We start from the raw sequence: 72089 nt of genomic DNA, 5'->3' as shown, positions 1-72089 counted from the left end.
TCTTGCAAAGAACGCCAAAATCTAGAAGCAAAACGGGGATCGCGATCTGAGATGATCGATAAAGGTACACCGTGTCGTGATACAACCTCCTTGATGTATAGATGAGCAAGTCTTTCCATTGTATCAGTTTCCTTCATTGCTAGGAAGTGTGCAGATTTGGTAAGGCGGTCAACAATAACCCAAATAGTATCGTATCCGCCCACCGTCTTTGGTAGCTTGGTAATGAAATCCATTGTGCTCCTTTCCCACTTCCATTGTGGGATCTTCGGCTGTTGAAGCAATCCAGAGGGCCTCTGATGCTCAGCTTTAACCTTCGAGCAAGTCAAACACTTACCAACATAAGTTGCAACGTCTTTCTTAAGATTCGGCCACCAATACTATTCTTTAAGGTCGTGGTACATTTTTCCCGCTCCAGGGTGAATCGAATACCTCGATTTGTGTGCTTCATCAAGTATAAGGTTCCGTAAATCTCCATAAAGAGGTACCCAAATTCTTCCGGCATAACATCGGAGTCCAGACTCCCTAACCTCAAATCGAGAGACAAGTATGTTCAAATGTTCATGAGATATATTCTCCTCCTTGAGAGCCTCCTCTTGGGCTACTCAGATCTGGCTGTTGAGGTTCGAATGGATGGTGATGTTCAGAGCCCTAACACGAAGAGGTGCCGTCCTCTCCTTTCGGCTTAAGGCGTCAGCTACAACATTGGCCTTGCCAGGGTGATAACGGAGTTCACAATCGTAGTCGTTGAGCGTCTCGATCCATCGACGCTATCTCATATTCAGTTGCTTCTGATCGAAGATGTGCTGGAGACTCTTGTGATCGGTGAAGATAGTGCTCATAGTTGAATACAAATAGTGTCTCCATAATTTGAGCGCAAAGACAACGGCTCCAAGTTCGAGATCGTGAGTTGTGTAGTTCCGCTCATGAATCTTCAATTGTCGGGATGCATAGGCAATAACCTTTGATCTTTGCATCAATACGCAACCAAATCCATTCTTCGATGCATCGCAATAAACAACAAAGTCGTCACTGCCTTCAGGGAGTGATAAAATAGGTGCGGAGGTTAACTTCTTCTTCAAGGTTTGAAATGCTGATTCGTGTGCGGGTTCCCAAATGAACTTCTTACCCTTGTGAGTCAGCGCGGTCAAAGGACGCGCAATCAGAGAGAAACCTTCGATAAACCTTCGGTAATAACCGGCGAGACCTAGGAATTGGTGAATATGCATCGGAGTAGTGGGGGTCTCCCACTTGCTGATGGCTTCAATCTTGGCGGGATCAACTTTGATACCCTGGTCGCTCACAACATTACCCAGAAACTGGACTTCCTTCAACCAAAATTCATACTTGGAGAATTTGGCGTATAGTTGCTCTTGTCTCAAGAGTTCAAGCACTAATCAGAGGTGTTGCTCATGCTCTTCTTCGCTCTTAGAGTAGATGAGGATATCATCTATGAAGACGATAACAAACTTATCCAAGTACGGCTTGCAGACACGATTCATGAGGTCCATGAACACGGCAGGTCCATTTGTTAATCCGAATGGCATCACGAGAAACTCATAATGACCATAGTGAGTCCTAAATGCAGTCTTCATCACGTCACTCTCTTTCACCCTCAACTGGTGATAACTGGATCGTAAATCGATCTTAGAGTAAACGCTCGATCCTTGCAGCTGATCGAAAAGATCGTCAATTCGTGGTAGTAGATACCGATTCTTGATTGTCAATTTGTTGAGTTCACGGTAGTCGATACACATACGGAAGGATCCATCCTTCTTCTTCACAAACAAAACAGGTGCGCCCCACGGTGAAGAACTTGGTTGAATAAACCCTCGAACTAGGAGTTCCTGTAGTTGGCTTTGTAACTCTTGCATCTCGGAAGGTGCAAGTCGGTACGGTGCGCGAGCTACAGGTGCAGCTCCTGGCACTAAATCGATCTGAAATTCCACTGCCCTCGGTGGTGGTAATCCAGGTAACTCCTCTGGAAAGACATCGGGAAACTCGTTCACAATCCGCACGTCGTTCACACTCTTCACCTCGGTTTCTACCGTTTTCACATGTGCTAGGACAGCAAAATGTCCCTTCTTCATAATCTTTTGTGCTTTTACGCAACTAATGAGGTTCAGCTTCGACGTACATCTCTCCCCATAGATAACCAGCGGCTAGCCATCTCCTTGTGGTATACGAAGAGCTTTATCTCCACAAATAATATCGGCCCTTACTTTGGTCAACCAATCCATACCGACGATCACGTCAAAACTTCCCAGTTTGATAGGTATCAAGTCAATTTCGAAATTTGCACCAGCTATATTAATAATAGCCCCTCGGCCAATTTGGTCAACCTTTTCAAGTTTACCGTTGGCTACCTCGACAAGCATACTTTCTTTTAAAGGGACTAACGACCAATTTATCTTATCACAAAAGTGTCTACATACATAACTTCTATCGGCACAAGTATCAAATAGGACAGAAGCTAAAAGATTGTTGATAGTGAATATACCTATCACCAAGTCGGGGTTCTCGCGTGCATCCCTTGCATTAACATTAAAAGCTCTACCTCGCGGTGATCCGCCGTCTTTTCGCTTGTCGGGACACTCATTCCTGAAGTGACCCGTCTTTCCGCATCCGTAGCACTTCTTCGGCCCAGTGGGGTTCGCCCTTGCATTCAAAGTTGTGACCTTGCAATCCTTGCCTATATGTCCAGACCGTTGGCACTTCTCACAAACCACATTACAATACCCAGTGTGGTGTTTGTAACACCTCTTGCATTGCGGTAGGGTACCTTTGTAGTTCGGGTTGGAGCTTGTACCGGGGTTGGGATTTCCACCGTTGTTGTGCCTCTTGGCGGGGGTCTGGTCATAGGTTCTCCCCCTGTTGTTGTGGTGGTTGTTATTATCCCACTTTCGCTTTTCGCTACTACCAGCTTCAAACTTAGCCTTCTCTGGCTCATCAATAAGAATTTGATTCATGAGGGTATGCGCCATGCGCATTGCTTCGGGAACATTTGGTGGTTTGGACGATGTGACGTTTCCTTTGATGGACTTAGGGAGTCCCCAGAAATACCTCTCCATACGCTTGAATTCCGGGGTGACCATTGTCGGACACATAAGAGCTAGTTCCAAAAATCTCCTGTTGTAACCATCAAGGTCATTCCCAATGGCCTTTAACTGCATAAATTCAATTTCCATCTTCTGGATTTTGGTTCTCGAACAATACTCATCAATCATAGCAGCTTTGAATTCCTCCCATGGCATAGCATAAGCCTCATCAATGCCTTTCGCTTGAGCTAACGTGTTCCACCACGTTAGCGCGCCGTCAGATAGCATGCACGAAGCAAACTTGGTCTTGTTGTCCTCCGAACAGTTGCTCACTAGGAATACCGATTCAAGTTTCTCGAACCATCTGGTGAGACCAACCGGTCCCTCGGTTCCACTAAAGTTATGTGGTTTGCAGCTCTGGAATTTCTTGTAAGTACACCCATTTTGAACGGGTGGGATAACCGGTGGTGGTGGCGGTGGAGCTTGGAGGTTTCTTTCTGCTAGGGTTGCGGCTACGCGTTCTTGGATCATCTCTTCAATTTGAGCAGCAGTAGGTGTGGATCGACCGTTAGCCATGGTATTCTAAACAAAAATTTTGACTTAAGTCAAAATCCAGCATTCAATATGTAATAATATAGTATATAACAACCAACATGGAATCAAAACATCACATGTTATTAAATAATGCATCTAGGTACAAATACCACAGAATCATCGTACAGTAATGTAAATAGAACATCGTGCAAGAATTAAATAACGCAAAGTTCCATTCATTAATGATAATAAGTTTCATACATCCGAATAAGTTCGTACAATACATAAGTGTAATATGAAACTACAACTAGATTACATCATGAAATCTAATACAAAAGGTCCTACGGTGAAGGTCGGTGTAGGATGTCTAAAACCTGAGCCAACTGCTCCTCGAGCTTAGTAACCCGAGCTCGGAGAATCTCCACCTCCCTTGTCAATTCCTCGACAGTGGGAGCTGGTGGGGCGGGCGGTGCTGGCGGTGCAGGTGGGGCCGGTGGTGCAGGTGGGGCCGGTGAAACGGATGGTGCTGGCGGAGCGGGTGGTGCACACCGCACGAAACGGGGTGCAGATGTCCCGGCTCCAGAAATAGTCAGCACGTAACGAGGTGTCTTACGTATGAGTGGGTCGGCAGGGTACGGCACGAGCCGCTTACGGGCAGTAACCCTCCGACGTCGACCAAAAGCGTCAGTGAAAGCACGACCTCCATTGACCTCTGGAATGACGGTGCCATCAGGACGGTACCGCTTCTTTGGCGGGGTGGAGGGTACCTGAATAGGTATATCAGCAGGGTCCTCATCATCACTGGAGTCATCCGAAGAGGTGTCGTCTGATGGAGCATCAGTGGAAGACCCGTCGTCTAAATCATGTGGTGGAGACACGGGTGGCTCAACTGGCAGTCCGAAGGCGGCCAACATCTGTCTGTGTCTGCCTGGCGGAATCGGCACTAAATGTCCGTCGGGAGTGCGTCGGCAAGGCGTGCGCATATGGTTACGAAATGGCCCTTCCCCAAACTCTGCGGGAATCTCAATCCCACCGATGCGGGGCTGTGACCCCGAGGGTCCGGGAGCAGACGGAGCTGGAATCTCCGTAGGGCTCACGTGTCCATCAGAAGTAGTCACTGGTGCAGGCGGCTGGCTGCTAGTCCCAGAAGATGAAGCGCCGGGGTCACTCGTGCGTGTCGGGATCGGTGGATCAGCAACGGTGGTAGGTGGAGTAGCTGAAGAGTCTAAACTGCCCAAAATGCTAGCAGGTGGTACATCCGACATCTGAACAGGGAAAAATAAATTTTCCATGTCAGTAAGTCATAAAGCAAGCACGTATTAGGCCAACAGTTTAAATCATGTACAGCATGGCAATAACGGCAAATCATATGTAAGTAGCATGCAATCGAAAGCAAATAATATCATATAGTAGTGAAATCATGTAGTAGCATACGGCATATAGCAGTAAAAGTAAGCAGCAGCATGCAGTAAGTTCAGCAGAAATGCGTAAACTAGCAAGTTGTAGATTAGTCCTATTAGTGAATCCTACTCGGGTCGGTCTTAGACTCACTAATGCAACCTAATTCCCTACAACCAATGCTCTGATACCAAATGTGATGCCCCGTACAAAATCCATCATGCACGAATCATCAACAACAGGATCATTACAAGGTTAAGTACTATATGCTGTAATAAAATAAGTTGCATTCACGATAAAAAGGTGATGTCATAACCGACATCAAATGTTTTACAATCCAAAAGCATGCTTCACTAAGTGGAAGCAAATAATAAGTGTATGTGACCACAATGGTCGTTACAAGTCATAATTCAAAAGTACTAAAGTTTGAATGCAAGGTAAAGTAGTTCATGCGATGACAACTCTAAGCAGCGGGTGTCTACAGCACGACTAGTACACAGCGGAAGCTAACCTCAAGCACCTGAGAAAAACATGCTTAAAATGTCAACACAAAGGTTGGTGAGCTATAGTTTAAGTATAACAATATGTAAGGTAGGCCACGAGATTCCAGTGCTACAAAGAGCGTTTCAAAACGATATGATAAAGTATATGCTTAACCGTGGGCACTTGGTAACTAACTTAACGTTTATACCCCCTGAAAGTACACTTGGCAAGTGCGTATGTCTAAGAAGTATTAAACACTCGTTAAATGCTAGCGCGACTAGCCCGAGTGGGGATGTCAAACCCTATGGATCCATATCTAAGATTCGCGTTCACGGTTCAAAAACCAATGATTAAACGTTACCGAGCTAAAGGGAATGTTTGTGCCGTTGTATAACCCACACATATATAAGTTTTTAAGTACTCGTGCCTAGTATGTAAAACATAAAACGTGCATGTATTCTCAGTCCCAAATAGTTAAAGTAAAAAGGGATGCTATAACTCACAATGATAATGTAGTCGTAAAGTCGGTTCGGAAAGGTGTGCAAGTAATCGGTCCGAAGGTCCTCAACCTAAGTCAATTAGTACTAAGTCAGTATATCGTCCCAAAAGGTTTAAAATCATGTAAATAAGGTCTTAAGGGTTATCATCATTCATCATCAAACAAAAGGCGTAAAGTAAGTTTCGTTCATGAAAGTAGTTTAAAACAAAGGCTGAGTTCGGTCAGTCACCACGGCCTCTACACCTACTGAAATAAGGTGAGACCAGTGGCCATGGCTCCGTATACGAGTCCTTTAAGTGTGGTAAAATTTACAGAAGCAAACTCATCTTCGTTTAACTGTGGTGACGGTTTAAGTGCGAGTAGGTCAGAAATTTCTGCACAACGTTAAAAGGACATAGTGACGATCGGAGGGCCATAAATCCTAAACCGTAACTCGGATTAAGACGAGTCCTATATGAAAAGTTATCTACACAAACTGAGATATCTTAAAATCAAGGTTACAGTAGCCCAGGTGTACTGGTCTGTTACAGAAACCAGAAAAACAGAAACTATAAACAGGAAACAGAAAAATAAATGGACATAGTGACGCTCGGAGGGCCGTAGATTCTAAACCGTAACTCGGATTAAGACGAGTCTTATATGAAAAGTTATCTACTCGAAAAGATATATTTGAAAATCAAGGTCTCAGTAGCCCAGGTCTACTGGTTTGTTACAGAAACAGTAGGACAGAGGGCTGTAAGCAGAAAACAGGAAGTTTAAAGTGAGTTCCGGTGGTCTTGGTGCTTGATGTTCATCATGGTTCTCATCCTTGATGCATATAGCTTCAAGTGTACAACTCGTTGATGTGTTTGAATCGTCTTAACCAATATTTGACCATCATAACACTAGTGTAAGTCTATGATATGGAGCACAACTCACTTAAGAGTTGTATGAAGTTTGATGAACCAAAGTTGCATCAAGATCATAGATTCAACACATGCATGAATTAGAAAAGTAATATTGTACTACAAACTTGAAAATAACTAACTAATCAAGATCTTAAGTGGTTAGTTTGATCTTGAAGATCCAAGACCCTAAAGTTATTAAGTAAATTTTTATGTTCTTGAACCTTTTAAAGTTAATCTTTAGTTCAAGATAAATGAGATCAAAGTTAACTCGTAACACTTGACCATCTACAACCAAAATCACGATTTTAATACATGAATAAATGAAGAAAATAAACTAATTACACAAGTAGTAAGTTCATGGGTTTCATACTTTTAAAGATTCAAGCCTAGGTCTTGATCTTTAGAAAGTAAACTTTTAAGTTTACTAACATGAATGCATGTATGATTTTTAGAACTTATGAACTTTAAATCTTTAAAACACTAATTGTAGAACCATAAACTAGAGAGTTTAGATCCTTGCATGTTCTTGAATAATACAAGATAAAATGAAGAATAAACTAAAGAGTTTAATTCTTGAATACTTGTAAGTAATAACTAAAATAACAAGTAAGTAATCTACAAACAAGAACAAGTAATTAAACATCAACAAAAACTAGTAAAAGAATGATGATGGTGGCGGTTTTTAAGAGAGAAAAAGAAGAGAAAAACTAGAACATGTTACTTACAAGTTGAGAGAAAAATGAGAGAAGGGAAGTAGCAAGGTGAAGTGTGTGTAAAAGTGAGAGTAAACTAGTGAATAAGTAATATATAAAAAAAAATTTGAACTCCCCTTTTACCCATCCAAAGTGGACGGTTTTGACATCAAGGGGGGAGGTTCAAATGCAATTTTCCATGTATGGGGAGAAGGTGTTTGTGTGGAATGGGAAAAGCTAAGTGCATGTGGGAATATTTACTAGCATGCTTAAGTGTTTATTATTAGTTTAAGCTAGCTATTCCAAGATTTATTTTAACAAATTACTAGCATAACATTGGGCTTCTAGTAGTCCAACAAGGGGAGTAGGGTGGGCTCATTAGTCCACTAATATTAATAAAGCCCAAGTTCCACTAATTAACAAATAAATCCAACAAGAGCCCAAGTAATTAACTAGTAGTCATAATTAATTAAAATGGTTAATAAAACTAATCATGAATGTAAATAATATTCTAAAAACATTATTCGTGAAGTTTCGTGTGTCACAAAGACGTTTCGGGCATTTAAAAGTCAAGTTCGGGCAATCATGGCAACATGCAAATGTAATGACATACATTCGTTTAATCACACGTATTAATAATAATAATTATTAATAAATAAACGTTGGAAATTCCAAGGTCGTTACAATAGAGCTAAGGAAATTATGGGTAATGTTCGGGGGTATATTTATGAATCAAACCTAGTGTTTATCATCTCCGTTACGTCTACGTACTTTTTTGAAATATTGAATCACAATATTGATACGTAAGCATTTATATTTTATCTTTTATATACTAATAGTGTATCCATGTCTAGTGCTCGAGTATATATATTTATACAAGCTTGTATGCTAAATTTCATCGTTAAACAGTTTATGATGAATCACGAATTAAATACATATATTACTGGTAAAAGGTATATGATATACATGTTTTTGGAAAGCTGGCGAAAAATCAATAACTTTTCTTTTAGACACCGAATAGTTTCGATAAACGGATTAAAAGATATGATCAACTGAATTATGATTGACGTTAATTGAAATTGCTTTTGAATCTGCAATTAAGATTTAAACAACTTGTTTACGAGATTGATAAAATGGATTTTTGAATATTACCAACCGAGTAAATGAATCCTTATATAAGGTACGTCTCGTTTTGTTGAACTACTGTCAAAATTGACTTTTTGAAACGACTTTGGATAACTTTTGTATGTCGATCTCGAGCATTAGGATTGTGATACACTATGACCTGACCTAGCTTGATAGACATTTACTGATCAACATATGTTCTCTAGGTTGAGATCTACGATTATTTGGTAATCCGAGTTTCGGTCACATTATGATGAACAACTTTATGTGCTGCTAAGGTGAGTTTCATTGATCCCTTTTTAATTGCTTTTGCAATATAGATTTTTGGACTGAGAATACATGCAATTTATTTTAAACACAATGGATACAAGTACATACTAAATTCTACACTGAGTTTGAACCGAAAATCCCTTAGCTTTGGTAACTAGTAACTGCCGGTTATAAGAACTGGTGGGCGCGAGTAGTAGTATATGGATCCATAGAGCTTGATATCCCCGTCCGAGCTAGAGCGCTAGCCTTTTAACGGACGTATGCTATTTGAGAAGCGTACACGTTGGTTTGCGTATATTATTAAGATGATTATACAAAGGGTATAAAATATATATACGTTAAGTTTAGTTACCAAGGTGCTCAATTTCGTAGAATATTTTGATAAACGTTTCTGGATGGAACAACTGAAATCTTGTGATCCACTTTTATATAAAGATTATGCGAAACACTAAAACTATGAACTCACCAACCTTTGTGTTGACACTTGTTAGCATGTTTATTCTCAGGTTCCTAGAAGTCTTCCGCTGTTTGCTTATATGTTAGACAAGCTATGTGCATGGAGTCGTACATGGCATATTTTTCAAGGAAACGTTGCATTCACCAAATCATCACCATGTATCTTATTTTGACTGCATTGTCAACGGAAGTACTATTGTAAACTATTATTTACGGTGATTGTCTATATGTAGAAATCATCAGATGTCGAAAACCTTTGATTTAAATATTCATTTGTGGTGTGCCTTTTCAAAAGAATGCAATGTTTACAAAACATATCATATAGAGGTCAAATACCTCGCAATGAAATCGATGAATGACGTGTTCGTCCATATGGATTTGGAGTGATTGTCACAGTTGGTATCAGAGCGTTGGTCCTAGCGAACCAGGTCTTGCATGAGTGTGTCTAACTGATAGTTGTTAGGATGCATTAGTAAGTCTGGACTTCGACAGTGTCTGCATGTCAAAAGTTTTGCTTATCATTTCTTGTCGGAAATTACCTGCTTATCATTCCTAGTCTAGACACATTTTACTGCATTGATTGCATGAATAGTGTATAGACAAAATTCATATCTTAGCGTATCTGTTACTGTAAACTTTACTTGACATCTTTCGAAAATTCCTCCGTGATTTATGGAATTTTGGTATTATATATACATATGTAAATTATGTATTGAAGAGTACCAATCTAAATTCTATAATCTATTTCATATCAAAAATCATCTCTCTAATTATACAAGATGGATCCCGTATCTAGTTCAAATTCCCTAAACTCTGACAGCTATTCCGATATGGATATTCACCTGAACTCCGAAGACAGTGTAACCGGAATGGATCAACCAATTAGCCATCATCTATTCTGGATGAATTGGGATGGGTTCGTAGCTTACTTAGTTATTGAAGACAAGAAGAAGGCAATCTCTTCCATCCACCACATTGCCCTCTTGGCGAAGAACCTGAAGCACTTACCGGCGAACCTATTCGTAATACCATTTTCTCTCTCATTTCCAGAGTATCTAGTCATGATTATATACTATCTCACATTCTAAATCTTATTCGTCCGCTCGTCCGAACTGACAATTATCCCGGTGTAGTAGAAGAAGTCAACGAGCTTCGTGCTCGAGTGGTGACTTTAGAGAATATGGTACAAAGGTTACAAGCACCAGCAGCGTCAACAGTACCACCATCATCAACGCCAACAGTATCATTACCACCACCAACAACAACATCCGCATCGCACACCTCAACATCACATTCTGTACCTCGAACATCAACGTCATACGCACCATAGATAACAAGGAATACCAACAACAACAAACGATGAAGTATTGATTCATAACTTCATCGAAGAAATATTCTGCAGAGAATACGTAGTTTCTAAAAGTTTTAGAGATTATATATTCTAGTACTAGTCAAAAACCAGATGAGATTAATATTATGTTAACTCATTAAATCTATGATTATATCTAAAGAAAATATATATGTAGGTATATTTTCATAAAGATTGTAATTAAAAAAATTCTTTTGTACAAACTGTTAACGGTGAGAATATTTTAACGGGTAGGTAATACCCGAGAGATATATAAATTCACAATTAATATGTTACATTCTTCAATTCTGATTCAACAAATCATCAACTATACTCACTACTTTCACACAATATATATTCTTTTATAAAAATCAAAACAACCATCCTCATCCAAATTTGATTACATATTCTGATTTTGAAAAGAAAAAAAAAATTTGAATCCAAGACAAGATTTAACAAAAGACATCATTCTTAGATTCCTAAATCTTTCAAAGCTATACTTTGACTTCAAAACTGTGCTAGAACATTATATGTATATTAACGATTACAATCTGTGTTCAAACCCTTCGAAAATTCCTGAAGACACTTCAAATAATGAATCATCGAGATGATGATCCAACCACATGTTAACCGCAGTCTTATACCTGAAAAACCCTCGAAACTAAAGTCATAGATTAACACATATCCGTGTCAGACCCTTTGGCATTTATTAGCTAAAATAACTTTTCAATCCCTTTTCAAAATAGACAGTTTTGTCACTACTCCAGCAAATCACCTTCAATTGTTCATTCGAATAAGCCTTATTATAACGATTACCCCTTCATCATTTTTACTGGAGAACCTTTCATATTCCACCACATTAGCAGTAAACTTATCAGCAACCATAATGATCTAGGATTTTCTGAAAAATTGTTATATTTATCAAAACCCTATCATTTACTCATCCGCATCTTGTAACGAGAATTGCCATACGACGGAATTAGCAATCAGTATTTTGAATCTCGTAGCAATTTTATTCCAACAGTTATATATATACATATAAAGTCTACCTCCAAGACTTACAGACTTTGAATGTGAGGTTTCAAAAAAACACCTTAAACCGCGAACTAGTTCTCGAAATTTTGAAAAGTACTGATGAAGCAGCAAAAACTGTAAACGACCTTAACAGTAAAAAGTTTGATGATAAAGAATAGTGTATTGGAAAAGCTCAGAAAAAGAAAAGGTTTGGAACTAGAAAACGGATTGAGCAAAGTATGAAGGAGGCTGTGGATAAATCACAAGGACGAAACCTGTCTTCAAAGAATCAAAATGATTCAGTATCTGCTGAAGCCATTAACGAATACCTTGCTTCCGAATCTAAACCCTTGCGGACAATATTCTTCATCATCCTATGATATTAGAAATTCTAAGATATCATCGTATCTTTCATTATAAATATCCTCCATATTTCTGGAGATAATTCCATAATCATTCTTATCGGAAATCAATTTTCTCCTTGCGATATCTGTGTTACATAATAAAAGAAACTATTTTAGTTTCTAAATTCTGAAACCTTCGAGTTTAAAATATGAATATTTTTGAAGTGGTGTTGGGAGCTGAAGCATGAGTTAGTATAATATAATGACACTTGATCAACGTGATTATATTACAGTAAGTTATGCTGAGTTTCTAATGGAACGTGATAAAGGTTCACAGATCCCACCCTCATCATGAACCATGTTACATAACTCTTTCATTCCATATAATCCCTAAATATATCAAGAAAATATATTTCTTGATGATTCGGTCTTTTCCGGATATTCTGGTAATTTGACAAATCAAGATCGTGTCATTACAATTTCTTTCTTAGAACATTAACTATGTTCATCCAAAACTCCATACCTACGAATTCTGGACCATTATCCGCTTGACTTAAGGTCGGGAAGAGAAAACAAAAGCATGAAGCTCCAAAATATAATGGAGAATATAAAGCCCGATAACAACCCCGAAATTACAAACCGTGTATATCAATGCGTATAGCAATATAAAGACACGGGAGAATGAAAAACACTATAACCCCAAGGTAATAGTAGAAGAAAATAACTTCCTCTGGTAGCAGATGAAAAAGAAGAATGAAGGATACGATAGCCAGGAAAATATCAAGAATCAGAACTGGATTAAGCATTTTCACAATCTATTGGGATGTATGAAATAAGAAAGAAGATTATAGGAGTGGTGAAAATAAATGAAACGGAAGAGGTCAATTTATAGCGAAATATCAGACATAGCAATCGAGGCAGATTACGCATTTAATCAAAGAAAATCCTAATTTCCGAAAATTCTGAAGAATCAAATCTTATATAGATTATGAAGATTTTCTATTCCTTAAATTCCGGAAATCAATCGTTACTACATCAAGAGTTAAAAACGAATCTCTATCTCCTCATTTCACTCTTTTACGATAACTTCTCTCATACGCTTCGAGTAATTGGATTGTTTTATCCATATTATTCAACGGTGATAAAAATTCAATTTATCAACACATATTCGTCATGAAAACATTTTTATTGTTAGCCATGACGACCTTACTCAAATTTCGGGACGAAATTTCGTTAACGGGGAGGTACTGTGATGACCCGGAAATTTCTGACCAAATTTAAACTTAATCTTTAACGTTTCCGACACGATAAGCAAAGTCTATAAAGTTGAATCTCAAAATTTTAAACTATTCAATTACCCTTCGATTGTTCTCAATGATTCGCGAACAATTATATGTAAATAGATACATATACTATAACTTGAAAACGTAACAAAGTGTTAAGTAAATGATACTGTGCATTAAACTTATTGGTTTGATTATCTGATTGATATATTCAACTACGGAATTAAAAGATTATGCCAAACGATTGAATTAAAAGATATTTAATGAGTCCCTTAAGGATTATGATATTATTACGGGTCTCTGTTGTGAGGTTCACGTTGATTTGGGAAATCATCCATTCTTAACGGTATTCGGAATAAATGGTAAAGTGTTTAAATAACGTAATTTGGACACATACAATAATAAGGAATATTAACTGTTGGAATTAGATATATGAATAACTTGCGATCTGTATTTTAAAACATGTTTATTAATATTGAAAATATATATTTAACAAATACGATAAAATAAAATATTAAGTTGGTCATAAAAACGAATTGTTATTATATATATATTAACAAATAGCGAGACGATGATTTATAGAAGTAAATGACCAAAATACTCGAAAGTTTAAGATATACTTTGAGTGGTATAGTTTAGGGATAATTTAAAGCTATATTTTGACAAAGGTACGTGACACGAAATGTAAATTACAAGTTTTCTCAGCGTACGAAAGGACATTTGAAAAACCGGAACCGGGACATAAGTCGAGTGATGACGTATGACTTATCGGAACAAAAATTACAAGTCAACTATGCATGTGAATTTAATATAATATATAATTAATTATATAAATTAAATATATTATATATATTATATAAAATTATGTCGACAAACAAAAAGTTAAAAGTTTGTGAGCTGGATCAGAGGGCCATGCGATCGCATGGCCTTGAAGCACAAATCCCATGCGATCGCATGGGGTACTTTTTCAGAAAAGGTTCTATAAATTGATCGAGTTCTGGCTTAATTCATACACACTCATATTTATCTATATTACTCCGTATTATATTTATTATTTATTATTATTATTATTATTATTATTATTATTATTATTATTATTATTATTAAGATTAATATTATTATTATTATTATTAATCTTATTATTATTATTATTATTATTAAGATTAATATTATTATTATTATTAATCTTAATTAGTAGTATTAGTATTATACATAAAATATTACGACGAGGTTATGAGCGTGTCACTTTCAAAATGGGTTTTCAAGCGGGATAGAGCTAAGGAAATTACGGGTAATGTTTGGGGGTATATTTATGAATCAAACCTAGTGTTTATCATCTCCGTTACGTCTACATACTTTTCTGAAATATTGAATCACGATATTGATACGTAAGCATTTATATTTTATCTTTTATATACTAATAGTGTATCCATGTCTAGTGCTCGAGTATATATATTTATACAAGCTTGTATGCTAAATTTCATCGTTAAATAGTTTATGATGAATCACGAATTAAATACATATATTACTGGTAAAAGGTATATGATATACATGTTTTTGGAAAGCTGGCGAAAAATCAATAACTTTTCTTTTAGACACCGAATAGTTTCGATAAACGGATTAAAAGATATGATCAACTGAATTATGATTGACGTTAATTGAAATTGCTTTTGAATCTGCAATTAAGATTTAAACAACTTGTTTACGAGATTGATAAAATGGATTTTTGAATATTACCAACCGAGTAAATGAATCCTTATATAAGGTACGTTTCGTTTTGTTGAACTACTGTCAAAATTGACTTTTTGAAACGACTTTGGATAACTTTTGTATGTCGATCTCGAGCATTAGGATTGTGATACACTATGACCTGACCTAGCTTGATAGACATTTATTGATCAACATATGTTCTCTAGGTTGAGATCTACGATTATTTGGTAATCCGAGTTCCGGTCATATTATGATGAACAACTTTATGTGCTGCTAAGGTGAGTTTCATTGATTCCTTTTTAATTGCTTTTGCAATATATATTTTTGAACTGAGAATACATGCAATTTATTTTAAACACAATGGATACAAGTACATACTAAATTATACACTGAGTTTGAACCGAAAATCCCTTAGCTTTGGTAACTAGTAACTGTCGGTTATAAGAACTGGTGGGCGCGAGTAGTAGTATATGGATCCATAGAGCTTGATATCCCCGTCCGAGCTAGAGCGCTAGCCTTTTAACGGACGTATGCTATTTGAGAAGCGTACACGTTGGTTTGCGTGTATTATTAAGATGATTATACAAAGGGTATAAAATATATATACATTAAGTTTAGTTACTAGGGTGCTCAATTTCGTAGAATATTTTGATAAACGTTTCTGGATGGAACAACTGAAATCTTGTGATCCACTTTTATATACAGATTATGCGAAACACTAAAACTATGAACTCACCAACCTTTGTGTTGACACTTGTTAGCATGTTTATTCTCAGGTTCCTAGAAGTCTTCCGCTGTTTGCTTATATGTTAGACAAGCTATGTGCATGGAGTCGTACATGGCATATTTTTCAAGGAAACGTTGCATTCACCAAATCATCACCATGTATCTTATTTTGACTGCATTGTCAACGGAAGTACTATTGTAAACTATTATTTACGGTGATTGTCTATATGTAGAAATCATCAGATGTCGAAAACCTTTGATTTAAATATTCATTTATGGTGTGCCTTTTCAAAAGAATGCAATATTTACAAAACGTATCATATAGAGGTCAAATACCTCGCAATGAAATCGATGAATGACGTGTTCGTCCATATGGATTTGGAGCGATTGTCACAGTCCTTTCCCACATCGACCCCTTTAAAGAGCCCGACATCACAAGTATTTTTAATGAGATAATTGAGACCTTCCGCTGCGATAAAAAATAGGAAAGGGGATAGCGGGTCTCCTTGCCTCACAACACGTTCAATAACAAATTCATTGATAGGAGATCCGTTGACGAAAATGGATATTGAGGCGGATTTGAGACAAGTGTGTATCCATTTTATCCACCGCGAACCAAACCCCATTCTACTCATCATTTCCAACAAGAAGTTCCAACTCAAACTATCAAAAGCCTTCTCGAAGTCTACCTTAAATATGAGACTCTTCTTTCTATTCTTTTTTAGAAACTCAATTGTTTCGTTTGCAATAAGTACTCCGTCGAGAATATATCTACCTTTGAGGTATGCACTTTGCTCATTACCAATCACACAAGAGAGGACCTTACATATACGATTTGAAAGAATCTTCGCGAGGATTTTGTAGTAGCACCCGATGAGACTAATTGTTCTATTGATAGTTAAAGCTAAGGGGTATAAAAAATAGCTTATATTTTACAAGGAAATACTATTAAATACGATACAATTTTACACAAGATATTTATTTATTTATAGAATGGATATACTTAAACCTTGCTACAACACTTATAGGCAGTGTACCTAATCGTACAGTAGTGTAGTTTTTAGTAAGTCCGGTTCGTTCCACAGGTAATCTTTTAATCAAAGCTTAACGCTATATTAGTTTTAATTTATAAAAATACAAATATATATAAAAGTAATATTATTATTTTAAAGGGGGGTTTTTACCGTTTAATGACCGATTTGTCGATTTTAAAACTTTAGTCGCAGTTAAAATAAAATGTAAAATATTAAATAAATAAAAGACTTAATTTAAAGCGTAAAGTAAATAACGATAATGAAATTGCGATAAATAAAAGTGCGATAAAATAAACTTGCGATAATTAAAAAGTACGATAATTAAAAGTGCAATTAAATACAATAACAATAAATAAAAGTGCTATAATTAGAAGTGAAATTAAATATAAAATAAAGGAAATTAAATATGAATTAAAAGAATTATGCTTATTTAAACTTCCGTAATCATGATGTTTGATGTGTTGATTTTAGTTTTATGCCCATGGGTTAATTGTCCTTTGTCCTGGATTATTTAATATGTCCGTCTGGTTTTTGTCCATAACAGTCCATCAGTCATAAATATAAAGTGCGAGTGTCCTCGTCAAATTATCCTTATACCCGAAGTTAAATATTCCAACTAATTGGGGACTTAAACTGTAACAAGATTTTAATACTTTGTTTAATAATTACACCAGGATGTCGACTGAATGTAATCCAAGGTTTTAATACTTTGTTATCAATTATGCCAAGTGTCCTTGTACATAATTTCACCCCTGTTTTAATAATCCTAGTGGCTATTAATCCATTCCCGTGTCCGGTTAAATGAACGATTATTCGTACATATAAATACCCCGCCCATCGTGTCCGATCGAGTGTATATGGTTATTTATAGGGACGTTCAATTGTAAATCTTTATATTAAAATTAACAAACTATCATTTAGTTAAACAAATATAAAGCCCATTAATAGCCCATAGTCTAATTTCCACAAGTGTCGTTCTTTTGTCCAAACCTCAATTATGGTACAAAGCCCAATTACCCAATTTTAATATTTTTAGCCCAACATCATGATTACTTCGGATTAAATAAGCATAATAATAACTTAGCTACGAGACATTAAATTAAAAAGGTTGAACATAACTTACAATGATTAAAAATAGCGTAGCGTTACACGGACAGAATTTCGACTTACACCCTTACAACATTCGCTAACACACCCTTATTATTATAAATTAAAATTAAAATTATAATATAAATATAAATATTATACATTGAATTAGGAGAAGAAAAAGATGTGTTTTTGTGGTGCACCAAAGCTCGATTTTTATAGGCATGTGGGCTGGAACTGTGCACCATGCGATCGCATGGATTTATGCCTTCCAGGCCATGCGATCGTATGGCCAGCTGGGGAGAGCCACATTTGGTTTCTTTCTTCTGCCGACGTTTATTTAAATATAATATAATATATATATTAATTTTAAGAATTAATTATATATTATATTATATTCATATGCATAGTTGACTTGTAATTTTTAGTCCGTTGCATCGAGCGTTGAGAGTTGACTCTGGTCCCGGTTCCGGATTTTCGAACGTCCTTGCGTACAATTTAGTATCTTGTACTTTGCGTTTTGAATCTTGTACTCTTGTAATTTCGAGACGTTTCTTATCAATAATTGGAACTTTATTGATTGTATTTTGTACTTTTGAGCTTTTTGGCCGTTTGCGTCTTCAATTCGTCGAATCTGTCTTTTGTCTTCACCTTTTATTATTTAAACGAATATCACTTGTAAATAGGACAATTGCAACTAAAAGCTTGTCATTCTTGAGGAATAATGCTATGAAATATATGTTCGTTTTAGCATTATCAAATATTCCCACACTTGAGCTTTGCTTGTCCTCAAGCAATATAGTCTTGAAATACTAGAATCACTTCTTTATTCTTCACACTTTGTACATCAGTGATTTCTTTACGGCGGTATAAACAATGGTAGTAACGTTGTGGTTTACAGTCCCACATGACTATAAAAATTTAGATCCTTTAAGAAATTGGATCTTTATGAAAACATTTGATTTTTTTTTTATTTTTTTTTTTTTTTTGAAAATTAAATCTAGCTTTTACCCTAGATAAGTTTTCCGGAATAACCCTTCACCGGTGTTTGCAAAATATTTTTTGTGGGTTTGGTGGGTTTCAGATTTGAAAATTTTAGCTCAAAACTTGCGGTTTTGTATCACCCACTTGCTAACCTTGTATTGGGAAAGCAACACGTCCAGTATACTCGCTCCGTATATTACCTTTCGGTAAACTACCGTCCGGTTGTAAAGGAAAGCGTTGAACAAGCAACTGTTAAGGCAATGTCCCCTGACATGCTTTTGATTATGGTCTATAACGTGTCGGACGTAATTACTATCCTTGGTAGGAGAAATAGTAAAGCTCACCCTTATGATTTTTCGGTCTGGCACAAGGTCCTGTCTTTGACCATGCTATGCAACCACCGTTCTTACGGTTGACACCCGATTTGGTTCAGGTGACCTAATGAATTCCAGGTGAATTCCTAGGATTTTACGTTCAATGGTAATGAATGCATTGAAAATGGGTTTTTAGAAAACAAATCGGTTTGTAATTTTGATCAAAATATTTTCTCGTTCAAGCTCGAGTTTAGATATCATTGAATTCCATGAGTTTGTAATTCTCAATCTTTAAGGTCAATCTCTAGGATTGAGTAATATCAGTCTTAAAAGCTGATTTTTGATCTTTAAAAGAGATTATCCTTTCTGGGGATCTGATTTATTAGTCTTATAAAGCTAATTTGCACGGTGCCCCCCCATTGTACGAGACAGATCCTCTCTTGGTTAGGATAAGTCTGACCACTTGGCGACTCTGTTTGATGCTGAGGTCCATGGATTTTCTGCTGATTTTAGTGATGACTTTTCTAGATTTTTCGTCAACCTACAGCTGGTCTGGACGACAACTTCATGACCTAAATCAAGAAGCGCGTGTCTTTTTCGGAAGACTTTACTTCCTTTAAATGATGGAATTGATTCATCGTGTAGATCCATCTTTCTTTCAAATATATTACAGTAAATCGGGTAAAACTGTTTAGTTTAGTCCAAAGCAAAAGTATCTTCAATTATTTGTTACAGAAATATGTGATATATGTTTAAGATAACTTGGTAATTTTTTCCACACTTGACTTTTATTTTCCTTTTTATTGTCCTCTATTCCATTTTAAATGAATTTTAACATTTTGGTTTGTTTCTCAATTTATGTCCTTTCTGTGGTAACAATAATTTCGGTGTTAACACCTAGTTTTATCGTTCATAAATATGTATAAACATGATTTTGAGTTCATTTAATTGAAAATTTTGAAAATTTTTACTAGAATTGGGTAGTCAGTATATAAGACTAGGGCTGTTCTTTATCAGAGAGCACTAGATTCTAATACAACTACTACTTTACTAGTATTTCTAATGGTAACCAAGTGTATAAAGTAAAAATTTTAAAATCCGAAAGAATTTAACCTCTTCCCACACTTAAGATCTTGCAATGCCCTCATTTGCAAGAAATCAGTAACAATTTAAATTATTGAGGGTGATTAGTGTGAAAATGATTAAATTTTACCAAAGTTTCCAAACATATTGGCGTTTGTTTGCTGAATGATAAATGGTGCATATCATTTGTTCATTCCGTCTGTTGTTACATCACATTTATCTTGCCGTCAAAATTAGTAGCTTTTGCTGAACTTAATGCCAGTCTTTGAAAATGCGCTGTTTTACCCTGTTTTGTACAATTTACAATATACATACATACAAATATAAACATGCATGGCAATTTGAAATGGGACTTAATATCCTACTTTCAAATCCTAAATGTGAAATATTAGTACACAATAATAATAAAAATTATAAAAATTACATAAGTATATTCAATAACATAAGTTTAAACATGAATAAGTAAAAAGATAAAAACATAAAAATCATATAAATAACCAAATGGAACCAAATCAGTCTGGATAGGGGTTCCAGTTCATCTCATCAGGTGGGTTCCATTGTTGGTTATAGGTGTTCTGATAGGCTTGGTTATAGTCATACCGGTTAAAGGGTGGTCGGATATCGGGGCTGTGTGGCGGAAAATGAGCAGGTCGAGTAGGTACATAGTTATTTGGTACCTGATATGATAGCTGGCTCATGATTTGGTGCTGATGAACTACCCAGCTATCGTGTTGGCATCGCCTATAATCCTCGTATACTCGCTCGGAGTTCCACTGCTCATACATACTATGTCTGGCCGCGTTCGTCATTGCTTCCTCATCTATACGAACGTGGACATCAAGAATAGCATCTCGAAAGACATCCCTAATGTCTTCCGCCTCCTCCATTTCCTCGTCTGAGCCTCTCTCTACCTGAGGATGAGATCCCTCATAGGGTACTGCCTCGTTACGTCTACTTTTCAATACCTTAGCACCCACATAAACTTTCAATCCTAAGGGCTCAACCTGTTCTCTACAAAGCTGTAATGGACCCCCTTGGTTCCTATCAACACCTAAATACTCTCCAATGAGAGTAACAAAAATACCTCCTCCTATTATACTCCCGTCATGCATTCCCTCTACCATTTTAGATAAATAAAAAGCAACACAGTAAGGAATATTGACAAAGCTTCTAGGATCCCGAATACACTTTAGGTAGAATAAATCATGTAAGGTAATTTTTTCTTTATTGTGACCTCTCTGTGTAATTGAGTTAGCCAAAAATCTATGAATAATACGAAGCTCGGCTCTATCAATATGTGTATAGGAGTGTCCTCCTGCTCGTGTAAAAACATCAAAATGTGACAACGCCTCCAAATGGCGTCAGCGTCAAAGTTGCTATCTACCCTTTCACCAAAATGAATCAAATTTGTACAATCGGGTAATAGCAACTCACCAGGAGTATATATCTGTAAGGCCCTGGCCATGTCCAGCATGGACATTCTGTACATCCTACCGCCAAGGATAAACCTAAGAAATCTTCTATCATCTATTCTAACTATATTTGTATCAAGTGATACAGTACTCATCAACTCAACACACCATTCCTTATAAACAGGTCTACGAATGGTGAAGAGACGTTCCCAATCTGTAAAAGAAGAACTGCCATACCTTTGAACCAAAAGCTTTCTAACACGGTCAGCTAGATGGACCGTTTCCAAAGGGGCCCAATCGATTACCCTTGGCACCTTTACATTTTTTGTTACCAATTTAAATTTGTTCCTTTGATATGTCTCGTAATCTCTCCATCTCCTATCAAATCTCATATTAGGATGCAGAGTGTGCTCAGGAATCGTTGGGAATTCTACTGGCAGCCTCATTGGGAATACTATGAATTCATCAACAAACTGTACCGGATCATAATAAGGTACGTGCTGATCAGGCTGTTGTTGTTGTTCCTGTTGTGGTTGTTGTTCGTGTTGCATTTCTGGTTCTGGTTCTGGTGCTGGTGCTGGTCGTCTAGATGATGATGCTCCTGAACCTCCAGTATCGGCTTTCTGCAAAACACATTAAACACAAAATTTGTGCATCCAAATATGCATTAGTGTTAGCAAAATAACAACTTAAAACAATCACTATAACATGTTAAATCAAAATTAAACTTATACACATTTTCACAATTTTTCACAATTCTACACTTTTCAAATAAGCACATATGAAAATGTATACAAAATTCATAAGCATTTAACTCAAATAACATGTCAAAATAGTAATTACTAATAATTAAACAAGTCTCAAATGGCAAATATATCAAATTAATCAAGTTCATGAATTTTGGACTTAAAAAGTCCACTTTAATCTCTAAAAATCATGTTTAGGATCAATGTTTGGATCATTTAACTATCTAAACATGTTACACTACTCAATTTAGCAATAATTCATGACAAAAATCGGCCATAACCTGTTTATATCAAAAAGCCCCAAATTGCTCAAGAACACAAATCCTAGATTTCTAAAAATTTTAAAGTTTTTGGCTTCAAATCATGTTAAATAGCATCATTCTAGGTTATACATGCATAAAATACTAACAATTTAACACTAATTACACTAGAAATTAACAAAATTGCATTAGGTAAAAAATTGGTAATTATCACAAAAACTAGGAATTTATAGAGTTTATGGGTGTAATTTTTACCATTTTGCTGAAGAATGAGAATCTAGGCATGATTAGAGCAAGAAAAATGACGAATTACGGTGAAAAATGACGAATTTTAGAGAGGATTTTGGGGTTGGTTCGTGTAAATGTGTGTGTGTTTGTGTTGAAGAACAGGCAACTGAGCAATATGCTTCTGGCCAGATTTTACCCTCCATGCCATCGCATGGCACCAAAGGCCAAACTCCATGCGATCGCATGGAGTCCCGGGTACAGTGTTTTCACCTTTTTTTTTTTAATAAAACCTTATACTTTATAAAATTAATTTAAAAATTAAAATTTTGTTTCTTTTTAGGATGAGGGCGTTTCGGATCGATGTCCTAATCCGTCCCTTGACAAAATTTTAAAATTTGTCAAATCAAAGCGTGGTTTTAAAAATAAAGATTTTTGGGTTTTTTTAATGTTTTTGACATACTTTAATTCAATAAGATTAAAAATAAAGATAATAAAAGTTCTCGTCCCTCCCTTGGGTAAAGCAATTTCAGTTCAATGACCTAGTCTTCAACTCACGACGAATTTTAAAAATCATATTTTTAACTTAGCGAAATAAAGTAAATTTTTGTTTTTAAATTCACACAACTTAAATTTAAAATATGCATAAAATTAAAAATTCACATTTTTTAAAAATTAAAAATTCACACCATACTTATATTATATTTTTGTTTTTATACATACAAACTTAAAAATATCAATTGTTCAAATATTTACAATTATAAATATATTAATTTAAAAAGTTTACAATATTAATTTAAGATTTATATATTAATTTTAAAAACATGGTAAAAATAAAATTAAAAATCTTTTTGGCTTTTATCCCACTTTAATCAATCAAATATTATCAAAAATATGCGCCCCTCTTTTCGGTAAAGTAATTTCGGTTCCATGACCTAATTTAACTCATGACGAATTTTTGAAATATTTTGGGTTGATTGATTAAAGATATTTATACCTTAAGAATAAACGTTAATTTTAGTGATGTAATAAATTTTTGTATGATATCAATAATTTGGGTCGCCAAACCTAATTTTATTCAATACCAATTTAATACTTTATAGCGAACAATTTAGCGTTTATTATCAAAAGGTTAAAAATAAAAATAAAAAATAAAAAATAAAAACTGTACAGACTTACCTGTGAGATAGTATTCTTAGTGATACGATCTATCCCATTCATAAGATAGTCGGTTTAAATGATTTTCCATGGCTACATAGGCGTAACCTCGAGCATTCAGTGTTTTTTCTTCTAAACATATGAACGGTCCATCTCTGCATAAAGTAACAAATTCGGTGTTTGAATAGGTTTGATTATTTGAACATTTACCTCCATGTGACCATTTTCCGCATTTGTGACATCTTTCTAGGTGCCGTGCTCTTCTTTTCGCTGCGGATTTTGATTTTCCTTTACCAAATTGTAACTTATTATCTTCGCATCTGGATTCTTTTCTTACTCCGTCCAATCTTTCTCTGATTACTGATACTAGTTCACTCGGAAGTGTGTCATTATTACGTTTAGTGATCAAAGCGTGTAGCATTAGACCATGGTTTAGTTTACAGGAAGTCTTTATTTCCTAAAAAAATAAAATTTCAGAATGGGGGGAGAAGACTAGTTCTTTAGGGTCTGCTAGGGAAAGACCATTCGGGTTCCATTTTCGAGAACTACACGAAAACAGACAATCTAACTCTAACAGAAATACATAAAATCCTTAAAAGACTTGATTCTCCCCACACTTAGTTAGCTGTGGTATCAAAATTGTGATTAACTTCGTTGTCGACTTCCATCGTACTATCTATGTAATGTTTAACTCTGTGACCATTAACTTTAAATTCAATCCCATTTGAATTTATTAATTCTACTGTTCCGTATGGGAAAACTCTTTTGACTATGAATGGTCCAGACCATCTTGATTTCAATTTTCCAGGAAATAGCTTGAATCGTGAATTGAAAAGAAGAACTCTGTCTCCTTCTTTAAATTCTTTTGAACTTCTGATTCTTTTATCATGCCATTTCTTCGTTCTTTCCTTATAGATTAATGAATTTTCGTATGCTTCTTGTCTTAATTCTTCTAATTCGTTTAATTGACTTAACCGTAGACGTCCAGCTTCATGTAAGTCGAGATTACATGTCTTCAAAGCCCAAAATGCTTTGTGTTCAATTTCTACTGGAAAATGACATGCTTTTCCATAAATAAGTCTAAAAGGTGTGGTTCCAATTGGAGTTTTGTAGGCTGTTCTAAAAGCCCAGAGTGCATCCTCCAATTTAATGGACCATTCCTTCGGATTTGATCCTACGATTTTTTCTAGAATATGTTTTAAAGCTCGGTTGGTATTTTCAACTTGTCCACTTGTTTGTGGATGATATGCGGTGGAGATTTTATGAGTTACTCCATATCTTTTGAGAACTTTCTCAAGTTGATTATTACAGAAATGAGTACCTCGATCACTTATTAAAGCTTTCGGTGTTCCAAACCTTGCAAAAAGACGTTTTAAAAAGTTGACTACAACTCGTGCATCGTTAGTTGGGAGAGCTTGTGCTTCCGCCCATTTAGATACATAATCAATGGCTACGAGAATATATAGATTATTATGAGATTTTGGAAATGGACCCATAAAGTCAATACCCCAAATGTCAAATACTTCACATACTTGAATGACATTTTGTGGCATTTCATCACGTTGACTTATTTTTCCAGCCCTTTGACAAGCATCACAGGATTTGCAAAGAAGGTGTGCGTCTTTGTAAATTGTAGGCCAATAGAATCCAGCATCATAAACTTTTCTTGCTGTTAGTTAAGGCCCATAATGCCCTCCTGTTGGTCCTGTGTGACAATGGTTTAAAATTTTACTAGCTTCGTCTCCGAATACACATCGGCATATTATTTCATCTGGACAATTTTTAAACAGATGTGGATCTTCCCAGAAATAGTGTTTTATATCACTGAAGAATTTCTTTCATTTTTGGTACGATAATCCTTTTTCAAGGAATCCACATACTAAATAGTTTGCATAGTCTGCAAACCATGGAATTTCATTATAATCTATCTTCAATAGATATTCATCAGGAAAGTTGTCTTGTATGGCCGATTCATTTAGAACTTCTAATTCAGGATTTTCAAGACGAGAAAGATGATCAGCGGCGAGATTTTCTGCTCCTCTTTTATCTCGGATTTCAATATCGAACTCTTGTAAGAGTAAGATCCAACGGATTAATCTTGGTTTGGCATCTTGTTTTGAAAATAGGTATCTAAGAGCAGAATGGTCGGTATAGACCACCGTTTTTGCTAGAACGAGATATGAACGAAATTTGTCAAAAGTAAAGACAATAGCAAGGAGTTCTTTTTTAGTAGTTGTATAGTTCGTTTATGCTCCTTGTAACGTCTTACTAGCATAATATATAGGTTGAAATCGTTTTTCAATCCTTTGTCCTAAAACGGCTCCCATTGCAAAAATCACTTGCATCGTACATTAGTTCAAACGGTAGATTCCAATTTGGTGTTATCATGATCGGCGCATTAGTGAGTTTCTCTTTAAGAATATTAAAAGATTTGATGCATTCATCTGAAAAGATGAATGGAGCATCCTTTTCTAGGAGTTTATTCATAGGAGTGGCAATTTTAGAAAAATCTTTTATGAAACGTCGGTAAAAACCGGCATGCCCTAGAAAACTCCTAACTCCTCTAACATTGGTGGGATGTGGAAGTTTAGCAATTACATCTACTTTAGCTCTATCCACTTCAATTCCTTCCTTTGAGATTTGATTGTTCGCATCTAATAAGCATTCGTTCAAGATTAGCTAGACATGATTCAAATGTATTACCGAAGACTGAAAAGTCATCCATGAAAACTTCCATGAATTCTTCTATCATGTCGTGAAAAATCGCCATCATGCACCTTTGAAAGGTTGCAGGGGCGTTGCAAAGTCCAAATGGCATGCGTTTGTAAGCAAAAGTACCATAAGGGCAAGTGAATGTGGTTTTCTCTTGGTCCTCGGGTGCTATTGGAATTTGAAAATATCCGGAAAATCCATCAAGAAAGCAATAGTAACTATTTCCGGCTAATCTTTCCAACATTTGATCAATGAAAGGTAAGGGAAAGTGATCTTTTCTGGTGGCGTCATTTAATTTTCTATAATCAATACAAACACGCCATCCTGTTACAGTCCTAGTAGGAATAAGCTCATTTTTCTCATTTGTAATGACAGTCATGCCACCCTTCTTAGGCACGCATTGAACTGGGCTTACCCATGGACTATCAGAAATTGGATAAATTAAACCTGCATCTAGCAGTTTAATTATTTCTTTTTTAACAACATCTTGCATATTCAGATTTAGTCTTCGTTGGCGTTGCACATACGTTTTATGACGTTCTTCCATAAGGATTTTATGTGTACAATACGAAGGACTTATTCCTTTTATATCATGAATCTTCCATGCAATGGCTGGTTTATGAGCTTTCAACACAGAAATGAATTGTGATTTCTCATTTTCAGTAAGAGAAGATGATATTATTACAGGTAATTCAGATTCACCATGTAAATAAGCATATTCTAAATGGTTTGGAAGTGGCTTTAATTCTAATGTCGGTGGTTCTTCTATCGATGATTTATATCAATATCTGTCTTCTTCTTTTAGCATTTGAATTTCTTCTGTTGTTGGTTCATATCCATTAGCTATTAGTGTAGCTAACATTTCAGCTTCATCAATTGGTTCATTACCTTCTCCTAAAGAACATTCTCCTGTTCCTTGTAATTCTGGAAATTCTTCTAACAATTCTGCATGTGAATCTATAGTTTGAATATAATAACATGTATCATCTACAGATTGCGGTTGTTGCATTGCTCTATCAACTGAAAAGGTAACACTCTCATCCTCTATACTTAGGGTCAATTTCTTACCCAACACGTCTATCATTGCTTTAGCCGTGTTTAAGAATGGTCTTCCTAATATGAGAGGAACTTGAGAATCTTCTTCCATGTCCAGAACAACAAAATCTACTAGAAATACTAAAGTACCAACTTTAACTAGCATGTTCTCCATTATCCCTCTAGGATATTTTATTGATCTATCGGCTAGTTGTATACTTATTCTTGTTGGTTTCAATTCTCCAAGGTCTAGTTTAGTGTATAGTGAATACGGCATTAAATTTATACTAGCACCTAAGTCTGCCAATGCTTCTATTGAACTAAGACTACCCAGAAAACATGGAATTGTGAAACTTCCTGGATCAGATAGTTTTTCTGGTATCTTATTCAACAGCACTGCTGAACAATTAGCATTCATAGTAACGGCTGAGAGTTCTTCCATTTTCTTTCTATTTGAGATTAGATCTTTCAAGAATTTAGCATATCTAGGCATTCCAAAAATCACATCAATGAAAGGAAGATTTACATTTATCTGTTTAAACATATCCAAGAATTTGGATTGCTCGGCTTCAAGTTTCTCTTTCTTCATTTTACTCGGGTAAGGAAGTGGTGATTGGTATGGTTTAACATAAGGTTTATCCTTAGCTGTGTTATCTTCATTAACCTTTTCAACTACCGGTTCTTTTTCCTTATCTTGATCAGGTTGTGGTTCTTGTGGAGTAGGAATAGCTTCATCAGAAGTTACAGGTATTTCAGGTGGTTTAAGTGTTGTACCACTTCTTGTGGTAATGGCTTTAGCTGTTTTATTCCGGGGGTTAGCATTTGTATCACTAGGTAAACTTCCCGGTTTTCTTTCACCTATTAACCTTGCTAGGTTACTTACTTCTTGTTCCAAGTTTTGAATAGAAGCTTATTGATTTCTAAATGCTTGAGCATTTTGTTTATTCGTTTATTTTTGAGATGTGAAAAACTGCGTTTGAGTTTCAACTAGCTTCGTCATCATATCTTCTAAATTCGGCTTTTTATCATCGGTTTGTGGTGGTTTGTTTTGAAAATTAGGTCTTTGCTGGTTGTAAGTATTGTTGGATACTTGTTGATTACTAGGACCTTGTTGGTTGTTGTATGGAATATTTCGGTTATAATTCTGGTTTTGATTGTAAATCGGTCTTGGCGGTTGATAATTATTCTGATAATTATTTCCAGGCCTTTGGTTTAGATATGAAACATTCTCTCTTTGTTCCATTGTTAATTCAATACTGAGACAATCTTTTGTCAAATGTGGTCCTCCACACTGCTCACAACTAATTCGTATTGAGTGGATATCTTTAGTCATCTTTTCCATTCGTCTCTCGACAGCATCTATCTTTGCGGAAATGGAATCTAAGTCATGGCTAGAATCGGCTCTAGCTGCTTTAGATGATCTAACGATATCTTTTTCTTGGTGCCACTCATGTGAGTGGGAAGCAGTGTTATCAATAATTTTGTAAGCATCAGTTTCGGTTTTCTTCATAATAGAACCACCAGCTGCTATATCTATGTCTTTTCTTGTAGTGATGTCGCATCCTTGGTAGAATATTGTACTATTTGACAGGTGTCTAAACCATGTTGCGGACATCCTCTTAATAATTTTTCAAATCTTGTCCACGCCTCATATAGAGTTTCATTCGGTTTCTGTGTGAACGTAACAATTTCTCCTTGAAGTCTTACGGCTTTAGATGCCGGAAAGAATTGTTTAAGAAATTTTTCAACTAAAACGTCCCATGTATCAATCGCCCCTTCAGGTAACGATTCCAACCAATCTTTGGCTTCTCCCTTTAAAGTCCAGGGAAATAACATGAGATATATCTGTTCATCCTCCACTTCTCGGATTTTAAATAGTGTGCAGATACTATTAAAGGTACGAAGATGTTCATTTGGATCTTCCTTCGGCGCACCACTAAATTGGTATTGATTAGTCACCATGTGTAGAATTTTTCCTTTGATTTCATAATCTGGCGCATTAATGTCAGGATGAGTAATTGCGTGACCTTGGCCAGTGCGTTTAGCTCTCATTCGGTCTTCCATACTTAAAGGTTCCAGATTCTCTATAATTAAATTTGTTGAATCGGAATCACTAGAGGATTCTGATTTAATGGTTCGTTCCTCAACAATCTCTGTTTGAATGATTGGTGGTTCCGGAGGAAAAATTAATGGTTCAGGATCTACGAATTGTCCATGAATATTCTCCAGATTCTCAATTGTGAGGTCAGGTTTAAAAAATGGATTATCAGAAATTTGAACTGGAGTACTTGGTTGACTGGATGACGATTCTAAAGAAAAATCAACGGCGGTAATATTTGCTAAATGTCTTGATCGAGTTACAGGTGGTGAACGTACAAAAGGTGGTGAACGTCTTGCTCGGTGCATTCACTGAATATCCAATTAGTTTTTTAAAAGGAAAGAAAAATTATATAAGTTATCCAATTAATAGACTTTTCTGATTTTGCCCACGTTTCGAATAGCCAAAAGATGCAGCAGAGGGGCAGGATTCGTTTGGTCTCAATATAATTGAGGACTGTTTGGCTCCAATAACCCGGTTCACGTACAAATCCAACTATTACTACGAACCAGAAAATTTTGATGTCTATCAATTTAACCACTTAAAATAAATTTTCGTAATTTTAAGAAGTATAGATAAGAAGTAAAAAAAAATCTATGTCCTAAAACTAGAATAGCGAGAAATAAGAAAGAAAAAGAGTGCGTCGAAAAAGGTCGAAAAAGAAAAGATCGAAAAAATAAAAGGCGTCGAAAAATAAGAAATAATAAAAAAAATGACTTATAGAACTTAAAAACACTCGACTAACCCAACCTTATTACTATCACTAACTTAAAATTATAATCGCAAATTGAGATTACTAATTGGAATGATAATTGATACATAGGTAAAAGGCGTCTAAAAATATTAAAGCTTACAAGTAAAACTATATCCCAAATGGCAATATCTTAAAAAGGTACTAAAACTTAAAAAGGTGTCGCAAAATTCTAAATCACCTAAATCTTAGTCTAAAAAAAAAAAAAACTTAAGGGATTTTACGGCAAAGCCTAAAAATCTAGAAATAAAAATAACTATGGCAAAAACTATGAATTAAAACTAAATACGAGCGAAAAATACAAAAAATTACGCTAAAACAATTAAAAAGGGACAAAATATAAAAATATACTAAAAGTTGTAAAAAGTACAATTTTTTATAAAAATATTATTTTTATATTATTTATTTAATAAAACTTTTAATTTTACAATTTAAATAAACTAATTTAACTAAATATAAAATAAATTAAAAACTAAAATTAAACTAAATAATAAAATATTAAAACCTAATTAGGGTTTATTAAATAATAATAATAATACACCGTAATTAATGCAGTTAGGGTTTCCTGTTGGCGTGTCAGACACTCTCATGCGATCGCATGAGTTTATGCCTTCGGGCTCATGCGATCGCATGAGCCAGGATTTTGGGCCAGGTTACGGGCTGCTACAGTAGCAGGCCCGAGAGTTTATTATTTTTTTTATTTTACTGTGTTTATTTTTTTCTGTTTTAAATATTTATATAATATATTTTTATAAATTAAATAAAACTTATATTTTTATAAAATAAATATAAAGAAACTTTTATAGAACTTAAATATTTAACAAACTCTTAAAAATATTTATATTTTTCTTTTTCTTTTTATATTTTCGAATATATTAAAACGTATTTTTACAAAAGCGTATTTTAATAAAAGTAAACTAAAAATAAAAATCTTTTTTTTTTATTTAGCGTTGCGCTTCCGGCTTTTAAGCAAGAAAAATCCCAGGCAGCGGCGCCAAAAATACTTGATAGTTAAAGCTAAGGGGTATAAAAAATAGCTTATATTTTACAAGGAAATACTATTAAATACGATACAATTTTACACAAGATATTTATTTATTTATAGAATGGATATACTTAAACCTTGCTACAACACTTATAGGCAGTGTACCTAATCGTACAGTAGTGTAGTTTTTAGTAAGTCCGGTTCGTTCCACAGGGAATCTTTTAATCAAAGCTTAACGCTATATTAGTTTTAATATATAAAAATACAAATATATATAAAAGTAATATTATTATTTTAAAGGGGGGTTTTTACCGTTTAATGACCGGTTTGTCGATTTTAAAACTTTAGTCGCAGTTAAAACAAAATGTAAAATATTAAATAAATAAAAGACTTAATTTAAAGCGTAAAGTAAATAACGATAATGAAATTGCGATAAATAAAAGTGCGATAAAATAAACTTGCGATAATTAAAAAGTACGATAATTAAAAGTGCAATTAAATACAATAACAATAAATAAAAGTGCTATAATTAGAAGTGTAATTAAATATAAAATAAAGGAAATTAAATATGAAATAAAAGAATTATGCTTATTTAAACTTCCGTAATCATGATGTTTGACGTGTTGATTTTAGTTTTATGCCCATGGGTTAATTGTCCTTTGTCCTGGATTATTTAATATGTCCGTCTGGTTTTTGTCCATAACAGTCCATCAGTCATAAATATAAAGTGCGAGTGTCCTCGTCAAATTATCCTTATACCCGAAGTTAAATATTCCAACTAATTGGGGACTTAAACTGTAACAAGATTTTAATACTTTGTTTAATAATTACACCAGGATGTCGACTGAATGTAACCCAAGGTTTTAATACTTTGTTATCAATTATGCTAAGTGTCCTTGTACATAATTTCACCCCTGTTTTAATAATTCTAGTGGCTATTAATCCATTCCCGTGTCCGGTTAAATGAACGATTATTCGTACATATAAATACCCCGCCCATCGTGTCCGATCGAGTGTATATGGTTATTTATAGGGACGTTCAATTGTAAATCTTTATATTAAAATTAACAAACTATCATTTAGTTAAACAAATATAAAGCCCATTAATAGCCCATAGTCTAATTTCCACAAGTGTCGTTCTTTTGTCCAAACCTCAATTATGGTACAAAGCCCAATTACCCAATTTTAATATTTTTAGCCCAACATCATGATTACTTCGGATTAAATAAGCATAATAATAACTTAGCTACGAGACATTAAATTAAAAAGGTTGAACATAACTTACAATGATTAAAAATAGCGTAACGTTACACAGACAGAATTTCGACTTACACCCTTACAACATTCGCTAACACACCCTTATTATTATAAATTAAAATTAAAATTATAATATAAATATAAATATTATACGTTGAATTAGGAGAAGAAAAAGATGTGTTTTTGTGGTGCACCAAAGCTCGATTTTTATAGGCATGTGGGCTGAAACTGTGCACCATGCGATCGCATGGATTTATGCCTTCCAGGCCATGCGATCGCATGGCCAGCTGGGGAGAGCCACATTTGGTTGCTTTCTTCTGCCGACGTTTATTTAAATATAATATAATATATATATTAATTTTAAGAATTAATTATATATTATATTCATATGCATAGTTGACTTGTAATTTTTAGTCCGTTGCGTCGAGCGTTGAGAGTTGACTCTGGTCCCCGTTCCGGATTTTCGAACGTCCTTGCGTACAATTTAATATCTTGTACTTTGCGTTTTGAATCTTGTAATCTTGTAATTTCGAGACGTTTCTTATCAATAATTGGAACCTTATTGATTGTATTTTGTACTTTTGAGCTTTTTGGTCGTTTGCGTCTTCAATTCGTCGAATCTGTCTTTTGTCTTCACCTTTTATTATTTAAACGAATATCACTTGTAAATAGGACAATTGCAACTAAAAGCTTGTCTTTCTTGAGGAATAATGCTATGAAATATATGTTCGTTTTTAGCATTATCATCTATATTCATTCAAACTTAGCGGGTTCGGTTTTTTCAGGACTAAGGTGAGAAACGACGCATTACATCCCTTGGAGATATCACAATGCTCCCCAAACCAACATAATGCACACATAAGATCTTTCTTAACTAAGTCCCAATGTATCTTAAAGAACTTGAACTTGAATCCATCGGGTCCTGGCACTTTCGAACAATCACACTTTTTTATTGCCTCAAGGACTTCTTTTTCTGTGAAGATAGATTCTAGAAACTCAACTTGAACACGACTTAATTTCCTGAGATGACTCTGAACAGTGGGCGAATTAGTGTGAGGGTCAACAGGCCCTGGAGGTCCAGTAATGTTATGGATTTTTCGATTTTGTCCTAGTGAATTTTTTTCCCCAAAAGTCTCCATATTTTGCTCCCAAATCGTCCGTATTTTGCCCAAAAGCCTTCGTATTTTGCCCAAAATCCTTCATATTTTGTCCAAAAACCTCCATATTTTGACCATAAAAAATTTGTATGCTTTTAAACAAAAATTCACCCTCGGTAAAAGAAATTCCTGCTTCCGCCACTGCACATAAACAATTTGACCTAACAAAGATATGATCACTACTATTACTTTCACCACTATTATTCATGTTATGAATGATAAATGTTCAATATTTTTACTGTGATGTTGTATGATGGTTTATTTTTTCTAAAAATATGTCATGATTGAGAATAGTCTAATAATTTGTAAATTGACGATTATTCTTATTTTTGATGACGAGCATTCTCATTTTAGGGTTATAATATACAACCACTTAGGCTTTGCTCAAGTGGTCAAAAAGCCTTTTAGTGAATTTGAAGGTCTCGGGTTCAATCTTTGGCAATGTTCACTTGAGCCTAATTAGGGATTTACAGCGGAAGGTGTTTTACTTGGCATCGGTGTGACGCCTGGATTCCTCATGTTAGAGGTTTACCTGCTATGGGGGAGTCAAAGTGCTCGTTTATATGGGGTTTCTCGTTACAAAATAAAAACAATATACATAAATTTGAAAATGTCAGAAAGCATTAATTAAAACAGGTTAACAATAACACATTTCGTCCCAAAAGTGAAGGAATACACAAAGCGCAGAGACAGAACGCACTTCGACCAAGATAGAAGCAAAATTAAATACACAAAATTTCAAGCAAAGTGGGTAATAAAAAGGCTTACGACATAGCAGTATCGAGGTGAATGCTAACTTTAAAATTGTGAGTTAGAGTTCCGTTACGTACTATTTAATAGGTGTGTGTTTGTCGTTGCAAAAATAATGTAATGTTTTTTTAACAAAATCATTTAGATATTATATATTGGGAGGCCATTTGCGTTAATTGTTTTATGTTTGTACGCTACCCATATTTGAAATTGATTTTGCAGACCAATCAAGTTTATCATTTCGCATTTAGGCCACTCATATATGAATGTGATTTTGGAGGCCATCCAGGCTCTATGTTATTACATATATAACAAAAAAGAAATTCGACTAAAAACTATTTGAAAAAAAAAAATTAAAAACACAAATACTCATGTATTTGGAAATGAGTAATAGTTATATAAACAATGTTAATCAAGAAAAGCTTGATTATTTTTGTTATTTTTTACATTTTCTAATGAGATTCTAGCCAGATTTGAAACTTATGGAACAACACACTAACTTAGATGACCTAGAAAATCACTTTCAATTATGGGTAACCTATAAATACGACAAGATAAATTTGATCAGCCTACAAAATTATTTTCAAATACAATTGGTCTAGAAACAAAGAACGATAAAGTTGGGTAACCTCATCTTTTTATGATTTACTAGTGAAATGACCTGTGGAAATACGGGCTTGTTTAAACGAAACAGTTTAATGATATATTTTACATATTAAGTGAATGTAAATGTTAAAGTCATTTAGTTTATTGCCCCGTGGAACCACGGATTACGACTAAAATTTGTGGTTGATTTTACAAACATAAAGTTCGTTCAAAGTTGAGTATTTATATTTATGTTTTTAATAATAATAATAATAATTAATAATAATAATAAATGCCTTTTAAATTTTTTTAGAAAAATAAAGTTACAATTTAGGAGATATTAATATTTCCTTTTATAAAAGATTTTGTATTATTTTTTAAATTAAATTAATATATATTTATGACATCATCATTATGAAAATTAAGCTTAATGATGATATCATCATTTTAGAAGTTTATTAGACTACTAGTGAAATGACCCGTGGAAACACGGATTTGTTTAAACGAAACAGTTTAATGATATGTTTTATATATTAAGTGAATGTAAATGTTAAAGTCATTTAGTTTATTGCCCCGTGGAACCACGGATTCCGACTAAAAAACTTGTCATTGATTTTACAAACATAAAGTTCGCTCAAAGTTAATATTTATATTTATATTTATATTTTCAATAATAATAATTATTATTGATAATAATAAATGCCTTTTAAATTTTTTAATTAAATTAATATGTAATTATAACATCGTCATTATAAAAAGTAAAATGTAATTTAGCTTAATGATGATGTCATCATTTTAAAAGTTTATTAGACTATATAGATATAGATAAATAGATGTGATAAAAACAAAAGTGAGAAGTATAAGCTTGGGCTAAAATATAACTGCAGACTAACTAATTGGGCCACCGTGGCTCTAATCCATCCTCCATCACACCCAAATCACCACCACAAATAACAAACCCCCCAAAAAAAACCCTTTTCTATCAAAATTATTGCCTGTTCTGTATATAAAATTGATTATCATCATTCCATCTACTTGCAATTGAAGATTTTGTCAGTATATATAACAGAATTTGGTGGTTTTTCATTGATATAATCATAATATGGCATTAAGAGCACCAGTTACAGGGTTAAGCATGGCTTCAACCACATCTGCATCATTACAGGACTCTTCTTCTACCAGAATTATAATTTCAAAAAACAGAACTTTGTTTCTGGGTTCTGGAGGTAACTTGTTAATTAATTGAAATACAAATTACCCATTTCAATTTCTTCTATATTTTTAGTCCGTAATAAAGGCATAATGTCTATGTTGTATCATCAGATTGTATTAGATACAGAACCCTAGTTTTCAGTAATTTTGCTTTACATGTTGCAAACTTGAATGAAATGACATAGCCATGATAAAAATATGAAAGGATGAAGTTATTTTTTTGTTATTTATATCATTTATCAATTCTTGAGGATTCAACTAGGGCTAAATATTAGAAATAATGTATATGTTATTTAATGACTGACTGTGCCAATTGTAAGTCATTTTTCAACTTAGAATCATAAAGTCAGTTGAGTAAGGTTAAATTAAGTTGCTTACAACTAATCATTGCAACTTTGGGTGACAATAATCAGATTAACTGACATCTAAGCACCCCATAAGTTATTGTTTAGTCTGCCTTTTTGTTAACGTTGATGTTCTCATTTGTCTTGCAGTTGGAGTGTTAAAGGTTAGAGGGATACGGCTAGCTTGCCCTAGTACCACACGATGTAATGGTATTCGGATGAATCTTTTTGACCGTTTTTCACGAGTTGTCAAGGTTAGTAGGATGTTGTGTCATATATTTTGTCGATGATGTTACATTCTCGACCCATTTAATTGGGTTATATTTTATCTATAACGGGTCAAATGGTTAAGTTAATTAAAATCACGTAAATGGAACGGGTTGAATAATCCTTTACTTGATAATTCTGAATATCGTTACAGTAAGATAGTTTGTGTAATGCTGTCAAACACGTCAAAGAATATCCTTTACGAAAAATTTCAACGTGGTCCGGCCCGTTTTACCAGTGCTAAAAGTTACAAGATTTTGACCCTAACATGTTTGTTGTTACCCAGCCCGGCTGTTATGCCACCTATATAGTATGCTTGGTTTTCATTTTCATTCATCAAGCATTACTAAATGTCTAAATCTTACTTTATAATCTCTTATGAACATAGTCATATGCGAGTGCACTCATTAGCACGTTTGAGGACCCGGAAAAAATCTTAGAGCAAGCCGTTACCGAAATGAACGATGATCTAGTAAAGATGCGTCAAGCTACAGCTCAAGTATGCATTCTTAGATTTATCTTTACTTTTGGTTGTAAAATTTAAAATATTTCATTAGGTTGGTTCTGGTGCAACAAATATTAAAGATAATAAATTATCGTCCCTCTTTTTTTCTGTGAAGGTTTTGGCATCTCAAAAGCGCTTGGAGAACAAATACAAAGCTGCTGAGCAAGCTTCTGATGATTGGTGAGTATAAACTATAAACAGTTACATATTTGAAAGTGATTATAAGATATTTAATACTTGAAGTTGTAAGATTTAATTAGACTATAAGCCGTTTAACTGGTTTGTAATGTTTGTTTTAATAAGAAATATATAGATTAAATTAATTTATTGGATATTTTGCTAGAACATATGAGATGCTTTCTGCACTTGGAGTAAAGGTTCTTTATATTAGGTTAAAAGGCGAGGCAAATAAGTATTGTTTATTACATAGATTATTTTTATATTTGTTGCAGCTGGTATGATACTCATCATCGAAATTTGATTATACAATCTCTAATTAATATGACGCAGAATATATCATCCAAACATTAAAAAACTAATTTTTGCAACTTTAAATCGGTAAATTGTAATGATCAGATAATGGGGTTCATAAAGCTGCTAAGCAATCGATGGTCCCAATTATAAATAATGTTCTTATATTGATTTGGATCTTATAGGTACAAAAGAGCACAACTTGCTCTAGGTAAGGGGGAAGAGGATCTTGCTCGTGAAGCGTTAAAGAGACGTAAATCGTACGCTGTAAGACTTTATTGTATTTTTTTTATATAGGCATAATGTACTGATATTCATATCTTTTCTTGAATATCCTAATGGCAAGTATGCATTTGCTCGGTTCATTATATGGTTGAAATAAGCATATTTCAAATTCGACAAAATAAACACCCTTCAGCTAAGGATGATTGTACCTTCTAAGTAATAACTTGTCATATAATTTAATTTAAAAAGTATATTATTAACCTATATTAAGGACCATACAGTACCTTGTTCTCCTTAGTATTATATTATGATGATTTTTCTGTAATATTTTACAGGACAATGCAGCATCTTTGAAGAGCCAACTTGATCAACAAAAAGGTGTTGTGGAGAATCTTGTTAGCAATACACGGGTGTGTATTACCACTTATCTATATATCTTTTATTTTGTTCCTATCTACAAAATAACGTTTTCATGTTTTGCATTCTTTGCTTTGCTTTGGACGGGTAACTTTTGTAAGTATCTAAAGAATTAGCTATAGAGGGAAACTGGAATCAAAAGACCCAAAATTTATTCAAAATGCTTCAACTTGTTGATTGTTTTTGTATTTACTTAATAAAAATTGGATTCGCATTGTAACTATGTTATGATTTTCTAACTATAGATTAGTTATCTTTAGAAACACGAGATAGGAAAACTGGTTTGCAGTTACTCTTGCGTTATTTTGACATTTTTACATTGTTGTTTGATCGTATTCCCTTCTCTTAACAGCTTCTTGAAAGCAAGATACAAGAGGCTAAGTCGAAAAAAGATACACTAAAAGCACGTGCACAATCCGCAAAGTTTGTGTTCATACCTGATACATTTTATCTTTTATCAGTTTTATATATTTTGCACAAATTTTAATCAATGTGTGAACAATTTTTAATATGCAGGACTGCTACAAAAGTCAGTGAAATGTTGGGAAATGTCAATACAAGCAGTGCGCTTTCAGCATTTGAGAAAATGGAAGAAAAAGGTTTGTTTCCTTGTGTTCCAATTTTTGAACTAATTCATTGCATAGTGCATAAATAATTTATGCCTTAAATATTGTGATTTGAAGTGGTTTCAAATTTATATAAATTCTCAAGTGTGTTATATATAAGAAAACGTTTATAGATTATCTTGCAATGATATGTTGGCAATCACACTTAAAATGACAATTTTGCATAAGCTGAAAACAGAAAAACTAAAATCGAATCTTGTGCAAACTCTAAATCAAAATCTCTATAATACGATATACAAATCTCAAATTATGATATTATATACAAAAGGTCTTATCAAAACATTATGGCATAGTAATAATCTTAACTTTGTTTATGTCTTCCGATATTAGTTTTGACCATGGAGTCCCAAGCAGAATCGCTTAATCAGCTAACTACTGATGATCTTGAAGGAAAGGTACACTCATCGTTGCCAATCCTCTTCTTTTATTTCCCTAGATTTTTTCAGTTACCTATTATTTTTAAAAAGGTAACCCCTACTAATTTTTTCAGTAAAAAAAGCCAACAGCTTGTACTTGGGCTTATACCTATGTGTCGTTCGAATTGGATTCACAGCGTTTAAGATCTTTTTATGTATGTTTTGCAGTTTGCAATGCTGGAGGGCTCATCTGTCGATGACGATCTTGCACAGTTGAAGAAGGAACTATCTGGAAGCACAAAGGTACCTTATGTTTGTTTCTCCTATATAATTTATATAAAATATAAATAATATAGTACGTTACAATTATAGTAATATACCTTTATTTTTTATGTTTGTTTCATGTTTTCATGTTATTATTGGTTCTAACCGTTTTGTGGAACAGAAAGGCGAGCTTCCACCAGGGAGAACGACGACAGCTAACTCAAAAGCAGCTTACCCATTTCCCGATCTTGAAATCGAGAAAGAACTTAACAACTTAAGGCAAAGAACCAGGGACCTATAAATATAATACATTCTCTGTGCACCATATGTAAAGAATCGTACTTTAGGCTTATTATCGAAAGTTCATATCTTGTTTTTGAGAAGTTGGTTATGGAAAGATTGTTCAGACCGTCTACCATGAAAATTGCTATGAACTTACGTTTAGGTGTCTTGTAGTAGGTTTTATTTTGCTGATCCTTCCTGTAGAAAAGTTTCTGATCCAAAATTACAATCAGACTGCAAATGGATGGATGTTAAATTCGCCTTTTATAACTTCTGATAGGTAGAGTTCATAATAATGTATCTATTGGCAAGCAATGTATGTATTATTTTACACGTATCTACTATATTGATTTCAAATTTCAACTTGATCCGATTCTAGACTTTAACTATATAAAATGATTGCTACAGTTAAAAATAGCATTGTTGTACATTTCTACTAGTTTAGATATGGTTCAGTCACAAAGTAGGATTTTTTTAAGCAAGTACACCTTCCTATGAACGAGCACATTGGCTCCCCATAGAAGATAGAACCTCGGGTAATCAAGCCTCTCGAGCGCGAGACCTGGTACCGGTTGAATTGAGTATTATGCGCACCCTCATCTATACAAAGTAGGGTTGTTTATGGATTAAGTTTTCGGTTTAATCGGTTCATTTGTGAAATTTTTTTAAGTAAAATCGAAAGTAAATCAAATTCAAAACCGAAAGTGAACAAAACTCGAATTCAAAGTCGGTTCGGTTTCAATTAAAATGGGAAATGCAATAAAAATAGAACTTTAACCAAAATAATAATAGTAAGAAATTGTTTTTGATTTCAATTCGAAGTTTTGAATTCGTCGTTTTTTGGTTTAATTGCATTCAAAAAAGTGAGATCGAAACGAAACTGAATTGAAAATTGAATTCAAATTCGGTTTAATTTTTTGTCATTTTTATTTGGTTTAGTTGCCGAATTATACATCATATAAAAGATAACATAATAACACTACTATAAAAAAATATTTTACATCACGTCATACACCTACATGAAAGGATCAATAATCATAGTTTGAAGAGAAAATTAGTGGATGATACATAAAGTATTATTAGGTTGATATGGTAGCGTGAAACATCATTTTCCATTTTGTTTTACCTTATGTTATAATTTTATTTAGAATTTAGAATTAGAATTAGAATTAGAATTAGAATTAGAATTAGAATTAGATATAGATAGATTTGAATTTAAGATTCAGATTATTATGATTATGATTAGCAATGTAGTAACATGGAAATAGAACTGGTAATTAAAACTTGAAGGACTATATATACATTTGATTAAATTATGGGGCTATATTATGAACTTATTTTCTTTTAATAATAAAAAAATGATTACCCGTTGTCCAAGCTACTGAAAGCTTTGATTAAAACCTGTCGCTGAGTAAAATCATTGCAATTTACTCTTTGATCTGCAGAAACCCTCAATTTTTTCTTTCAATTTCAATCGATGTCGGTAAGTAACAACGCATTATTCAATTAATTTTTATATGTATATGTATGTTTAATTCAAGCTGCAAAAGCCTAGGGACTAGGGTTACAAAATCTTTCCATTTTTTCTTCCATGTTTAATAAATTGGCAGCAATTATCTGTCACTTTAATCATTTCTCTAATGTAACTTGTTGTTGATTCGTTAAATGTAAACGATAATTATCAGGAATTCATCTAATTAAATATGCATGTGAAGTTCACTGTATATATAGCACATTAAATGTATAATGAGCTACAGATCCCAATCTGCTGTTAAAAAAATATTAAATTAATTAAATGTATATATCAAGTTGTGATTGTTGAAGTTGACTCTGAGGTAATACAATCATCTAAATGATTCCAAAATATGATGATTTCATGCTGTAAAATATGATTTTTATATATTTTTATGTTTTGTTAATCGTTACTGTATTATATTACAGATATTCGAGTATAATGGAAGTGCCTTGGTGGCTATGGTAGGTAAGAATTGTTTTGCTATTGCGAGTGATCGTAGACTTGGCGTGCAGTTACAAACTGTAGCAACTGATTTTCAAAGAATTTTCAAGATTCATGATAAGCTTTTTCTTGGTCTATCTGGTCTTGGTTCTGACGTTCAAACGCTGTAAGTATTTAAATGTTATTAATTTATGGTCTCATGATAACAACATTACAACTGCTTCTTGTATATCAATGATGAGGATTATATGTATTTCTGGTACATTTTGCTGTGCATTTAACTGGCTTTGTATATTGTATTTATTGAAGTCATCAGCGGCTTGTGTTTCGCCACAAACTGTATCAGCTTCGTGAAGAAAGAGACATGAAGCCTGAAACTTTTGCTAGTCTTGTCTCTGCTATTCTTTATGAGAAAAGGTTAGAATAAAGCTTGTTTTTTTGTGTCTGTGTTTCTGGTTTTTTGAGTCCTATGCATGTGTAATATACACCAGTCCATCTGTGTTTCGTCATACTTTGGATCGTTAATTTGTTATACCCTCTGTTACATTGATTGGTTAACAGGACTATAGGAGCCTCTTGCTCAACTTAATTGATGTTTATTTTATAAATGTGAAGTGATTAGGATCTTTTTTGTAGTAAGAAGTTTTTATTGTTTTCATTTCTGAAGTCTCAATGTTTAATCAAGATAATGTACTGATTAATGTGTAGGTTTGGACCTTATTTCTGCCAGCCTGTGATTGCTGGTTTGGGTGAGGATGACAAGCCATTCATTTGTACAATGGACTCGATCGGAGCAAAGTATGTATACTTATTATGCTTCATTGTTATCCTTTAACTGGACTGTTATAGTCTATTATTTATTTCTAAAAGACACGTGCTAACACGTGATATGAGATACCTTAAGTCACGTGTTAAAAGTTTTGTAAATCTGTGGTCACATAATTCTATATGATGATCCTTTGTCAATTGGCTTCATGAATTGTTCTTGAAGCTTCCATTTTGTATTTAAGTCATCTCGTTTTCCCAATTATTATTGGAGATTATGCGATGATCCTTTTCCTTACAATGTTGATCTATGTGTTAATTAAATCTCTGAAATTTAGTAATATGTTTTTGATGAAATTTAGAGGAATTTGAAGCTGGTGTTAATTCATTATCGTTCTTATTTTATTTGTATCATAGAGAACTTGCAAAAGATTTTGTTGTTGCTGGAACAGCGTCGGAGTCTCTTTATGGTGCGTGTGAATCCATGTTTAAGCCCGACATGGTAATTTTGTTTATATTCCCTTATTATGGTTAGTTAATGTGTAATCTCCTAACCAAATGTTACCTATAATTAGTCACTTTTTGTTACTGTGTGTGTAGGAACATGAAGAGCTGTTTGAGACTATTTCCCAAGCACTATTATCATCGGTTGATCGTGATTGTTTGAGTGGATGGGGAGGGCATGTCTACGTTGTGTAAGTTTCATGCCAAGCATATTCATTCTTCTATGATTTGTACCAAAGTGGTAAGACGGATGGGGCGGGACAGTTGGGTAACATGTCAAAACGGGCGAACTTCACCACCTCTAATTGAATTTTATCTTTTCATTATCACCTGTTTTCTGCATTCTTTTTAAATTCATCTAGATCCCATGATAATGCATGCGGTCAGTGGCGGAAATAGAAAAATTTTCACCGGGAGCGATTTTTTTTCCAAAAGCGTAGCTTTTTTTTTGGGCAAAAGATGGATATTTTTGGGCAAAGAATTGAGGTTTTTGGCAAAAAAATTAAGGTTTTTTGGCAAAAAAAAAAATGGAGGTTTTTGGGCAAAAAATGAAGGTTTTGGGAAAAATATGGAGGCTTTTGTGCAAAATATAGACACTCTTGGGGGGGGAAAATCCACTTGGGGCAAATTAAGAAAAGGGCAGGTGCCCCCTCTGTCCCTTACTACTTTCGCCACTGCATGTAGTGTAAGATATTAACATGATAGTTTATTTTATGATTCTGTTGTAGTACACCAACTGAAGTGACCGAAAGAATCTTGAAAGGGAGAATGGATTAAGCTGCTCTAAACACAAAGCTATTTAGCCTTGAATCTATTTGGTTAGGGATATGAACAATTTACCTTCAGATTTGAGGTGGGTAAGCATGGGTGCTGATTTGATCATGTTATTGTATTTGGCATCCTTTAGCTTATATATAGTCTTGCGGTTTTAGCTTGAAAACTTGGACCGAATTTCAGACTTTAATGGCATTGTTGTGTAACAGTTATCATCATCCCTGTCAAAGATGTTATCTTTTGTTTAAACTTATCTTGGGCTTTTAAGCATGATTACTTTGGCAAAGTTGACCAATTTAGTTATTGTTGGTTGACTTGGGTTAATCTGTCTTGTGTTCAGGTTAACGTGTGCTAAGCTAGTGGTATCAACTAAATTGATACGCTTTAAGCTCAAATAATATCTAATTTATTAGTAACTTTTTTATTCCCTAAAACTATTCGTTCAAAGATTTTAAGTGAAAAATAACGAAGGAAAGAAGTGACTACTACAAAAGTTAACAATTTTTACTTGTTAATGCGGTAAAGAGAATTTGATTCACATTTAAAAAAAATTTAATCACCACTAAGGATGTGTATTACCTCTGACCAAAAAAATTTAAATTTTGCTTTCTTTGGCATTATTAGAATCAGACCATTATTTTATGTTCGTCTTGACGTCTTGACGTCTTGACGTCTTGTAAGTCATTCATGTCTATTCGATGTTTTTTGATCCTTCTGTTAACCTTTTTAAAATTTATAACTTTCACAATGAAACATGAATGATAACCACAGAACTAAAACCATGACAACTTACTAATAATAAATCCTAGCCATAAAACCAAGTAACCAACAATAAGGTAAATTTGACCCAACAGCCCCACGTCCAATTCAGTTTTGGCAATACTCCTATTTAAAGTGTGGGATTAGTTGTTTGAAAAAAGCAGACATTTGTATAAATAAGAAATGAAAATCGAATTCAAATGACAACTAGAACTCCTTTAAATTTGAATAAGAACAATATTCATAAGCTTTATCAAAGGAATTATCTTAATGCATATATATCTTCATAGAATAGTCTGATGTTATATTTAAAAAGTATTTTATTAGTAAAGGAATTCAATAAAAAAATAAGTAGAATCTGAATTTATATTAGGTTTATTAGTCAAAATATACTTTTATAAGAAAATCTAGAACAAAATACACTTTGTAAAACAATTGAGAGTTTACACCATCGTTCGAACAGACTCGCACACGAGTTGTTCGACGCCTCGTGACGAAGCTTTTCCATGATCGTGACAGAGAAATATTTTTACGTACCCGTGCATCATGTTCGAACAAAATCGAACTAAAACACGTTCGTGCTAGAACCTGTTCAAATTCAAACTAGAACACGTTCGTGTTCAAACACGTTCGGACTCAAACTTGAACGCAAACCTTTTTGAACTCTAACACAACACTTGGTGACCCAATATTACACTTGTTGACTCTTGAACCACTTTCGCAAAACCTGTTCAAACACAATGCACGCGTACGTAAAACATTTCACGGTCACGATCTTGGAAAAAACGATCACAAAGCGTTCAAATAAGTCGTCATCAATGGCGAAGCTTGAACAGAAGTTTTGAGGAGCGGATTTTATTTAAGAGTAAAGTGTAAATGGGTAAATGAATAAGATTTTTCTATTCACTCATATGTATATGGCCTCACTGGGTAATTCAATTCCTGGTCTCGACCTTTTTTCTGACACCCCAAGATATGTTGCTAGCGAGATTCGAATCTAAAAACTGTGAAATAAATTGATGATGTAAATTTACTAAAGCATCATCATTTTGATCATAACCTTTTTATACGGATTCCAATTTAATCAATTCAAAACCTAAATGTCCATAACTGAAAGGGCTATAGATTGCACTACTTTCTCAAATGTTAGAAGGGCAGGGACCCCTCATTATCTCAAAAAGTAAAAGTTCGGCCCTTGGTCATCGAGTGCAAGTCTAGTCGAATAAATGGTGTAAATTCTTAATTTTTCAACAACAAATTGAATATTTTGTTATAAAAAAAATACATGTATTTTGACTAATTTCCTTCTATGTTTCAGGCCGATTCAAATTAAAAACCAGTAATTTGGTAAATTCAATTCAGATACCAAATATCCAAATCGAATTTCACGTTGCATTTGAATACTGCACCAACCTAATTTGATAAGACCAATCTGGAGAACATGCATCACGATTTTACATCTATCTACTTAAAACATTTAATTCAAAAACGCCACAAAAGAAGGTTGTTGAAACACTATGCAACTCTAAATAAAAACCGGTAACAAAAAGGTAGCTAGCTATATAAGTAAGACCCAACCATCCGAAAAAATCTATTAACTTTCATACTGAGTTAGCGCTCGAAACTCAAAATGCCAAATCCAGAGCAACCTTGAAGTATACAAGTGGATATAACATTGTTGCTCTGGAATTGGTGACTAACCTCAAAGTTACACCATGTCAACTGTTCCATTCACCACCGGCTGCACTGGCAGACCACCACCTGAAGTAGGACCCACGGGTGGCTGAGTGGTGGCGGGCTTCACAACACCGCCAACTATTTGCTTACTTGTCTTCCCTTTTTCTTCCCCTTGTGCAGAAGTTGACTTTTTGAGATCCAACTCAGACTCGTGCTTCCTTTTGGCCTTCTTCTTCACTAAAACTTCAGAAACTGTTGTGTTGCTCTGATTGTTGGTATTACCCTTTAGCTTCTCTTGTTTTTGCTTGTCTGTGGTGGGACCATGTGGCGGCCGTGGAGCGGTATTAGCGGCGGCAATTGAACTGGATATCGATCTCACAGGTTCACTTATCTCTGTGGCGAGTTTATCTGAAGTGGGTTGCACCTGACCCGCAGAAATAGGATCGATGGTAACCGTCTCTGTATTTGGAGCAAGTAACTTTTTCCGCTTAATTTTCTCCTGGTCCTTGTTAATATAAAAAAATAAAGGATAAATACAATAAGTTATATGATATATAAAGTCAACCAACTTTTAATTGTGCTGTGGCAACAGGTTCCAAAAAAAAAACTTATTTGGTACCGGTCAAACCAGTCGATTTGGGTTTTACTTGAAAGATAGCTTAGTCCAAATTTATTCATCTGTTCAAAAAATTTAAATATTTGAGGTTGCCACCTCCATTAAAGGTGCCAGCTTTAACACCATTTTAGGCAATAAATGATGGGAGTCAAACCAAACCGGCCTACTTCAATCTCTACCACCACAAAAAATCCTTTATGAAACCTGTTGCCCAACCCACCCATTTTGCCACCTCTAATGAGACTGTATACAAGATAAATGAGAGGAGATGAAAATTCATATTTTCCCCATACCTTGCGCACGTGTAATGCTTTTTTCCTCTCTTTCGCCCTGTAAATTGCCCGTTTAATCCCTTGGTTATCCATACAGCCGTTTGGCCACAATTCTGCAAGCTGAAACATGGACATAAAACATGTAAATAATCTTTAAACTGATCAAAGGGTAACAAATGCAGTGGTTTAAACCAAGACTATTTTAATGATATGATCCTAAAGCTTATCCAATAATAAAAAGAACAATAGCATGTGGAATCAAAGTTTACCTCTGCATAGAACTTTCTAAGTTGGGGACCTGCATCTTCATCGAGACCCTGAAATAAAATTTACAATGTAAACTGTTTTTCATATAAAGAATGCATAATGGAAAGTTTTATCCATATGTAGAGTCAGATTAGAGTACATCGACAAAAAGATCATAAAGTTCGCAAAGTTTGTCCTCTAAAGCATCATTAGTGGCGTATTTAGTTTTTTGAACTTTTTCTTTAGTGCTATTTTCCCGAAAATCATCAGATGAACCAGCAGCCTGCTGCTCGATAGCCTGAAATTAAAGGACATTATAGAGCAACAACAAACTCAATTAAATATTGACAGTAGTTGATGAATGCATTGGACCATAATATGTGAGAGACATCTAGAAGAGATAGTTTCAACATAAATAGCTATTAATCTAATATCTCAACCAGGTTTGTTAAAACTAGAGGTGGCAAGATGGGTTCAAAAAGGTTTAGGATGAAATGGGCCATTCTTTAAGTATCAGGACAGGTTAGGTTTGACCCGCTAATACTTTTACTCCAAATCTTTTTTCAATACAAAAATGTGTTACTTATGATTTCAAAATGATACTCTTGGCATATAGTCTAAACCTTTAAACAAAGTAACTTGAGAGCTTTTACGCATTAAACATCGACTTTGAGCGACCTTCAACATGTTTGACATGTTCAGTCCGTTCACTTTTTGACTAAGTTTTCATATTTGAACTATCTGACACATTCAAGATCAACCAAATTGCCATATCAGCTTGATAAAATACCATCTTTCTAACTAAATGCAGATGCATGCCACCAATATGGTATAGATTAATACCTCTGGTTTCATCATGGGGGCCCGCAACTTAACCATCTCATCTACTTCTTTCTTTAACTGCTGCAATTTGGCATCTTTTTCCTTTTTAGCAGACTCTCCCATATCAACCATATTTTGAAGATTTCTCTGTGACAGAAGATGTGAAGTAAGAAATTGACCCGAAGTAACTTAAAAAATGATGCACGTAGTTGGTAAATTGAACATACTAAGATACAATCCATGCAGTATCTCAGTACATTTTTTCAATTACCTAGATTAATCTTTAAAGATTGTAATTTATAGTACCTAACTACATCTGTCACTCACATTAGTGAATAGTCATAACCTGTTTGTCTATGTTATGACAACCCAAATATTTGATATATTGATATTATTTCATTATCCTTAACTAACTTTCAAATCTATCATCAAACGATTCAATTCATGCAGTGAAAGTAGAGGTGGAAATAGGCTAGTTGAGTGAAGGTCAAAGAAGACAGTTTTTTTTTTTTTACAGTCAACACATAATACTACTTAGAAGAGAACATTTTTAGACAGATAGAGTGTAACATATAATTATGAAGACATTTAACAAGATACTTTTTAGGTTTATGCATTTAGATAAGTACAATGGGCAACTTTTAACTTGATAAAATATACAACCCATTTGACTTGCTTTTACATTTTGTTAGGTCTTTGTTTTACCCGCTAAAGATGAAGCAAAGCCCATATCTACACATGCACATATAGTTCGGTTCAAGATTGCACACCTTAAGTTAACCCCCTCAACTAAAATTCTCAACAGATGAACGAGATAAACAGCATATAATCAGCAGATAAACAACTTTATAATTATAACGAATTAACGATAAATGAATACCTTCAATGATCTGATCTGTATCAGGTGACCAACAATGCTCATCAAACGATTAAGTAGCTCCTTTGACAGTTTTCCACGAATAGCATGCTAACAAAACACCAATTAAAACATTAGATATATATGTACTCCAGTGTTATGTTAGTCTTTTAAAAAATAAACAGAAGAGCCATTTGAATATTTAAATTTAAATTTAAATTTAAATGAAAATGAAAATAAAGGGAGAATTTGGTGCATATTACCGCCACTCGAGCAACTTTAGCCAGCTTTTGCTTTATTTCAGGAGGCATTCTTCTTTTGACAGCCTGAGATGGATTATCAGCTTCAGTAACCTCTGTACTTGGTGGTCTTACTGTAGCAATGTCAAAATTGTGAACATTTAAACAACATGATGTAACCATTTCCATAAACAATTTGAACCAAAGAAGCAAAACGGTAGTGTCTTTTGTACCAAGTCAAAACAAGTTGAGTCAAGATGAGTTGACTCGAAGCACTTTGTCAAATAAACATATAATCTCAAGTGCCATATGCCCATATATGATTGCAAGAAGTGTATTATTCTGTTCATAATTTGTTTAATATAAATGAGGGTTGATGCATTATAGACATATCTTGGGTGCCTTTAGACCCATATCCTGAAGATTGATAAAAAAATAAACGTATATATTCATTCCATTTGACCCATTAGACATAAATGAAACCTGAGCCAGCCCTATCCACAAGTTAATGGGTCTATGTTGCCACCTAATTAAAATTGAGAACAGACAAGGTAATTGTTACACTTACTTTCTGCAACCGTCTTCTCCAAATCCCTGATAGCTTTTTCAAGCACCGTATTTGCACCTTTAGCTTTTGTAACTGAACCTTCCTTTCTCACTGTTTGTGGAGTCTTCTGCTTTAAAATAATATACGAATCAATAAAATACATTGCAAAATATTTCTTTCAAAATACGATAAATGTGAGCCTTACTATTTTTGACAACTTAAAAGAGACTCCGTATCAAAATAAGTAACAGGTAAATGATCTTTAATATACATTAATTTCACAAACATAACATGTAAAGGAAAGCTCATTAACATCAGTCCGTCAGTTATTCCTCCGAATCGCTGGCTAATAAAGTAACAAGTATATATTATAACAGGATAAAGATGATACCAAAATCTTCTATAACTATACGGAGTCAATCATAACACTAGGTAAGTAGGTAATTAATAGTAGTCTCAAAGGAGTCACTGATATAACCTCTAGCGTCGATATTTCAACGACACATATGTCATAGATTGTCACACGTATAATCACGGTATATGTCTGATGTGGCTTATTTTAAGTTGGTCAAAAATTTTATGCTAACCGGTGAGATATCAAGAAGTACAATCATACTAACAAAATGTACCATGAATACATATTAATGAAAGGGGCCATATGGCCAAAAATGAAACCTTTATTGAGTTATTAAATAAATTATTGTTATTGCTAAATCGAGTTGAATTACCGATTACGTAACATCGGTTGACCAATGAATTGATATTCATTTTATTCTTGTAAAGGGTATCTTACTTTTGGTGATCTATTGTTTTCCACCAAATCTTTACAAAAAGGTGTAAAACTCAAGATGGTGGTTATCAACTACTTATATAGAAGGATAACTGTTTATCTACAGTCCCCTTATCCAACTCCAATTTTTGCACAATTGAGAAATGATCCTTATAATGACCTAGACTGACATGCAAGATTCAATCAAAATACTAATCTAAGATCTGGTAATGTAATGATAATATAATCATTACTATTCTCATGAAGAGTAGGCTTGTCTTCTTCATGTTTTTGTTTATCAGGTAGTGTTAAAACAAATTATAGTTATTAAATAGAACTCTAGTGCTCAACGTGTCTTTACTAATCCACTAAATATGATGTTGAGTGTTTGTCAAAAACTTTCTCTCGACCAACTTCTGGTTGTTAGTGAAGCGAAAGACTTGAGGCTTACAAGGAAAGTAGTTATGTAATGGTCTCCCACAAATTTTATCATTAAAATTCTAGAACAAAGCCTTAGTAATTGAGTAAACTGCTTGAAAGTTATCATATTTATATAAAATATATTTATTGGCAGGCATATCTTTTCCTTCCTTATTTCTCCTACGACTCTTCCGGAACCACCTTGCGTTAGCGCATTAAAAAAAAAGCAGCCAAAGATGCATGCCGCCAATATGCTGTGTTGACAAGCATTAATATAATATCACACTACTACCTCAAGACATGAAGAAGTATAAAACCATTATTAAAAAACTTGCTATTGATGAATGTTTTTTAATTTTTTGTGTTCTCGCATGTGTGAGTGCACATCAAAATGTCAAAGCATTATGTAATAATCAACATAAAAAAACATGCAAGTACATCAAATTGGCATCAAAAGAGGAAAGATATTCACCGGGTGCTGAGCATTATCAGAAGCCTTGATATCTGCCTGTTGTTGAATTACGTTTTTCTCCTTTGGCAAAGCTGATTGATTCAACTCTTCTGAGTTGTTAGTCATTTGTCCTTGAGACTTCAATTGCACATCACCACCCTTGTCAACAGTCTTCTGACTTGGAAGACCATCTTTTGATTTAGAAACATGTTTTTTAGTTTGAAGAACACCAGTTTTCTGTTTGTCAATGTTCTTTGTTGTTACTTTACCTTCACCATTATATACCTTTGTTGAAGATGGATCGGATAAATTCTTAGGATCGGAAGGTTTCTTAACAACCGTTCCAAGAGCTATTATTGGACTCTGGTACCGCATATCTTCAGATGTTACTGTTGGTATTGTTATGCTACGGGATGGGGTAGTCGAATTCTTGTCGACAGATGGCACTATTTTTTTCCCTTCCTTTTTATTAATTTTTAGTTGTTTATTTGGCATATTCCCATCGTTGTTCTCACTGTTACCTTTTGTTGAATCCTTTCTTCTTCTCTTTTTTGGTTGCTCGGTTGGAATAACGGTAGGCTCATTCCTATCAAGATAAACATACTGCAGTCAGAAAAAAAAAGGAAACAAAAAATAATTATCCCGAATAAAAGAAATTTCACATATAGACACGTGTTGTGGTGAAAAAGAAATAAAAAATAAATATTGGACAAACCAAAAGAGCATACAACTTTAATTTAGTTCCCCATTCATTACTTATTCCCACCCGCTGTCATCTTAAAAGCAGGGAAGATATTGTACGTGTGTCTAAAGAATACCATTATTTTACACCTCATAGATATAATCAATCTCTTCACAAACACGCTTATGAAACTATATAAAATACCATTAGTTCAGAAAGCTTCAAAATTAGTCTAACATTAAGTGCCTTATGAGAGTGAATTTAAATTGCAGTCCTATTTTCCGTAAAAAAATTTATTTAAAAGGAATAGTATGTTTATTTTACATCCGACAATATTATATTTAACTAAACTATATTTCATAACCAACACTAACAAAAAGGTGGAAAAATAAACTATGAAACTACTTGATAAAAGAACAAAAAATCAAATAAGACGAGTAGTCATTCTACTGCAGGTAAATAACAGAAGAAACTATTACAGCAAACTAAAGAAACAATTAAGAGAATTATTTAATTTATGTGAGGCTTCCAGAATGACAATTTATACATCGAGTCATGTAACACTATTATTGAAGTCATGTATAACAACTGAAGTACTCAATTAACTATTCTAAGTGTCATACAATAGTTAATAGCCAAATGATCTATAGTATTAAGTTTCATTTAACTGTGCTTATACGAATATATGAAATTAACCAAAGGCTTAATCAAATACAAAACATTCAACAACATATGCACTTAATAAGCAGAATACTTTATCTGAGTGCTACTTTAGTACCAGTGTACCACCTAAATTGCATATCATGCAAGTAGAATATGATCAAAGTACAATAGTCTATAACAAAGGGAGTAAACTTCAATCGAAAAGGGCCATAATGTGAAAACAAAATAACATGAAAAGAAACTAACGTGCGCTCTAACTTCCCACGGTTGACAAAGAATCCGTCATGCTTTATTGCTGAATAATCAACCTGGAAATAATCGTCCTGCGAAAGAGAATGAAGACAGGTATGGATTTTAAGAAAACAAAAAGTGTAATGAAATTCAAGAAAACTGAACATGTAAATTGCAAAACTAGCTTAACTAACCAGCTCAGCGTCATCTATAAATGAGTCGTCTGAGTCATACTCATCATCATCAGGAACATCGTTAAGATCTTCCTCATCGCTACTATTTTTACCCTGAATGTATATGATTATAACACCATCAAGACACATACGTTAAACATTAGATTGGATAGCAATCAGTCCTCATCATAAATCAAATAAATAAATTCATAAGCATAATCCACACCATGTATAATCGTTCAATCTTCTCAATGACAGCACTAAATCGGCTACCACCGGGTGCATCGTTGCCTTCATTTTCAGCAGACTGCCCCTACACAAGTCAAAACATCATCAATAAAACCCTAATAACCCCTGCAAAAAAATAAAACAGGGCAGTAACAACATCATAAGCTCAGTTATCGTATCAGTATATATTTTCATGTAGCAATTCTTCATTTCATTTCTGGTAAAACCCTAACCTAATTTTTTTTAAAACTATAAACTATTTTATGTAGCCATCACAAAATCGCCTAGTTATGGCCGTCCTCGTATCCGAAACGATCGGAAAACAGTCACGGGATTAAATTACAAACAATATTAAACATAAAAAAACTAAAATACAGGTGATATCATGCATACCCCCTCTACATTTCATACAGACTGTACTTCATTAACCCTAAAATTGAAACCGCGAGTAACATGAATCGATTAAAATAGAGAACATTACAGAAATAGGCGCAACGCGAGTATCAAGCGCAGGATTCACAGCACCAGGAACCGGAGGAATAGATACAGATGGTACAGGAACCGCTTTATTATCAATATTTTTACTGTCAATTTCAGTTTGAGCAGCTTTATTGGCGTCCTTAATAAGCTTCTTCCAAGATACAATTGTTGTTTCTCCAGGTCGGAGCTCCACCTCGAACCGCTGCCGTCCACCGCCGCTTAATAATGTCGACGACGTAGTACCACCGCTGGTTCCTCCCTCCATCAATTGAATTGAATTTCTATAAATTGACGGTGATCTTACATACGTTTAGTTACTGTGTGTGTTTTATGGGTGAAATTGGATTGATGTAAACCCTAGGTTAAGAGGAATTTGTGAATTTTGGTATAGGCGCTAACAAATTTTGATGAATGTTTTTTTCTTTTTTTTTTTCTGTTTTTGTGTTAAGCTTGTCTCATTGCTAAAAAGATACTACTGTAACTATATACCCTTCTGGCCCACGTTCTCAGCCCAAGCCCAGTTTCGTTCAGCTTTTTACCGCTCTGAATTGTTTGACTCATATAAAATAGTGAAGAGACCCATGAATACAAGGGTTCTGTTATAATTCAGTAGGCTTATAACTACCTTTAGTGGTTTGATTCTTGATGTTATAATTCAGTAGGCTTATAACTACCTTTAGTGGTTTGATTCTTGATGTTATAATTCAGTAGGCTTATAACTACCTTTAGTGATTTGATTCTTGATTTAGAATACTAATAATGAAGTGTAAGAACAATGATGATAATGGAGAGAAAGAAAGAAACACTTTGTAAGTGTGAGAAATGGTGCAAGTTTAATGCTTGCATTCATGAGTATTTATAGCCTAAAATCTCAATATAAAAATACATACTTTGTGTACCAAAATTGACTATATGTATACACCAAAATTGACTATCCATATCTATATTATTATTATTATTATAACACTCCCCCTTGGATAGCAATTTTATTTTGTTGAAGATCAACTATAAATTACTGCCTCGTTAAAAACCTTGCTAAAGAAAACCCAGTGGGAAAAAACTTTAGCTAAGGGAAAAAGAGTGCAGCATGGAGTTGACTCCCCCTCAAGTAGACATCGCTTCAGCTGTTACATCTTTTGAACATGTCTCATGCCAATGTTATGAACGTGTGTTCTGAAAATAGCAGTTGGAAGTGCTTTCGTGAAAAGATCAGCAGAGTTTTTGCTAGATTGCACATATCTCATTTCAATCTGGTTGTCCTTAATGAGATTTTGAGTGTATGAGAAGAATCTAGGTGGTATGTGTTTTGTTCGGTCACTTTTGATATACCCTTCTTTCATCTGTGCTATGCAAGCTGCATTATCTTCATAGATAGTTGTTGGACTTTTATCGCGTTCTAGTCCACAAGAATCAGTAATGAGTTGTGTCATTGATCTCAACCAAAAACATTCTCGAGTAGCTTCATGTAATGCAATCACTTCGGCATGATTTGACGATGTAGCAACAAGTGTTTGTTTTTGAGAACGCCATGATATTGCAGTACCTCCATTTAGGAATACATATCCAGTTTGAGATTTAGCTTTATGTGGATCAGATAAATAACCTGCATCTGCATAACCAACCAAATCTTGTTTTGATTCGTTAGAATAAAATAATCCTAAATCAGTAGTTCCTCGAAGGTATCGAAATATGTGTTTGATCCCATTCCAGTGTCTTTTGGTAGGAGCAGAGCTGAACCTTGCCAACAAATTAACTGCAAAAGAAATGTCAGGTCTTGTACAATTTGTAAGATACATAAGAGCTCCAATTGCACTAAGATATGGTACTTCTGGTCCAAGAATGTCTTCTTGATCTTCACATGGACGAAATGGATCAGCTTCAACATTGAGTGATCTAACAACCATAGGAGTACTTAATGGTTTTGCCTTGTCCATATTGAAACGTTTCAAAATCTTTTCAGTATATGTTGTTTGATGTACAAGTAAACCATTAGGCATATGCTCAATTTGTAAACCAAGGCAATACTTGGTTTTTCCGAGATCTTTCATTTCAAATTCTTTCTTTAGAAGTTGAATGGCTTCATGGATCTCTTTATTTGTACCTATGATGTTAAGATCATCAACATAAACAGCTATGATCACATATCCGGATGTTGTTTTCTTAATGAAAACACAAGGGCAAGTAAGATTATTTGTATACCCTTTGCTTATCAAGTAATCACTCAATCGGTTATACCACATACGTCCCGATTGTTTTAACCCATATAAAGATCTTTGTAATTTAATCGAATACATTTCTTTGGGTTTTGCATTTGATGCTTCTGGTACCTTAAATCCTTCAGGTATCTTCATATATATATCACTATCAAGTGATCCATATAGATAAGCAGTCACAACATCCATGAGATGCATTTCTAAATTTTTAGAAACTGCCAGACTGATTAAGTACCTAAAAGTAATTGCATCCATAACAGGAGAATAAGTTTCTTCATAATCAATTCCCGGTCTTTGAGAAAAACCTTGAGCTACAAGTCTAGCTTTATACCTTGTAACTTCATTTTTCTCATTTCTTTTTCGGACAAAAATCCATCTGTATCCTACAGGTTTCACATCTTTAGGAGTGAGAATGATGGATCCGAAAACTTTTCTTTTATTGAGTGATTCTAATTCAGCTCGTATTGCTTCTTTCCATTGAGCCCAATCATGTCTATTTTGACATTCAACCATAGATGTTGGTTCTGGATCATCATCATTATTCATGATGTCATATGCAACATTAAATGAAAATTTCTCATCAAGATTTTTCATTTCATTTCGGTTCCATAATATTTTTGAATATGCATAATTGATTGCAATTTCTGTATTGACATCATCAATCTCCTCTGCAGTAGGAGTACTGATTTGTGGTTCTTCTTGAACACTTTCTTTTACTTCATTATCAGCTGATTTTCTTTTTCGAGGATTTTTATCCTTTGAACCGATTGGTCTTCCACGTTTCTGACGTGGCAAAGATTCATGAGTGACGTTATTGCCAGCTTTTGGAATTTCAATTCGAGCTGGAGTATTTACTGCTGGTATATATGATTTTGTCACCGTTTTTGTATCTGTAAATGCATCAGGCAATTGATTTGCAAGTTCTTGTATATGCATTATCTTTTGAACTTCTGTCTCGCATTCTTTTGTGCGAGGATCAAGATACTTTAATTGAGGTTCACACCATGAAACATCATTTTCTTTATTTTTCATTTCTCCCCCTAATCTAGGGAACAATGTTTCATTAAAATGACAATCAGCAAAACGTGCTGTAAAAACGTCACCTGTCATAGGTTCAATATACCTTAATATTGAAGATGTTTCATATCCAACATATATTCCCAACCTCCTTTGAGGACCCATTTTTGTACGTTGTGGTGTCGCAATTGGAACATACACTGCACAACCAAATGTTCTAAGATGGGAAATATTTGGCTCTTGACCAAAAGCAAGTTGTAGGGGGGAATATTTATGACTTGCACTTGGTCTGATGCGAATCAATGCAGCAGCATGTAAAATTGCATGACCCCATATAGATACAGGGAGTTTTGTTCTCATTATCAATGGTCTAGCGATTAACTGTAAACGTTTAATCAATGACTCGGCTAAACCATTTTGTGTATGCACATGAGCAACAGAATGTTCAACAACAATTCCTATAGACATGCAATAGTCATTAAATGCTTGAGATGTAAATTCACCAGCATTATCAAGTCTCACCCTTTTAATGGTGTAATCAGGAAAATGAGCTCTCAATTTAATAATTTGGGCAAGAAATTTTGCAAATGCCACATTACGGCTTGATAACAGACAAACATGAGACCATCTGCTAGATGCGTCTATTAGAACCATGAAATATCTAAATGGTCCACATGGTGGATGAATTGGTCCACATATATCACCTTGAATTCTTTCAAGAAACATTGGTGATTCTTTCTCAACCTTAAGTGGTGAGGGTCTAGTTATCAATTTTCCAAGAGAGCAAGATGTACATGGAACCATTGTATCATGATGGATTTTTCTATCCTTTAGTGGATGTCCATGAGTACATTCAATAATCCTTTTCATCATTGTTGATCCTGGATGGCCTAATCTGTTATGCCATAAACTGAATACACCAGGATCAATATATTTTTCGTTAACTACCATATGTATTTCTGGTACATTTATATGTGTATAATGTAATCCAGAACTAAGTCTTGGCAGTTTTTCAACCACATGACTCTTGTCAGTGATACTTAAATATTTCTCATTTTCTGTTGTCACTGACTGATAATCATACCCGTTAAGGTATATGTCGGAGAAACTCAATAAATTTCTGCTTGACTTGGGAGAAAATAAGGCATCATTTATTAAAAATTTTGTACCATTTGGTAGTATGAAATTTGCCTTTCCTATCCCTTTTATCAAGTTAGCAGGTCCTGATATTGTATGTATAGTTCCTTCCGTTGGTTTTAGATCAATAAAATATTTCTCGGATTTAAGTATAGTGTGTGTAGTTCCACTGTCTGCTATACAGAGATCTCCACCACTTGATTGATGTTGTATTCCAGCAAAATTCATATTGAACTTCATATATAAGAAATAAATAGTGAGTACATTAATATTACACAATATTTTAAACGCAAATAGATAGTACTGAAACATTTAGCAAACATAATGACAAAGACAGACGATATTAAATCGTTTATTTTTCAAAAGACACACAACTTAAACATTCAAGAAATCTTCATATAAATCAGATGGTTTCTCAGTGACTGTTGGATCAATATTATCCACAAAATTTACTTCCTTTTCTTTACCTTTCAGCGAATCCTGATACATCTTAACAAGATGTTTAGATGTTCGGCAAGTATTAGCCCAGTGGCCCATTCTACCACATCTGTAGCAAGATTCTTCAGAATTTTTAGAAGAATTTTCTTCAACATCTTGTTTAATGGGCTTGTTTTGTGGTTGATATTTATATTTTCGTGGATTACTATTTCTTTGACCACCACGGCCACGACCACGACCACGTCCATTACCATTACCATAAGGATGGTTTCTACCATAGTTATGGCTTTTGGCATGATGATGGTGATGGTTATTATAACCACGACCTTGCCCGCGTCCTTGTCCCTGTTTATAATTATTTGCAGTATTTGCTTCAGGGATTGCAAGTGTACCAGTAGGACGGGATTGCTGATTTTTCATTAATAGCTCATCATTTTGCTCTGCAACTAAGAGATATGAATTAAGTTCAGGATATGTTTTGAACTTTAGCATTCTCAAATTTCTTTGCACTGTGATGTTTGCAGCATTCATTGTGGAGAAAGTTTTCTCCATCATGTCTGCATCACTAATTTCATGTCCACAGAATTTAAGTTGTGAACATGTATTATACAGAGCTGAGCTGTATTCATTTACTTTCTTAAAGTCTTGGAACCTTAATGTTCTCCATTGTTCCATTGCAGCTGGAAGTAAAATTTCTCTTTGATTATTGAATCTGCTTTTGAGACCTTCCCATAAAACATGGGGATCTTCTACAGTCACATAATTATTTTGTAAGCATTCATCAATATGTTGATGAATAAAGCAACATGCCGTAGCTTGTTCTTTTTCAGAACAAGTGTTGTTTTCATTTATGGTTTCAAGAATGCCCATTGATTTAAGATGCATTTTTACTTTTATAACCCATGGCATGTAGTTGTTTCCAGTTGATTCTAAAGGAGTAAATTTAAGCTTTTCCAGATTCGACATTTTCTATTATCAAAAATTAAAACAAACATCATGATAAATTAGAGTCAATTTATATTCATAAGTATATAAACATTAAACATAAATTTAATATAACATAAATGATAAGTAGGTGACAGTGTCGACCATGTGTAAGTAATCATAAATAAATGTTATATAACAAAAATATAAATATTAGTAAACATAAATGAAAATTTGGCGACAGTGTCGACCATATATTTTTTCAGGTGGTATAACCGACCTATATCATTCTGGTGGTATAACCGACCATATATCATTTTGGTGGTATAACCGACCATATATCATTTTGGTGGTATAACCGACCATATATCATTTTGGTGGTATAACCGACCATATATCATTTTGGTGGCAGAGCCAACCATATTTAGTATTAAGATTATCGTGCTGATAACGTGTTATAATTCAGTAGGCTTATAACTACCTTTAGTGGTTTGATTCTTGATGTTATAATTCAGTAGGCTTATAACTACCTTTAGTGGTTTGATTCTTGATGTTATAATTCAGTAGGCTTATAACTACCTTTAGTGATTTGATTCTTGATTTAGAATACTAATAATGAAGTGTAAGAACAATGATGATAATGGAGAGAAAGAAAGAAACACTTTGTAAGTGTGAGAAATGGTGCAAGTTTAATGCTTGCATTCATGAGTATTTATAGCCTAAAATCTCAATATAAAAATACATACTTTGTGTACCAAAATTGACTATATGTATACACCAAAATTGACTATCCATATCTATATTATTATTATTATTATAACAGGTTCTTTAAAAAGAATTGTAAAAAACTACTACGTAATAGTTTACAAATTGATAGGATTTTTACAAAAGGATGGAGTATATTACTATGAATCTACATTGACCGCTACATCCACCAACTCCACTAAAGACCGACTGCCACATGCACATGAAATCAAAAGGTTTAATAATATTGTGTTAAACATAACAGATAAGCTCTTCAACAAAATCAGGTGCACCTTCTACAAACTTTAACTTAAATGGTGTTAACCACCAATTTAAGCAATTTAACACCATTCCTCTCAAACATTTAGTCCCTATAATAATGGACATGCAAAAGCACATTATACAAATTAGTGTGATATATTTCAATTCAAGTAACTATTGAAAGAATTAAACAGTAATATTTCTAACTCTTTGATCAAATTAATGTGATATACTTGTATTTGTGATCATAAGAGCAATCTCAACTATGACGCCTTCCTCAACACTTCCTCAGCACCATGTCAGCTTTTTCTCTCCTCTTTCCTCACCACTTCCTCCCATAACACACAATTGTCAACCATGACATATTTCCTCAAATTTTATTATTTTTTATTATAATAATAATAATAATAATAATAATAATAATAATATTATTATTATTATTATTATTATTATTATTATTATTATTAATTATTAATATTAATATTATTTTTAACTAACAAATAAGAGGTTGTTTTTGAATATCACATTTATTAAACAACAAACATACGGTTACATTTTTTTGAAAAAAAAAACGACATAAACTTGAACATAAATTAAAAATTACATAAACTTAAACATAAATCAAAAACTAGCAAACTACTCATCATCTTCATCACAATCGTCGTCCTCGTCTTCTTCTTCGTTTTCATCGTCCTCTTCGTCTTGCTCATCATTGGCGGTTGTACCGGAAGGTCCCACTTCTGGTACGTGTCGAATACGAAAATTCATCGAAAGATTCCAAATGTGTTCGATGAGCTTTTGTCGTAGAAGATGATGAATAGTCGAATCTCACAATTCTTTATTAGCGCGAATGTGCGCTTGAACCCTTTCCTCAATGGATCTTCTTGGAAGACGAGCGGGCCTATAATTTTCTTCAAGGTCGCACATTGCCCTTCCGTTGTCCTCGGTGATCATATTGTGTAAAATAACACAAGTGTGCATAATTCTTCGAATTCTTTCAACATAGAATTGTCGGGAAGGGTTTTTAATTATTGCCCCACGGCCTTGAAGCACTCCGAAGACCCGTTCAATATCTTTTCGGGCAGCTTCTTGAAACCTCTTAAATTTTGCTGCCTCAGGTGTTGGTGGACTCTTGAAAGACTTAACCAAAGTCGCCTATTCAGGATATATCCCATCGGTTAAATAATAACCTTTATTGAAATTACACCCACTAACCGAAAAATTACACGCAGGTGCCGTGTCTTGAAGTAGATCGTTAAATAAATCATATTGATTAAGCACATTGATGTCGTTGTTTAAACCGGCGGGTTCAAAGTAAGCGTGCCAAATTCATAAGTCATACGATGCAACCACTTCTAACATGATAGTTGGGTATCCATGATCGTCTCTTGTATAATGGCCTTTGTATCTATATGGGCAATTTTTTCATGCCCAATGCATGCAATCGAGACTACCCAACATGCCCGGAAAATCGTGTATTTCAGCATGCGTGGTTACAAGACGTTGTACGTCTTGTGGAGTCGGTTTTCTCAAATATTCATTAGCGTACAAATGAAATACACTTTTACGAAAAATATTCAAACAATCGTATGACGTTTGTTGACCCATATGTAAGTACTCATCAAAAGCATCAGGTGCAGTACCGTACGCTAATTGTCGTATTGCGGATGTGCATTTTTGAAAAACATTGAAACCAAGCAACCCGGTAGCATCCGGCCTTTGACGAAAATATAAAAAATAATCTGGAACAGGTTCTTGAGAATAATTAATTATACCTTGGCATATGCGTATGAATAGTGGCCGACTCATTCTATAACGTCTGCGAAAATAATCCCCGGGAAAAATGGGATTATCGGAAAAATAATCATTCCATAACAGCATACCGGTTCCCTTTCGGTCTCTTAATAAAAATCTTCTAGGCGCTCTTGGGATCGGTTGGACGATTTCTTCTTCTTCTCGATCTATCATATAAAGCAGATAGAGTGCGACAGTACCAAAATCCGAACTCGCAGCATCTATTGCAAATATTGTGAGACTATCCAATTTTGGAGGCATTGGTGATTGTTGAGTAATATTGAGGGTTAAAAAGGGTGATATATGTTGGTATGAGATGAGAGTAAAAATGTGATTTATATTGATATGGGATAGGTAATATATATAGTGAAGGTATTGGGAAAAAAAGAGGTTTCAACGGCTATATAGCCGTTAAAATTGCATCAAACACCAAACAAACTCGTCATCTCATATGCTACGGCATGACCAAAACCAGCACGAGTGGTTTGAGGGCGGCCGAGGCCGGGTACATTGCCATCGGCGCCCTCGAATGATAGATTTGATGACACCATGTATAATGTATTGTTGAGATTGGTCTAATAAAACTTTACGTTATATATGCATCATAAAGCGCTAATCTTAAATGGCATCATTTCCACAAGCATGTGTTTCTTGTTATGGGTCAAGCAATAATGTAAATAAACCTTAATCATAGATGTATAATATTTATCCTTTTTACTACCCTAGAGCATGGAAACTCAATTTACAAATTTGAAAGATTTTTCTTTGGTACAATATAAATACCCAAATTAATTCTAAAAAAAAGGTAATAGAAAAGACTCAAGTTGAATCTTAGCAACTAAATGGGTCAAGGTTGAAAACTGAAACAAATATAAGCGACTGATCACTGTGTTTATTTGAATCTTAGCAAGTGGATACTAATATTTGAAGAGCAATATGAAATTATATTTAAAAAGAAAATGGGTCAGACATGATCAAAGTTAAACATCATGAATTTGTATTTACCATAAAATCAAATGAGTCTCAACTGCATTACCTTAAAATCAATGGAAACACCATCATGTAATATACTACCAGAGAATTAGCAAGTTCCTCAAATGGCTCGACTAAATCTTCCATCATTTTATCATCACCCAATCCATCAACACCGCCTAATTTTATCAAAGCCTTGACATTCTCGTTGGTCAGCTTCCTTGAAATCATTTACATAAAAAGTAACGTTACTACATTGATCATTTATATCCATCTTACAGTAATTATGGAATGCAGGGATGAATGAATAAACCCATAAAAAATGTTGATCATTACTACATAAAAGTAACATTATTACATTGATCATTTATATCCATCATACCCACATATATTATTGCATTGATACAGAAAACTCATATCATAGACAAAATAGCAAACCAAACCCATATAAGGTAAATGGTGACAAAAATGACTCATTCCTTTACTGTTGTAGTAATCTTGGCCCAAATCATTGAAGAAGAAATATTTTCGACCCAATCCAGTGCTGCAATGGTAATCATGACCCAAATTAATTCCAAAATAGCATTTTTGACCAAAAAAAATTAAAATAGAAAAAGGATATAGCGTTCTTATGACCAAAACTCTTTTGAGAATGGAAGAGGCATCTATTCTAAGCATGTTGGAAATGGTTTCGTGAATTATAGATGCCCGGAAGTGGTCAAACTCAAAATGGTTGGAGATGATAACAGAAGAAACTGCGATCGCTCCACGGTTGACCGTGGAGCTGACCGTGCAACTTATTTTCATAAAACTGCGTTGCAATTCAGTTTTGCATTCACACGGTCAGGTGCGCGGTCGACCGTGTGCCAAGCCGTGTAACTTTCTGAGTCTCGTTTGGTTTGGTCATTTGCAAGATCAAGTGTGGATTAGTGAACTTGTGTATTTTATGTTAACATGTCTATGTGTCATCATCATAATATATATTATTAATATTGTTTAAGCTTAATATTGTCGTTTAGTTCATAATCAACATTCAATCAACAAATATATTTATCCATTCTTACTCCACATAGTAAGACAGGAAAGGAGTAAAAGTATGGTTATAATTTTATTTCTTCTAGCACAACTACTCTTTATTCATTGGTAGAACACTAAAGCCCCATGCCCCAGTACATATGCTAAAATAACAAAACACCAAAAAGAAAAAACAACAAAATTTGTACATAAAACACATGTTCCAAAATAGATCTTTTTATATATTTATAGAGGTTTTATAAACCAAGAGTAACATACAGCCAAAAGCAAACCCAAAAGATGGCCACATACAAAAGCCAAATACATATAAGTAAACATGACAACTGCAACCCCCAATATAACTAAGTCATGTTAACTACCATCTTCGATCAAACTAACATGGTTTACAAATTGAACCTTCTGTGACACTTTTCTCACCACCCATTACCACATGCCCAACATGTTGTTTAAATGCCATATTTTAAGCATTAAGTCGGGCAATTTCGTTATTTAAGTTTTGAACTAGTAAATAAGCATTCGCGAGGTCAGCTAACGCCTTCTCACTCTTAACCTTGTACATCGTCGTTGATCGACGCGATCCACTATTTGACACTCGCAAGTCGTGAATTTCATTTATCAAACCGAACAAACGAGTTTGATCACTATCATACTCCTCAAATACCTGACCTTGATTCACTAGATTACCACCCCCTGTCCTCACCAACAACCCCGTGATCAAAATTATCAATCAAATTTGCTTGACAATTCATACCCATTAAATCCGGTGTTGCAAAACTAGATTTATCACAAAATATAGATGGTTCGAGATCATTCTGATAACCACCAAACATTGATGAACTATTACCCGCTAAGTTGGTAGGAACCAAATCCCTTAGAAATTCCAATCCCATACGCTATCTTCCGGGCCACCATCTACATCAGCTATATGCAACTCTGACATACTACCAACCTCATTATCTCTTGCGATTGTAGGAACCAGGTCAACAATAAACTTACTGGATGCCTTCTCAGCAACAATACTGTGACAACCCAGAAATTTCCGACCAAATTTAAACTTTATCTTTATATTATTCCGACACGATAAGCAAAGTTTGTTAAGTTGAATCTCAAGAATTTTAAACTGTGTTCATGCATTCATTTAACCTCAACCAAATTTTGACGATTCACGAACCATTATATATGCAACTCGATCTGTATAAATGCAACTCGATTTCTAGTTCTGGCTCAACTATCTATCTATCTCTTCCGATACCTATATATATATATATATATATATATATATATATATATATATATATATATATATTAATCCTAATATTCTTATTAGTAGTATTCATATTATTACTATTAGTATTATACGTAAAATACTACGACGGAGTGCTGCTCGGGTAATCTAAAATGGGTTTTTAAAACTGGTTTTCGAGTGGGATAGAGCTAAGAAAATTATGGGTTATAGCTATGGAGTTTATGGGTAATGTTCGGGGGAATGCTCGTGAGGTCAACCTAGTGTTTATCATCTCCGTTGCGTCTACGTACTTTCCTGCAATATTGAATCTCAATATTGATACGTGAGCATTCATATCTTATCTTTTGTATATTAATAGTGTATCCCTGACTAGTGCTCGAGTATATATGTTTATGCATGCTTGTATGCTTAATTTTGTCGTTAGATAGTTTATGATAAATCATAAATTTATTACATATGCTACTGAGATAATGTATATGATATGCATGTCGTTGGAAAGCTGGCGAAAAATTAATAACTTTTCATTTAGAAAGCGTATGGTTTCGATGAACGGATTAAGAGTTATAGTTAACTGAATTATTATTAATTTTAGTATTATTATTATGAAAATGATAATTATTATTATCGTCGTTATTATCATCGTTATTGTTATTATCTAATTATTATCATTATTATTATTATCATTATCGTTATTAATATAAATATTATCATTAAAAATTATTACTGTTATTATTATTATCATTAAGATTATTATTAATATTATTATTATTATTATTACTACTACTACTACTACTACTATTATTATTATTATTATTATTATTATCATTAATATTATTATAGTATTTATTATCATTAAAATTAATATTAGTATCTTCTAATTATTACGATTACTATTATTATCATTATTATGAATGCGATATAAAAGAGGACTAAAAGCTATTAAACAAATCGATTAGGAAATAATGAGTATAGGTATCATGTTGAAATTAAAAATATTGTAAGGTGTTGATTTAAATAAAAATATCGTTTTCATTAATTTTATCATTAATATTATTATTATTAAAAGTATCATTAATATTAAAACTATATTTTTTTAAAATTATCATTTTTAATAGAAATATCATTGTTATTATAAAATATCATTATTAGTATCATTTTAGTATTATTACTATTAAGAATTATCGTTTTAAATAGAATTATTATTTTTATATATAAAATATTATTAGTAAAAAGTATCGTTATTATTAAAAATTATCATGATTAAAAATTATTATTTTATTATAATTAATATCATTAATTGTAAATAAATATTGTTATTATTATTATTAGTAGAATAATAATAATTATTATTATTATTACAAAATAATACAATTTTTACTCATTATTATTATTATCAATATTATTTTATCAAATAAATAGGTGATACAAAGATATTTTTACCACACGTAATATAATTACATTAATATTACATACTACAATATTTTTATGATATTAAATGAACTTTATAAATTTTATTACTTAAGATATATAAAAGTATATTTTTATCATATATATATATATTTTAATATAAATTTTTATTTATTAATATATGACTTGTATTATTTATTCTAATAAAATCTGATAAATATATTTAAATATATAAAATGACTATATTTAAGTTATATAATAAACATGTATAGATTTTTGGCAGTCATTTTGGGTCAATTTGACTTTTGTTGACTTTTGCATATCGATCTCGAGCATTAGGATTGTGATACACTATGATCTGACCTAGCTTGTTAGACATTTATTTGACCAACATATAAATATATATATATATATATATATATATATATATATATATATATATATATATATATATATATATATATAGGTTCGTGAATCCGAGGCCAACCTTGCACTTTGTTCAGTGCCGTCATTTGCATTATTGCTACGAAATACAGTATTGTGAGTTTCATTATTCCCTTTTTATATATATTTTTGGGTTGAGAATACATGCGCTGCTTTTATAAATGTTTTACAAAATAGACACAAGTACTTGAAACTACATTATATGGTTGGATTATTATACCGGATATCACCTCTATTAGCTTGGTAACATAAGAATTAGTGTTTATTATAATTGCCGCTAATTGACGCGAATCCTAAAGATAGATAAATTCTCTAACAGACGAGTGGTTCTGTCGATCTATTCTCTACAGACGAGTGGTTTTGTCTCTATAGACGAGTGGTTCTGTTTATCCTTGGGGATATTTTGATGTATTTTGTTAATATGGGTTATCAGGTGTTCAATTCATATGAATGATTTTTGTACACAGGTTATGTGTACGATTTATTATTGAAATCTTGTGGTCTATTAAAATTATGGAAATGATCGATTATGATAAACTAATGAACTCACCAACCTTTTGGTTGACACATTTAAGCATGTTTATTCTCATGTATTAAAGAAATCTTCCGCTGTGCATTTGCTCATTTTAAAGATATTACTTGGAGTCATTCATGGCATATTTCAAAAGACGTTTTATTCGAGTCGATCGAGTTCAAAAGATTATTATTAAGTAAATGACAGATTAAGTCATTTATAATTTGAATATATTGTGAAATGGTATGCAAATTTGTCAACTATCGTTGTAATGAAAGTTGTCTTTTAAAAACGAAAGCAATATTTGTAAAACGTATCATATAGAGGTCAAATACCTCGTAATGGAACCAAATGTTATTGTATTCGTCCATATGGATTTGGACGGGTCGTCTCAAATACCACCCGCTGCACGTGCATCAAACATCATTTGTTTCCACTTCTTTATATGAAGATGAGCAATTGACCCAGTCGTGTAACCCACATAAATCATCAAACTTTCCGGTATCCCGCCACTCGGGTATATAACATTATCACTTGCATAAATAAAACCCATAATATCCTCAAGATCTTTATTTGAACGAAGTTTGTTGACATATCTCGAAAAAGTGCAGATGGGTCTTGGGTCAAAAATTCCATCATCCCAACATCTACGCATCAAAAGTCAATATCAAAATACACATATGCGAATACTTAAAACCAAAGTCAAAATCATGACACTACAATCAAATATATGATATGTGTTAAGGTATAATGTAATTACATCTACATGACCGACTACAAATCAGTTTAATAGTTTTTAAAATAGTCCATTCATATCACTTTAAGTATGAAACCATTAAAATTGGTGAGTCTAAATAAATTAAAAAATAAACATATGATAACGAAATGACTACCATAACTTGATAATGTAAGACCCCGTTTCAGTTTCAATCATGTTCAGTGGAATGTGACACCGTCCAAGAGGTGGGACGTCATCCACTAATAAAGGACTGGACATCGTCCAGAATTTTAGACGCCGTCCAATTGGTCTATCGGGCCAGCTGTGTAATTTTTAGATTTTAGAAGGGGTATGTTGGTCTTTTCACTTAGAGGCCGGTTTTAAGCCACAAAAGGGAAAGGTTGAGCTCATTCAACCTTATCCTCACCCAACTTATCCTCTCATCTTCAACCTCAAGTTCTAGAGAGAGATAGAGAGAGAGAGAGAGAGAAGAGTGAGAAAGCTTGAGAAAAGGAAGAAGAAGCTTGAATCGATCAAAAGCTCGGGTTTTAAAGTTGTTCATCTCGTTCACGACTACGTTGTGGTATTATTGGTAAGTTCAAACTCCAAATTTCATTTGTTAGAATTGATATTCAAGATAGAGTTTGAGCTTGATTAGTTGTGAAACCCTTTTATATGATGAAGTGGGTTTATGGTGACTAGTTATTCTTGTCACTTGGCGAGTTTTGGGTTGGTTGATGTTTTGGCCATGTTTAGGCTTTGATATTGAGTTTAATCACTAGGTTTAGTGATTATGGAAGTGTTGGAACCCTTTTGGGAGTATTTGGTTGATTAATTTTGAAATGGGTCAAAATTAGGGTTTATGTGTCAAATTGGACAAGACGAGTGTTTAACACTTGTGATTGGGTTTAATTGGCGTATTAGGACCATTCTCACTTGTGTTAGTGATTATTGGTTGGTTTGGACGCGGTTTGGTGCTTGAAAGTGCAATGGGTGGAAATTGCACTAAGTGTCAATTTGAGTTGGTTTGTAAATCCACTCTAAGTATGTTGTTTGTATTGTGTTAATGGAATACATGACGACCCAGAAAATTTCGACTTATTTTCAAATCAATTCTCTATATGATTTAATATTTCTGACACGATAAGCAAAACTTGTTATGTTGAGTCTCAATTTTTTTTTAAGGTTTTCATACATTCAGTTACCCTCGACTTTTCCAGCGATTCACGAACAACCTTTTATAGATATGATTGTGTGTGTGTATATATATATATATATATATATAATAATAATAACTAGAAATATGTTAATAAACTATTTTACGATTTAGTTGTTAGAACAAAATATGTAAATAATTTACGAAGTAATAAAATCTCTCTCTCTCTCTCTCTCTATATATATATATATATATATATATAAGAATATTACTTGAAAATGTTATCAAAGTAATAAACGTATGATGTAATACTTTAAACTTAATTGTTTCAATATATATTTAATGTATTTATCTACGTAATAGAACCTATTATTAGAATGTAATTATATATGAGGTATTAATATATACTTAAAAGTTTTGAGTAAGTTATTAAATATCGACACTCGTTTTCCTTTCAATTTTATTAAACGAATTTAATGACAAACTTACATTTTCGAGGTTATAAGAAGTGGGCTAGTAAATAAATTATGTAAAATTTACAAGTAAGTTCTTTTTCCTACTTGATTTTTTTTACAACTCTATTTCAACATTCTTACTATTTTCTTAATGAAAGTTTATATATATATATATATATATATATATATATATATATATATATATATATATATATATATATATATATATATTAAATCTACTTATTATTATAACAGAACTTTTGACAGCAAAGAATTTTAAGCGTGTTTATGAAGATCTAGTTGCGATTTTATAATTGTTAATATATTTGCATTATTGCATAAGTGTACAAGTCTTTTCCTAGATTAACTTTAATCCCTAGTTGATTATGATTATAATTAATTGATTGAATTATGCATATTGAATTGGAATGAAACAACAAGAAAACATGCAATGTGGGTGGCCCCTCATTTATGAGAGATGAGTTTGGAAAGTGCCTTCAATTAAGTAGATATTTTTTTTTTTAAATATTTACACCAATTTTCATATTATTTAGTCATGTGCTTATACACATGTAAATAGTATAAACAATTAAATTACTCGGTTAAAGTCATCTCATTTGTCGTGGGGTATTAAGCATATGTTTTCCCGTGAACGTTCATTGTTATTTTCTTGCTAACTTTCTAATACAAACATATAAACACAAATGCCTGCCATCACTTATATATGTCTATATACTTGCATGAGTGAATGTGCAAGCATTATGATTTTTCCATAATCATAATAGAATATTCACCATCACAACCCCACCCTTACTATTACTCATTTGAAAACTTTTCCTTGTAAATGACAAACACACGACACAACATGCATACATATTTCTTTTTATATGTTAAAGTCGAAATAATTGATAAAAAGATTATGTAAATTTTATCTTTGTTAAAACTACACTTAGTTTTTTATTTTGAAATTTAATACTCCGTACATCTTTCTTGGGACTAAGAACAAGTAACATGGCAAATTTTTATGACCAGGTTTACAAAGTGTAAAGACCAAAATAGATATATGTATTCAATATAA

The 72089-nt window shown here is 33.6% G+C and overlaps 4 protein-coding genes across 4 annotated transcripts; 2 read left to right on the top strand and 2 right to left on the bottom strand.

Moving 5' to 3' along the window:
- Nucleotides 1–36347: 36347 nt before the first annotated feature.
- LOC139847340 (membrane-associated protein VIPP1, chloroplastic-like) lies at nucleotides 36348–40733 on the top strand. Its single transcript, XM_071837007.1, has 11 exons — nucleotides 36348–36662; nucleotides 37143–37246; nucleotides 37648–37758; nucleotides 37880–37944; nucleotides 38421–38502; nucleotides 38796–38870; nucleotides 39230–39300; nucleotides 39394–39476; nucleotides 39834–39898; nucleotides 40088–40162; nucleotides 40305–40733. The coding sequence occupies exons 1-11, from the start codon at nucleotides 36539–36541 to the stop codon at nucleotides 40422–40424; spliced, it is 975 nt and encodes a 324-aa protein (XP_071693108.1). The 5' UTR covers nucleotides 36348–36538; the 3' UTR covers nucleotides 40425–40733.
- Nucleotides 40734–41757: 1024 nt separating this feature from the next.
- LOC139847662 (proteasome subunit beta type-3-A-like) lies at nucleotides 41758–44694 on the top strand. Its single transcript, XM_071837389.1, has 7 exons — nucleotides 41758–41888; nucleotides 42347–42528; nucleotides 42672–42779; nucleotides 43071–43160; nucleotides 43545–43629; nucleotides 43728–43822; nucleotides 44360–44694. Exons 1-7 carry the CDS (start codon nucleotides 41883–41885, stop codon nucleotides 44406–44408), a joined length of 615 nt encoding a protein of 204 aa, XP_071693490.1. The 5' UTR covers nucleotides 41758–41882; the 3' UTR covers nucleotides 44409–44694.
- A 1974-nt stretch (nucleotides 44695–46668) lies between these two features.
- Nucleotides 46669–54948, bottom strand: LOC139847077 (ubinuclein-1-like). The gene is made up of 13 exons (XM_071836677.1): nucleotides 54538–54948; nucleotides 54055–54141; nucleotides 53850–53942; nucleotides 53671–53747; nucleotides 52101–52665; nucleotides 50461–50569; nucleotides 49917–50026; nucleotides 49678–49764; nucleotides 48819–48944; nucleotides 48136–48273; nucleotides 47999–48046; nucleotides 47751–47849; nucleotides 46669–47346 (listed from the first exon to the last, which is right to left on the bottom strand). The coding sequence occupies exons 1-13, from the start codon at nucleotides 54799–54801 to the stop codon at nucleotides 46873–46875; spliced, it is 2277 nt and encodes a 758-aa protein (XP_071692778.1). The 5' UTR covers nucleotides 54802–54948; the 3' UTR covers nucleotides 46669–46872.
- A 7150-nt stretch (nucleotides 54949–62098) lies between these two features.
- Nucleotides 62099–63325, bottom strand: LOC139848755 (uncharacterized). Its single transcript, XM_071838455.1, has 3 exons — nucleotides 62780–63325; nucleotides 62613–62678; nucleotides 62099–62425 (listed from the first exon to the last, which is right to left on the bottom strand). The coding sequence occupies exons 1-3, from the start codon at nucleotides 63323–63325 to the stop codon at nucleotides 62099–62101; spliced, it is 939 nt and encodes a 312-aa protein (XP_071694556.1).
- Between the last annotated feature and the right edge of the window lie 8764 nt (nucleotides 63326–72089).

This window comes from Rutidosis leptorrhynchoides, chromosome 5 (genome assembly GCF_046630445.1).
Source record: "Rutidosis leptorrhynchoides isolate AG116_Rl617_1_P2 chromosome 5, CSIRO_AGI_Rlap_v1, whole genome shotgun sequence".
NCBI classification, from domain to species: domain Eukaryota; kingdom Viridiplantae; phylum Streptophyta; class Magnoliopsida; order Asterales; family Asteraceae; genus Rutidosis; species Rutidosis leptorrhynchoides.
Note: the sequence above shows the minus strand (reverse complement) of the source record. Positions and strands in the feature narration are given on the sequence as shown.

Bases quoted from the DNA above. Each gene is read 5' to 3' on its own strand.
- LOC139847340 (XM_071837007.1), top strand. From the start codon at position 36,539: ATGGCATTAAGAGCACCAGTTACAGGGTTAAGCATGGCTTCAACCACA. The intron at 37,247-37,647 runs GTTAGTAGGATG...TTATGAACATAG, and splicing joins GTTTTTCACGAGTTGTCAAG to TCATATGCGAGTGCACTCAT. The intron at 39,301-39,393 runs GTTTGTGTTCAT...TTTAATATGCAG, and splicing joins GCACGTGCACAATCCGCAAA to GACTGCTACAAAAGTCAGTG.
- LOC139847662 (XM_071837389.1), top strand. The intron at 42,529-42,671 runs GTAAGTATTTAA...TATTTATTGAAG, and splicing joins GGTTCTGACGTTCAAACGCT to TCATCAGCGGCTTGTGTTTC. The intron at 43,161-43,544 runs GTATGTATACTT...TTTGTATCATAG, and splicing joins ATGGACTCGATCGGAGCAAA to AGAACTTGCAAAAGATTTTG.
- LOC139847077 (XM_071836677.1), bottom strand. From the start codon at position 54,801: ATGGAGGGAGGAACCAGCGGTGGTACTACGTCGTCGACATTATTAAGC. The intron at 48,945-49,677 runs GTATTCATTTAT...CTTCTGTCACAG, and splicing joins TACAGATCAGATCATTGAAG to AGAAATCTTCAAAATATGGT. The intron at 47,347-47,750 runs GTATGGGGAAAA...TATATTAACAAG, and splicing joins AAGCATTACACGTGCGCAAG to GACCAGGAGAAAATTAAGCG.
- LOC139848755 (XM_071838455.1), bottom strand. From the start codon at position 63,325: ATGCCTCCAAAATTGGATAGTCTCACAATATTTGCAATAGATGCTGCG. The intron at 62,679-62,779 runs GTACAACGTCTT...TTGCCCATATAG, and splicing joins GAAAACCGACTCCACAAGAC to ATACAAAGGCCATTATACAA. The intron at 62,426-62,612 runs GTATGACTTATG...TATCCTGAATAG, and splicing joins ATGTTAGAAGTGGTTGCATC to GCGACTTTGGTTAAGTCTTT.